This window comes from Falco peregrinus, chromosome 3 (genome assembly GCF_023634155.1).
Source record: "Falco peregrinus isolate bFalPer1 chromosome 3, bFalPer1.pri, whole genome shotgun sequence".
Classification (NCBI taxonomy): domain Eukaryota; kingdom Metazoa; phylum Chordata; class Aves; order Falconiformes; family Falconidae; genus Falco; species Falco peregrinus.
Window position 1 is genome coordinate 32,051,403 of NC_073723.1, and position 72,089 is coordinate 32,123,491.

The 72,089-nt window shown below is 42.9% G+C and overlaps 1 protein-coding gene across 2 annotated transcripts; it reads left to right on the top strand.

Moving 5' to 3' along the window:
• Positions 1-1,466: 1,466 nt before the first annotated feature.
• Positions 1,467-42,936, top strand: CDH17 (cadherin 17). Of its 2 annotated transcripts, XM_027777741.2 has the most exons (18): positions 1,467-1,594; positions 15,449-15,518; positions 18,279-18,377; positions 19,030-19,167; positions 21,294-21,432; positions 22,634-22,792; positions 23,445-23,644; positions 25,345-25,476; positions 26,352-26,502; positions 27,227-27,442; positions 28,725-28,801; positions 30,272-30,463; positions 31,679-31,923; positions 33,530-33,660; positions 34,831-35,067; positions 36,330-36,446; positions 36,551-36,667; positions 42,037-42,936. In XM_027777741.2, exons 2-18 carry the CDS (start codon positions 15,474-15,476, stop codon positions 42,144-42,146), a joined length of 2,505 nt encoding a protein of 834 aa, XP_027633542.2. In that variant the 5' UTR covers positions 1,467-1,594; positions 15,449-15,473; the 3' UTR covers positions 42,147-42,936. The 2 variants fall into 2 exon arrangements, with proteins under 2 accessions (XP_027633542.2, XP_005231113.2); XM_005231056.3 differs by lacking the exon at positions 1,467-1,594 and having other exon boundaries at positions 15,158-15,518.
• Positions 42,937-72,089: the final 29,153 nt, after the last annotated feature.

The window sequence follows — 72,089 nt, forward strand, 5'->3', positions numbered from 1 at the left end:
TTGACACTAAGCACAGACTTTTCTCTAAACTGCTCAGAGCTGGAGGCATGTTGGATGGAGAAAAATAAAATTTCTGTGCAAGTATAATTTTCCATTTAGGTTGTACAGGCAACCTCGTCCATAACTTCCACTTCAGATTACCAAAAGCCATTAAAAATGGCTACAATCCATGCAACAGCATGTAGTTCCACTAGCTGACTCACATTTGCTCTGAAAAAGTAATTTTATGCATAGAATTTGGTTGGAAAGAGGCCTCCCTCAGCTTATAGCAACCTCAGGGTTAAGGATGACATCTTCCTTTTATTCCTGATCCCTTCCTTGACCTCAGATCCCATTGTAGCCAGGCTACTTAACAAACACCTCTCTCGGTTTGCTCCCTGCATGCTGAGAGCAGTACTGCCTCCTTTTCTACCACAGGTGGTTGAGAGTTGCCATTTTGCATGCCTGTGCAGGACTCGGTGCTGCCTGCTGCCTTTAGGGAGGTAATTCCTCCTTGGGAAGCAGCAGGGACCTTCAGCCCTGCCAGCTCCCTTGCGCAGCACAGTTCATCTGCTCCCCAGGGGACAGAGGATGATAAGAAACATGGGCTCTTCCATGAGGAAGCTGAGGACTTATAGGCCTGCCAGCTGGGAAAAGTCCAGGAAAACCTTGCCCATGGTCCAGCCCCACATTTGAAGGCCACTACTTTAACAGTTCCTACCTGCAGTATTTTGTCAGCATGGTGATTGAGTGCTTTTATTTAAATAGAAGAGAGAAATGTCCAGAGTGCTTTAGAGCTACCAAAGGTTTTAAATACTTGGCTCTGGAAGGCAAGATTCACTACAAGTACCACAGGGCCTGTGCAGAACATCTGCATCCCTGGTGGGTGGCACCTGCTGTAAGGCTGCTAAAATATAAGCTGCCAGTGACAGTTCTGGTTTCCAGAGTAGTAACCTGGAGGGAAAAAATGCTCGTTCTTGGTCCTGCTGTGAGAGTCAGAAAATCTTGGTTATAACAGTCTAGGCTGATGGATGCTATATGGTAGAGGAAACCCTTCTGCAGAACTGCAGCCTCAGACACTGTGCAGGCTCTGTCACTGAGCATTTACTGCAGTAATTCTGGCTATCCTTGGCAAAGACTTTGCCAAAGTTTATTGCAGTACAAGTAAACCAGCAGACTCTTCCCTCTCTAATTAAAGAGTTTAGTTTGATGGCAGGCAAATCTAAGTAAGATATATAATTGAGATTTTGACCTTGAACCACAAGATTAAAGACTGCACCTGTCTTCAGAAACCGCATTATTTTCTGCACGCAATATGTATTTAAAGCAGTTACAGAATTATTAACCACATTTACAGAAATAGATGACCACAGTCAGGTGTTGACACGTATACTAAAGTCTATCATTAATAACAGTCTAGCTAAAGAAAATGAAACTTCTTTAAATCTCAATAAGAAAAAACTACAGTTTTTTTTCTAATATGACTCCCACACAGATCTGCAAGGACTTTAGCATAGCAGAAGCCTCCCTGCACAGCATCTCTGAAAATCCCCTGGAAGGCCACATACTGCTGCGTCCCTGCTCTGCCTGCTGAGGTCCTGCCACCCTGGGCTGCGTAAGTAGCACTGATGCTGCTCACTTCATTAAGCTTCTCTCTCCGCTGTGATCTTTGCTATTTTGCAGCAGGAATGTACATCAAAAGTTATGAGCAAAAAACCATGAAGCCAGAGGTGCTGCCTAGCTGCCTGGCTACCATCTAGCTGGTCTGACAACAGCACCTTGGCTCTAGTGGCTCAGCTGGAAGCTGACCCCCGCCAGCCCATGCCTGACCCAGTCCATATGCCCTCAGCAAACAGGGTGTATGCAAGTTGCAAGTAGTGACTACAGACTCCCTGTCAAAGTGGCAAGCAAGCAAGGACCTTGTGGGGCATACAAGAAGTACAAGTTTCTGCTTGAAAAGAAAAATGGAGTGAGCTAGTGACCTGTTGGCTTTGAGTTCTCCCAAGCCAATATAATTAAGGCCCTTGGTAACATTGCGTTTTCTTTCTGCCTTTTTTTTGCCTTCCTCTTGTAAGTCTTCCCTTTTAAAGTGCATGTAAACGGGAGTTGGATGTGGCTTGGAACCATAACACAGCCAGCCAGAAAGCTTCTTTTCTGCCTGTAAGGATAGCAGGGCAATGGCAGGAGTGAGACAAACTGTTATCTGAATCGGTAGCAACACACAGGGCCAGCATCCCACGTGGAAGTGGTGATACAGCAGCAGGCAATGAAGGACAGAGCAGGCTTGCTCCGTGCCAGCTGCCCGCTCAGCTCAGCTCTGCTGGGTCTTGGGGGCAACAGCCGTGCCTGTTTGTCACCACTATGGCTGGTCCCGCATGCTCTTCCCGAGGGCACACAGGATCATCACAGCTTTTGTCCTCAGAACTGAATTCTATTTCATGCATCTAGAAACCTTGCTCCTCCTCTTCAAAAGCTATACTCTTCCAACAAAAAGATAGTGCATGCTTCAGAGCACCAGCCAACAGAACTTGCCCAGCGATCGACTGAACTCTAGCTTTTTAACAATCAGTGGAAGCCACTGTAAAAGCAAGTCTTGGCTGCATTCATACTCTGCATCTTGTGTAGATCCTCACACAACGGTCACTGTTGTCTAAATACAGAAGCAAAAATCACCTACAGAAATCCCCAATGTAAAATATATTTCTGTGAGACCTCTGATAAAAGTATTTATTTTTTTTTAGATTGGGCAAATATTAGTAAGAGAAATTTAGAACATTACTACAGATACATGGAATTGTGCTAAAGATACAAAGTAAACTGTTTATATTAAGCATATAAGAGGTAAAGATGTAAAAAACCAAACAAACATGCATTTATATGTTATGTGACCCAAAGCTTCATAATTTATAATAGACAATAATGGCATGATATTTAAATGGAATTTATTTAACATTTATGTAACATTCTCTTTATGTTGTCCTTTGCAGCATTTCTGTTATGTCAAATACTTGTTATGAACAAACTGCTTTCCTTGCTGCAAGCAACTTAGCAAATATCTACATAAAAATATACACACATAACTTCTATAGTAGCTACATATTAGAAGCAAAGAAAAATAAACCTAAACCCATCAAAACTGACATTCTTTCTTAAAGTATAACAGAAAGTCTGCAAATAGGGCATATTTAAAACTGGATTCCACAAGCAGCCAAAAATAAAGAACAAGAACAAAATAAGGAAAATAAGTTTGCTTCTGTTTCGCTCACCACATTTAATTCAGTAAAAATTTGCAGTGACATGAAGTTACCAATTCTAAGAGTAATTAGCACTTTGTAGGAATTAACTGTAAAAATCCTGTTGTAGTCAAACTATATATGCACAAGTCCAGCTTTTATTTTTACCTGAAATGTTATGCCATTGTCAAAATGTGCTACTTTTCTCATGCCTACTTTTAAAAATAACCAGAATATCAAATACCATAATAGCTTGTGCTTCCTTCCTTCTTTTTGACTTAAGATGTTAATGGAAGCAAAAGGGGTCTTAATGGGGATTTATAAAATAACCTCACTTGCATTTTTGAAGTAAAGAAAATTCAAATGTTAGTAAAAAAAAGAATTGTAAAGTAAAACTATCATTTAAGAGAGAATTAAAAGAATTAAAACGCCTGACAAAGGTAATCTTACAGTTAGTCAATACTGTTGCAGTTTTTAGAAAGGATTCCTCCCTGGACACACCTCCTCACCAGTTTTTCTGTTTCTAAATAGGAGAAATAATTAAAAAAGTATTAGACACTTCTGCACGAATAATGCAGCACTGTAACCAAAAGATGCAAATAGATTAAGTAAGGCTAAGAGAAATTCAGTAAAAACCTATAAAAGGCAGAAATCTGAAGACTGAACTAAAAAATAAAATGTTTCCAAAGTAAATAGAAATGTAGCTAAATATGTTTTGGGTAACAAAGGACCAAAAAAATCCCCTCAAGTTTTATTAAAAAACCTCAACCAGCTACTACAGAGAGCAATACTCTGTCCTCATCCCACCTCTCCTCTCTGTTATCTTGTCACAGTAGGTTGCACAAACATCAAAGGCATTGGACATGTATTGCTCCTCTTTCTACATCAGCTGCTCATTGTGCTGTTTAACTTCCCAGAAAAGTCATTCATAAAAATTGACTGCCAGTGCTACTGTTTCACAAATGCAAGTCAAAGTCCTTGGACCAATAACAACCTCTTTATGCTTTAGGTTAGTTAAAAACAGGAGCTAAATATCTCTGTAGTTCCAAATAGCTTACTAATTCATTTGAAAAATACATGGGAAGTTCAGACAAAGTTATATTTTTATTTTCTGAGCACACTGTGTTGAAAAAGTCTTATTTTTGTTTGATAGCTTATCCAATTCTATGAACATGTGAGAAGTTCCTTTTTGTTCAAAAAAAGTCTAATCTTCATAACTATAAAGAAACATTATGAGTTACACAGCAGAAGGTGAATAAAAAGACATTAATTCCTGTGGTTGTCCCTATTAAGACCTTTTTAAGTCTATCATTGTATTTTTGGCCTGAATTATGTTTTTTGAATTCCTGGAATTGGCAGTAGCACTACATTTGTGGAGAGGAGATAATTTTTCTTACAGAGATCTTGCAAAATTGGATTAATCCAAGTCTGCAAAACACTTGGAGCTCCTACAATGCATTTTCTAAATGTAAATATATCATCAACCAGTAATTAATGTAATTTATTCAATATCCCATGAACTGTTGGGTCCACGCAGCACTTACAGAAGACCCATTAAGAAGTTTCGGGCAAACTGTTCTTCAGCAAGCTTGTTTTTGTTTTATAGATGTGCTACCGAAGCGTGGTGGTCTCCCTTTGGACTGGGAGGAGAACCTGCCCCGCAGCAGTGAGCTTGCTGGGCACTGGGCACTTGTTTGCTCTACCCTGCCCTGCTGCACCTGTGCTGGGGATATGGTCTGGGATTTACCTATGGCAAGCAAATGCACACCTGAAGCAGACTTGATGTGCTGCTCAGACCTGAGCCCAGCCGATCACAAGACCTTGCTGGAGTCTGGGGTAAAAGGAAACGGCTTTGCGCTTCATTTTCTTAGTGAAACCTTTAAGCTTGTGTTTGGGCTCCTCAGGAAGAAGTTTGCCTTCTGTTCCTGTTGTCTTTGACCATGAAATTAACTCCGGAGTGCGCAGCACTTAGCTTAAGCTTTGCTGGTCTTGGATGCCTGTGGTCTAGGATGGACACTGGTACCAGCAGCTCAGGCCAGCACCCCTGCATCCCTGCTCACGGGCGCTGCGATGTTAAAAGCACTGATTCATCCTCAGGCTGCACTGACCTGGAGATGTAAAAAGGCAGAGGTAGCTCTGAAGTAAATTTATCCTATTGACCGCCCTTTTAACTTGAAAGGTAATGAGATGAATACAAGTTTGAGACTTTCAGGTGAGAGATGATGGGGGGCATTAAGTCATGCAGTTTCCATTAACGCCACGGAAATGGAGGTGTACGTTCAGGGAGGCATTTCCATATAAGTCACAGATGAGGCAGGGAAAGAGCTAAAACGGTTGCACTGCAATCTTTGGAAGTACAGAAGTGAACATGAAGTACGTACACTGATAGCCCAATACCACAGCTATTTGGTCACAGAAACAGTCCCTTGAGGTCCTAGCTTGTGTATGGTGTGCCAATGAAAGCTGGTTGTCCACGGTTGGCAGGAGTCACGTGGTATTTCTGGCATTTTCTATTCTAAGCACAGGAATTAGTGCTTTAAATAATGCTCGTTGTAGGTGGCTGCAACACAAAATGTGCGGAGCCTTTTCTTGCAATCCATAGGCCTTATCTTCTAAAGGCTCATCCGTGTGACTAGGTCTTGATCACCAAAGTAGGTAATTGAAATAAATGATCTTATGATGTTTGGCTTGGCCTCTAATGCATGTAAAAATCCTTCCAATAAATAAAGGTCAGTCTCAGCACTGATTCAGGTTTATGATGTGAGCCATGGAATTTGACTCTGAAATGATATAGCCAGTTCCCTATAAGGTTAAAATCCACTTCTCTGGGAGTCCACACTGCTTCCAGTGAAAGGCATGGCTGTAACCAGACCTCATGGTCCTGCTGTGATGAGATGTAGTACAACTGATTTGTGACATTTTTTCCAGCAATAATTACATTTATGGCCATCTGGCAGTTCCTCTGTAAAGAATGCATGCTAGACACGAAATACCTTCATTGCTAGTCAAAGTTGATGCAAATATTCAGTTCCTTGCTATCTATTCCTACCCTTGTCAAAGGCTTTAAGGAAGCCAATTCAGTGTTGGAAATGCAGATATTATTTAGGGAAACATACTCGGGGAACTCAACTATCAGTAAGAATTCCTGATGAGCTGAAGTTTGCTGCTCTTCTTGCTGTTACAGTTGCTGGTACAAATATTTATGAGAGGCACTGTGCTCAAGGGAGCCACCTGGTATCTTATCAGACTGCAAAAGTTTCACCCTGTGATGTAAAGCAGTGTCAGTCTGAATATTGCCTACATGGGGAAGAGATGAGCTTAAACCAAGGGGAAAATGAGCTGGGATTGTTTGATCCCTGCTTAGGGAAGGAGTGTGATTTTTTTAAACCAATCTCAGCAGAACTAGCTGGTTATAAACCTGAAGCAGTTTTGTCTTCACTGGTCAAGCTCTCCGTTTCTTAGGTTTATATAAGCATGGCAGCAATAAATCCCACCATTTGGAGGACTCATCAAGCTTGAGATGAGGATGCTGGACTGATGCTCTCCTTCTGGTTTTACACAGCCAGGGCAAAGGGAGAGTCAGGAGAAACTCATTTTGTATTCAAAAATCAGAGGGTTGGAGGGAGCGAGATGAATGGCATCCATTTCCAGTCACTTGTCCTGGTTTTTAAAAGATGTTTTCATTCAAAGGCCAGTTTTCCTTTGTGTATAGTCCATTGAATTGTGGTTTGTCTTTACTTTGTAAGTCAGCCAACATACGTATTGCATATAAGTAAGTTTCACATATGTATGTACATGTACCATATGCATATTGCACCATAGGCATATTGCACATTGTAATAGTTTTTTAATAAAGTGGTTGAGAATCAGATATAAGAAAAAGCTTAAACACTGCTGGGATTTTTTCTCAAGCACTTGGAGTAAAATCCAACCCCACAGCTCTAAGACCTTATTCCTTACCCAGATAATAGAGACTGTGAAACACCTCAAGGGGGCAAACCCACAAGGCAAGGAGGTGAAGCTGTGCAGTGCTGGGGACCAGCAAAGTCTGAGGACAGGGCTGGATGTGAGTGCTGGCCCCGGCTCTCCGTCTTGGATGCCTGCAGGGAAGTGTTTGCCCCTACACCCAGGACCCAGAGCCCCAGACCCCCCCAGTGTCTGTGAGGAATGCCTGGCTGTGATTTCTGATGGGCAGAGGAAGGAAATGAAGAGCACCTGAGTCCTGCTTCAGTTAAAAGGAGTAATCTTGGCATCTGGGCTTTGCTTTCAGGCTTATTTCCGATTTTTATCCAGTGGCTGCTATACATAATGGCCCAGGCAGCAGAATCTGTGATCATGGTGATAAACAAAGCCCTAGAGACTAGTTTGTTTAGCCATGCCTATTTCAATGTTCTATAGGTGGGCATGTACGTCCAGATGATAGGTGCTCTAAGACCATCTGCTTCATGGGTCCTAAAGCCACCTGCATTTACATACCTGTGTAAATAAAAAATAGTGTCGGCCTGCCAGCTTGATAGTTGTTTCATGTCATAATACTTTCTAATCAGACTATAGCTCAGGAAAGATGGGTTTCTTATTTTGTTTTGGCACAGTGGTATGTATTTTGAGCTGTGAAAATTGTGGACATGTCTCTATATGTATTGAATAGTGAATGAAAGAGGTAAAAAAAAATGCTTCTTTTGCATTTATAAGGAAAAAATATGATTTTGAAATATGCAATTCGTAACTTCTAATGCATATGCCACCCTAAGACAGCATGAGAATTAGCTAGAGGACACCAGCATGCTGGAAGAAAGTGAATTTCCCCTTGCTTCAGTGCAGAGCTCAAGTTTTAATCTCCTTTGGAGGTCTTGCAATAAGTAGTGTAAACACGAGTAATCTCTAGAATATGCATTGTTTATTCCAGAAGAGCCATTTGGTTCCATTATGTCATTGCTTGCAAGAAGAAAAAGGGAAACTAAAATCTATCATCTTGACCTGGGCAAGTTTAATAGCCCAGTTTAACAGCATTAGCTCAGCACCTAACAGGGGCCAGGACCTGATGGCAGCAAGTGGGAGGACTTCTCAACAGGCCTCTTCTGTCAGCAATGAAGACGGCAAGCCAGTATGGTCTGTCTGCGTGTGGTGGGAGAGGTCAGACCTCTGCGCCTGGGGAGGCTGGACTGTGGCTGAGACACTACATGTACAGGGAAACTTCTGTGGGGATGGGGCTGACCAAAGCCTTCAAGGAGATCTTCTGGGGACAAAAGTGGGGATGTGCTGCTTCATCGGAGCCAGGCATGCTGCTGATTCAGCTTCCTCCTGCTTTGAGGGTGGCTGCACATACCTACAAATGAAACCAGCATGGGATATCTCTGCCCAAGTTGCTGGGAGATTTACTGAACCGCGAGGTAGCATCGGTGACAGTGCAAGCCAAGAAGGAGGTACCGTGTAGGTGAAAGGTGCTGGAGGAGGTGGCTAGGCTGAGATACAATGGTGGCTGGGAGAATTGCATCAATATAATGGACGTGGAGTCCTCCAAGGATAGCCAAACAAAGATGCTGGACACACAGAGCAGCGACAGCAGGGAAGGAGCATGCTCCTCAGGGGGGCTGAACTGGACTGTGAGCTTCCCTGAGGAAGGACAGAGCCCGTGCCTTCCAGCAGGTGGGCAAGTCACAGTGACAGGTCCAAGGAAGAAGGGAAGCAGAGAGTGAGTGTCTCTGCTTCTGAGACAGTGTGGGGGAACCTTTTCAGGTACCTCACCTGAGCTCCTGGTGGTCTGTTATCTGCTTCCCCAGACAGGATAACCAATCCAACTAAGGTTAGCAGGTCAAAACTGAAAATCAAGTTCTGGGAACAGGGATGATTCAGGTAAGATTCTCATCACCCAAGGCACAGGCGTACATGGGCCAGTCAGAAAGCTGTATCTCCTGGGTAGGAGAGCAGGGTTGCACAAGTGGTGTAGCTTCATTCATCCTGGCCACCTGGATACATCTGCTTACCCTTTTTTTCAGGGAATTTGCTGGACAGTCAGTGCCATGCTTTATTCCTATTCCTATCCCAACACACACCTATAAGGTGAACATAAGTTCACCCCTCTCCTTATGCCGTTTACCATGGTGCCTCTTGTTTTGGATGATTGCTTACAAAAATATGTTCATCTGATCTTCTTGGTCTGTGCATTTGTCCTCTCCCCAACACCACATCTTGCACTGTTGTATAAACAAATTATCTCAACATGAACAGGGATATAAACAGTAGAAAGGGCAAGGCTATCAAAATAGATTGAGGGATGTAAAAGAAAGGTCTGAAGAACATCTCAAATACAAGTAATATGGGGCCCTGTGACACATAATATGTTCTCAAGATTATAAGAACCTCAGAGATTTGGCTGAATAATTTCAGACTGGACTGTTTGTATGGGCGGGTAAAGTGCTTCAGAAAGAACCGACAGGAAAAAAAGTGAAATGTTGGTGGGGATGAATATATTTATTTTGAAGTGAAGAGTACAGCAGATCGGGGTGATGTAAGTGTCTGGTAATTGTACTATGATGAGAATCCACAGTCCTTGCAAAGGGAAAGAGGGAAAAGGGAAAAAATTACAATAGACTTGAAAAAAACCCAGATTTCTATAAAGTAAGATTATTGATAAGAAGAATTCATAGGAAACCAACCAAAGAAAAGCATTAGCAGGAATGACCAGGTCTCTGTATAAATGAAATGAACAGCATGATATGTCTCCATGCAGAAGTGGTATTGGGAAGGGTAGTAAGAATAAAGTACTTTGTTAAATCAGAGCTCTTCCGTGTTGTCAAATTCACAAGGAAGCACAAAGACAGTCATAAGTAAGTTACATCACTAAAGATGAGTGTATAGCATAGGCAAATACAGACAAAATCAGAATTATGGCAGTGCAACTACCAATGCAACGAAGATAACATGAAAATGCTTTATAAGTAAATGCATCGGCAAGAGTTCTATTGTTTGGGAGACAGTGTTTGTAGGAGCCTGTCCTCAGCAGCACTGGGGAGTCTCACCTGGGAGAATCTGTGGGCAGAGCTCATCAGCAAAGGTGGAGAGTGACTGAGCAGTATCTAGAGGGCAACAATGTGACTGAACAGATATCTGAAAGTGCCACAAGGATTACTTATGGAGACTAGGAGTGACCATTATTTGCATTTTTTACAACCAGGGAAGTTGCAGGTATACCTGATTCTGCCTCAGGAGAAGTAAAGAAAGGAGATGACCAGAAATCCGAGTTTCTTTTAAGCATTATTTTTCTATGCTTCTTCATCCACTGGTGCTAGCTCATTTTGGCATGTATTGATGATATTGTGAAATTATCACGCCCTAAGAGATCCATAAAAGACATATTTTCTAAACAAACAAAAAGGGAAAGAAGCTGAGGTCAGGCAGGTCCCATTAGTTTTGAAGGTGGAAGAGGTACATGGAGAGACATCAGGTGGATCGAAACAAGAAGTAAAAGTAAAAAGGCAAAGAGAAAAAATGAAAAAGGAGCGGGGGAGGAATGACAGAGCTGATAAATAGGAAAAGTGAAAAAGATGTGACTGATGATATGAGAAAAGTTGTTTCTGGAAAAACTGACTCCTTGACCAATGATTCACACAATAAACACCTGGACATTTGCCTTCTTTTCATCAGACTTACTCAGAAACAGCTGGCTCAAGGAACCAGCCTCACTGCTGAGTTTATTCTTGTGATTTTATCTATAGCACTGTGTTATGACTGCTGTAAAGCTTTAAGTGCTTCTGGACTTTGTAATGTATTTGACATGGGAGACTTTTTTTTCCCCCTGTGTGGTTACAACCTCTGTGGCTGGGAAATTATTTCAGCCAGAGAAAGAAAGATACTGGGGGCGAGCAGGCTCACCTTTTCCAGTGACTTTAAAAAAATATAGGTATTCAATCAAACATATTAGGTACCTTAAATTTATATTTCAAGTACCACACTGCACTTCCTAGTAATTGGAATTCCAAGCAGAGACACGAGCATTTGAAAGACAAACACCTGACTTATTTTTGTGGCTCTGACTTCTGACATCATTTCCTGAGTTATTCTGCACATGTTGTGTAAAGGAGGGCTAAAAAAGACATTAGGAATTCATTTTTGTGAACTTGTTTTTGCAGCATGAATTCTTGCTGTTTTGAAATTTATATTTCATGCTGAAAGTACGGCTCATCCATCTCCAACTAGTACACAGTTAATCTGCATATAAGTCACTTAAAGTCAACGTATTTCCAAGAAAGTTCTATCTCCATTATTATATTTACTTTGAAATCATTAAAAATGAGTTCTAAGGCATTAATGGAAATTGTTGGGTTTGTTTTGTGCTCTAAAGATAACTCAGTGCTAGCAGACAGCTTTGAGAAAGTCTGAATCATTCTGAGTGCATGAACAAATGGAGAACAGTTGTGTTTGAAAGCATGCTGAAAGCACAGTCTAGAGGGTTTTTCCTGCAAAAACAAACACTAATTTTGAGGGAAAAGTGTGATCTGAAGCACAAACAGAAAGCTTACCTTTCCCAGAATGGTGTGCCTTCCAGTTGTTATCGATTTCCAAATGCTGCTTTCTTTGGATGTATAATTCAGAAAATATTTAATGTGCTGCACAAATAATTTAACAATGTTCAAGAGCAACCTCACATACTGAGGAAATTGAAAGCAGGAGTTAGAACCTGGATGAAAAGTAACATTTCATGAGGGAATAAAATCAGACTTTTTAAAACTTCTGAAATAAGCTTGATATTAAAAAGTGAGTTAGCAGAAAGCATAAAATTTTAAGGATTATTATTTTTTTTAAAGTTCTGGGGGTTTGCAAATATGTTTTATTTATAATTTATTTTACCACAGTTCTTTACAGCCCCGTTGATTTCAGTTCCCCTTGCAACAGGTGCTATAATGCAGAGACCAGCAGGGACTGGTTCCCTGGAAGGGCTGAAAACTTAAACAGACGTGAAAGATGACACACGAGGGAAAGGAACGATTACATCCATTATGTGACGAGTATCTGGAAAAGGGCAAATAGAGTAAAATGCCCGAAGTTACTCAAAGTAAATTTGTTGCAGAGCTCAGACAGAATTTGAATCTTCTGAGTCGATGAATGACAAATTATTCTCATAACTAGGCTGAGTCCTCCCCATCTGCAGGTCTTCTGTGAAAACAAGCCACCTTTATGTCCAAGTTCTTGTCTTCCGAATGTGAGTTATCCCTGCAGCTAGGCAAGTAGCAAACGTGATCTCCACCTGAGGCCCATGCCTTCTCCTTTCCACCTCCTCTCCCAAAGGAACGATAACCTTCCCCCCATGGCTCCAACCCGTGCCCCGCATGTTCATTTCTCACAGCCCCACTGAAAAAAAATGAATTCAGAAATAAAATCCCAAGGGACATAAAAATATTGAAGGCTGTAAGTTATCTTGGAGCTACATTGCTTTCCTCACATGGCAGCCATTTCACACCACACCTAGTCATTAGGAATCAATAATTCTCCATGCTGTTAATGTTTGAGCTGGGCGAGTCTGAGGAACCATAAAACCGTGTGGAGAAGCACAGGCAGGCACCACCGATCTGTGCAAAGGTGATTCCCACAGATGAAGGAGAGAAGCATTTTTAGAGCAAAATAAGCTTTTCATGTTACAGGTAAGGGATGATCTAGCTGTTGTTTCACAGAAGGATTTTAAAAGCTGAAGCAAGGGTTTTGCTGAATGAAGGCTTTTCAGGCAGCATTAGGAACTCAGCTGTCCTTGTAAAATGTATGACTGCTGTGCTAAGGCTTAGTCTGGTTTGTATTTGATTTGGATCAATTTGCTCTGTTTTCTCTTTACTGGATTTGAACATCTGAAATCAATCATTTAAAGAAAATCAAAATATTTTTTTTTCACAGAACCAAATACTTGTGATTGTTACTGATCTTTAACCTCCAGGAATATTCTTTGTTCTCCAAACGTTTGTCATTGAAAGTTGCTTGGATAGTTATATGATGATTATCTTAGAGATTTCTGTTCAGGCGGGGAAACCATAAGGAATTATTAGGGATATAGCACTGAGATGAAGCTACGAAATGAAGGGGAAAATATGGCTCCAGTTCCCTGCCAGATCTCAGGCTGCTTTTAGTTAAGCTGATCCTATTCTAATCCTGAAACTGCCTATTATTGAAAACTTTTGTATGAATTTATATATACTGAAACTCTGTTCTGAGTGACAGAGGAGTGTGTATTTTGCGGCTTAGGTCCTTGGCAGTGTGATGCTTCATGAGACTTGCTAACAGCTTCCAGCCAAAAATGAATGTTCGAGGGCTGATCAAGCCACTCATCCTGGCCTCGCCACAGGCACCGCAGATGGCACGGCATTAGGGAGTGATGTTTATGTTCAAACAGAAGGGAACAGCAAAGACACTTATCATGCGAACCCATAACCTGTGGCATGGCTCTAGTTCTACTGCTGCATTTCATAGCTGGATCTGAACAGAGAAACCCGGCTGAGACACAGTGCAGTTGGGCAGCCACATGAAGGAGTGCATTTTCTGTCCCCTACACTAAGGCTGGATGTGTCCCTTCCTTAAACTTTCTCCTTGCCATAGTAAGTCTTGTTCCTTCTCTATTCCCTGAACATAGACTGTGGTAACCCCAGACGTCCCCATACCCTTTTTCCTCATCTCTTTCTGGCTTCCCCCAGGAATTTTAGCTCCCTGGTGTCTCTGCCTTTGGGGAGGGTGCGCCTTTGGGTCCTCTGTTCCACCTGGTGCCCCCCCCCCCCCCCCCAAATAAATAAGGAATTAGGTTTTTGAAGTTCCCACCCTGCTACAAAGTGCATCTGAAACTGACCAAGGTATTCAGAAGAGACCAGGGGGAGGGGAGCAGAGAGGCTGTTGGACAGATGGAGGAACTGAACAAGCTTCTGTTGACTAACTCAAATATCAGCAACAGTCTTGGTTCAAAGTGTCCTCCCAGGAGGTTCAAAGTGTCTTCTCTACGCCCCTGTCCCACCTGTGCCAGCCCAGCTCCTCCAGCTGCGGGCAGGGCAGGGAGGGACCCGCTCAGCAGGCATCACTGCCAGGCAGCTGCGGGGGCTTCACCTTCAGCCCTCGTTTCCTGACAAACCTAATGATTTTCCTGATCCCTCCTGGTTTCAAAGGAGTGTCATTTTATCCTCTTCCAGTACTCACACACCTAGCTTCAGCCCAAGGAAAGAGCCCAGTAATTTCCAAGGGTGTCACTGAAGACCCTGCTCAGAATGGGATTTGCAAGATAAAGTCCTGTGGCACATCCTAAAATGAGTGCTGGGGAGAACAGCAGGGTGGGCAGCCGTCTCTGTATTTACAGGTCCCCTTTTGGGTCAGCCATTGAGGAAGGAAAAGGATGTGGGGAAAAAAGAGTATGATGGGAAGCCCAAGCAGGAAGGCTTCTGAAGGGAGCTGTGCCTCCACATGGTCTTCTTCTCCATGGACCCTCCATGGGACAGAACTGGGGTAGCTGATGGATACCTGTAGGTGTGAGCCACTAAATGTGGAGCACCACTGAAGACAGTAACACTGTACACCAGCTTCACCTCTCTCCAGAACCAGCCTCATAATTTTTGTTAAAATCTAGAAGTAGTGAGAAAGCAGGATTATATTTTTGAGGAAACCATCTAGTTTCCAGGAGGATGTAACACAAGTCACGGCAGTGTGTGCTCAGCATTTCTTTGAAATTTGAGGCAGGCAGTGCTCCTTGGACTTGGAAATTTCATTTCCAGTAGCCATGTTGTTTTAAGGGGTGCAGACACCTCCAGCTTCCTCTGCCTCCACAAGCTGCACTGAACAGTTGTTTTTTGTAAGCAGAAGACAGAGTTCTCAGGATGGTCCCTGCAAGACCTTCATGTTCTTGTGGTTCTAGTGTTTCCTGTGAACGTGTTGTTGCCTTCAGTAAAGCAGAAATGAAAATTGGGCTTGGGTGACCTAATCATTGCAACGGTGAGGTTGCATGGCTTGAAGTTTTATGTCCAGTTTCAACCTCTGACAGCTGTTTGAGGCTCCTGCAGCATGTGGCACCTCCTGCACCACTGGAGACAGACCTTCCCAGAGAGCCCAGCAATGCCAGCGATCTCACCACCCATGGGCAGAGCTGTGCCTGGCCCTTCAGAGCTCACTCTCCCTACAGCTTTGGGAAAGATTAACTTCAGCCTCTATTCACAAAAAGATTGGGCCAACTCCATGGGGTTAAAGTGACTATTAAAGTGACTATTGTCTCTTCTTTGCAGGACCTGAAGCAAGGCGTATTCCAGTATGTTGAAGCTGTGTGGAGTTCAGTTTCTGCTTGTCATTCATTCGGTGAGTTACAGCTTTTCCTTTGTTTATCTGGGATCAAACAGCAAAGGTTGCGTGTGTGCCGCTGAGCTCTAACCCACAGGGCATCCCGGTGCGCGGGTCGGGCTGGCAGCACGGGCTGGCAGAGCAACTGTAGTGCTGGGTGCGGGAGTGCAGCCTCCAGCACCTGTGTGAATCCCATGGCCAAAAGTTAAGACATGTCACTCATTGGGCAAAAGACTTTAAAAAGGCCTAAAAGTCACCGATTTACCTATTTTGCCTTTTGTACTTCCTCCTTAGATACTACTTTTTCCAATAGGTGGATTTCCTGCTAGAAAAGTTTTAAAAATACTGCAACAATTCACCAAACAGTGAAGACATCTGTATCATGTGTTCTGTATTATAATCCATACATGTGATGACATATTAAATGTTTTTTAAGGCATATAATGGCACATAATTTAAACCATGCTTATTAATTACTTAACCTTATTATTCCGTCTATGTGAAACCCTTTTCAGAGGACTTTCTGGAACTGAAATGTATTAGTTATGCTATTTACATACCTCATCTATTAAATTCAATAGTTTTATGGATATTTGTAGAGGCTACAGTAGTGGCTTCTACTTTACAATTGAAATTAACAGAGGAGATAAGAACAATGAATCAAATTCAAGTCTGTTAAAAAATGCCTCAGAATGTGGAGACCCTGAGGGGTGGGACTGATGTGCAGCGGTGAACACCTCCTTTTTCCTTCCCATTTCAAAAGCTGCTGCCTGTGGCAATGCCAACCCCCAATGAAGCCACGCCACAGGCATTATAGACATCTTCTTAAGGGATGCCAACCAGATATGGGCCAAGGCGAAAAGCCTATTTCCCCTTCAGACCCCTGAGCAGTGGTTCATGCTGTAGACATATGTTTTATGGCCCACATAAAGTAATTTTAATTAGCAGGAAGAGATATATCTTACTTGCTTTGCAGCCTGCACTTTGAACCTGTTGCGTTTTATAACATCACCCTTTGTTCCTCCATGGTGAAGAACATGACCAAGCAAAACCCCTCCAAAAAATGGCCCTGGGAGAAACCACCAGGAGCCAGGTTGTGCCCACCAGTGCAACATGGGAACAGCTGTAGCACGTGAGATCCAGGGTCCTGCTATCTTGTCCCTGGCAGAGGCCAGCAGTCAGCATTTAGCAAAAATAGTAAAGGGTGGCCGTAAAGTATTCTTTCCTGTATGTGTACCTATTACATGGCTTTTTTTGATATTTTTCTACTGCCAGTAGTGTTCGCTAGCATCCCCCCCCCCCCCTCCTTCCTTCTCCTTTTCTCACAATATTCTAGTTTTCCTTTTTGTAAAAAGAGTCACAAAACCTTGCAGGCAAGGAGGGCAGCATCTCTGGCTATTATTAAGCAGATTCTGGTGTTATTCAAACACCACTTGTGACACACACAGAGAGCAGTGCTTTAGGGTAAATTGCACTGAACTTAGAAATGTTGTTGTCATAGGCAGAATTAAGTTTTCCCTTGGTAATATGTAGACTGTGTTTTCTATGAGAGGTCGAATAGCTGTCCCAGCAGCAATAGGACCAAATCCAGGGGAAAAGTCATGCAGCAGAGAACATGTGCCCCCAGAGCCCGAATCCACGGGGTGATGAATTGAGTGGCAATGGCACTCCAAATCTGTAAAGCAAAATGAAGTAATTTTTCCTCTGGAAAAAAGGGAGTTTCAATTGTGCAGCCAGATGATGGAATCCTAATTCTGGCAGGCAGCTCCTCAGCGCTGATAAGACCTTGGGGACAGGGAGAGTAAGCATTCAGGGGAGCTTGGTCTTGCCTTTGGAGAAACAGGTAGATTATCTGAACCGTAGGCTGAATTGTCTTATGTGCAAGAGCTGCTCTGGGAGGCTGATTTTTGCTTTGCTTTTTTTACCTGAAAGCAAGAACAGTACTGAAACATTAGGGCTAGAGTGTGTCCAGAGGTCTTTGGGCAGTAAGGAGGAGATGGTTATAAAACTCATAAAAATTTTGCCAGAAAAAACCCACATGTGAAGGCATTACCAGCCATTAGGAAGAAAACAGAGGCCAAGACAGTTTTGCATGGCATTTTTGCCATGAGGTAGAAGCCAAAGATCAGCAGGACATGTTTGCAGGTCTTGGTTTTGGTTTGTGCTCACATGCAACTGTTGTGAAGACACAGGGCTGGAGCAGCTTGCCCAGATGGCTGTGAAGCTGAGGGTGGTGGGATAGGGGACCTGGGGAGGTCCACCTTTTTCTGTACAAAAAAGGTTTGGATCTACTGAGCAAATTAAAAGGGGTGAAGCCCCAATTCCTCCCCATCTACAGATGTGGCACTGGGTCTCCCAACACACTTGGGGCCACAGGACTGTGCGGCTCCTGGATGGGATGTGGCTGGTTCTGCTGGGGACACAGAGGTGATCCAAAAATGCTTTTATAAATTTCCCCTTGTTCTCAGTCTACATTCAGCTCTTTGTTGCTTTTGTTTGCTATTGAAGGTAGATCAAATGTCATTTAATTATGTAGTGGTTAGAAAAGGTCAGAGCCCAAATATTTGTTTTCAAATTAATTAATAAATAACATTGCTTTTAGAAATGAATGTGCACTAAAGAATCCAGATATATTCAGTGCAAACCAGCAAGAGTGTCCTCCATTACACTACAGCAAAATAACTTGCAAGAGGCTCAGTGATGGAGAGCTGCTGTTCGTGTGTGGTGACAGCAGACGTTCCTCAGCTGCTTTCCTCCATCCCTTTCTCTCTCTCACAGGCTATGTGCCAGTACTTGGGGGACCTGCATGTAACTGGGCCTCTGAAGGACATGAATTTCTCTGTTCCAGAAGGAGGGGGAGTGCGCTTCATCTACCAGGTAATAAAGTGTCTCTTGGTCTCCACTCTGGACAAAACGCCCATAGCTTCACACACTGACCTCAACAGGCGGTGTTGTCATCGTTGCTGGTGGGAAGAACAGTCCCCTGAGAGGATCTGGAATTAACTTTGACTTCCTCTATCTGGGAATTCAAGAGTCGACATGCAAAAAGCAGGAGACAACCCCTTCTCTCGAACACATTTTAAGAGGATATCCTAAGACAGGGATTAATAAAACCAGCATTCCTAGAGAATGGGTTTCCATGTAACTTGTGTCATCATTTTCCTTCAGCTCTGAGGTTTTCTTCCCAAAGCTATAACCACAGAAGGACAGATCCAGCTCCCAGGCAAATGGAGGATGTGTGTCATTTTTTTCCACTCCCGTGCTCAAAGCCCTGTCCTAAGCAGACATTTGCTTTGGAAAGAAACCACAGCTGGGATTTCCTGAAGCATTCAGGAAATAATGTGAAAACTCCTCTGTTGAGGATCAGAAAAGAGCAGATTTGTTTGAGCAGACTCTTGGAATAGCATTCCCCTAGCCAACCACACTGTTGGCAACAGATATTAGAAGACACAAAAGCATGAAGTTATTTCGATTATGGTGAAAATGCTGAAAAAAAGTTGATTTTCCCTCTGATTTTTCCCCATTCTAGTTCACATCTGAGGTGCCTGCTGTGAGTTTCAGAGTGACTGGCGAAACAGATGGAATCATTGACATTGTGCCAAGGACAGGCATCCTGTATCTCAATGGGTCTCTGGACTGGGAGACCAGACCAGTGCACAGGCTGCAGGTAAAAACCCAGTGAAGAACAGCAAGTGAGGGTTAATCATGTTGACCCTTTTCTGTAAACTTGAGATTAATGGAAAACTGTTGAAATTTAAAATTATTTCTTTTGTCTATGTTTACAGACAGCTTTTTCTTTTTTAATATAGAGCTTTGTTGAAGGATGCATGATTTTACAGTTCTGAAAGACTTTGCATAGGAAAATGCTCCTTAGCATAGGCTGGTTATGTTGAGAAAACAAAAATGATGCTGATACCAGTCCTTTAATTCTCCTAATATGAGGAGCACACTTGACTGGAAGAGAAATCTGGCTCCAAGAATGAGATTCACTTGTCTCTGAAGACTGATAGGATGAATTCCATGGCTGGAATGGGAAAATAAACTGTTGTAATCTTTTTAGGAAGATTATAATCTATTTAGTGACAAATGGTGTGAGCAAATGACATTTAGACACAGAGGCATGGATCTAACCTCAGCAGAAAGCTGTTTGTCAGATGTCAGAGGCTATTAGAGGAAAGAGCATTGTGTGCTTGTCCTGCTGTTATGCTCTTTTCACAAGGATCTCATTGTAAACACTGTTGGGAGTGGGACAGTGTGTAGGCTATCTTTAGGTCTCAATATAGCCTTGTGCTTATATTCTGTGCGAAAAATAGTATCGTCTTTTTCTGAGGCACTAGCCACTGCAAAGGAGATGATTGTGAGAGGATCAATATCGGAACGGACAAAGTGCATGATGATGTTTCAGCTAACCTTAGCTATCTTTCTGAAGTTTAGCACCTCAGGTTTAATGGTTTCATGTCCTCAGCTCTAAAGCACCCTTGGAATGGAATTAGAGAGGATAATTTTCTAGCTTCAGAAGTTATTAACCCTAAACATAGGAATCCTTTACAGACAAGAAGAAGTGATGACAGAACTGAAAAATGATGCTTGGTTAGGCATAAATAATCATGATTTGATCTATTATGTGCAAAGAAAATAAAGTCTGACAGAAATGACATGGTTTAATCCCAGCCAGTAACTAAGTACGACACAGCCGCTCACTCACTCCCCTCTCACCCAGAGGGATGGGGAGAAGAATCAGAAAGGAATGTAAAAATCAAGGGTTGAGATAAGAACAATTTAATAATTGAAATGATATAAACCAACCAAACAAACAAAAATAACAGTTATAATGAAAAGGAGGGAGAAGGGGAGAGGAATGAAATCCAAAGGGAAGGGAGAAAAGAACACAAGTGATGCAAAATACAACTGCTGACCACCCGCTAACTGATGCCCAGCCAGTCCCTAGCAGTGACTGGCAGTCCCTGGCCAGCCTCCACCCCAGTTTATATACCGAGCATGATGCCCCATGGTATGGAATTCCTCTTTGGCTAGTTAAGGTCATCTGTTCTAGCTCTGTCTTCTCCCAATTTCTTGTGTCCCTCCAGCCTTCTCTCTGCTAAGGCCTGAGAAACTAAAAAGTTCTTGACTTGGTATAAACGTTACCCAGCAACAACTAAAACCATCGGCGTGTTAACAGCATGGCTCTCACAAAATGCAAACCACAGCACTGCACCAGCTACTAAGAAGAAAACTAACTCTATCCCAGTTGAAACCAAGACAAGATATAACATATACTTGGTGCTTCAAAATCAAAGAAGTCTGAGAAATAAGAAGTCAAATTGTTTGGAACAAAAATGTAATCAGAACTAAGAATTAAGTTTTCTTTACAGACACTTAGATCAGCCTATTTTTCTGCTTGATATTTACGATAGCACACTTGATTCTGCTATATCATGTTGCGTTTTCTCCTGGTTCTTTAGAAAGTATCTGTTTCTATTTAAAGAAAGCCGTGAAGTCTAAGCTGTGCAAAAATACAAGTAGTCTGCTACGACTGGAAGTAAGAAATTGCCCTCTGAAAAGTGTTATCAGAAGCAGGAGTAGGTTATTTTGTTTTGTTGGCATTATATACTGTGGTGAATTATTGTCAGTGAGCTACTGTGGTAAATCTGTACTTGTACATGGAGCCACCCAGTGATGGCTCTCACCAGATTTGCATTACAGTAAGAATTTTATATCCTGATGTTCATTTATGTCTTTTAATTTATCTACGTGAAAATATTTATTTGCTGTTCCTTCTTTTTCCAAATCAAGGTGGAAAGCCTGGATCAAAAGGGAAACATAGTGGAAGGTCCATACACTGTTACAATATATGTGGAGGATATCAATGACAACCCTCCACAATTTGACCAGATAAAGTACACTGGAGTAGTGAGGCAGAACTCTCGTCCAGGTAATCATCATCATAATTAAATATTATAGTTAATCGGAGTCTAAGTAGATAGTTAAACAAGAAGATGAAGTGGCTGCTCTACTTGGCAAGCTGAAACATGTATCAGTTTTCCTTCCCGCAGGATTGCACAAAATAAGGATGCAAGCATGTATAATATAATGAAAAGGCAAAGAGGTGACCACTATGTGGTGTGAAGGGATAAGTGTAATCAAAATTTTTCATAGTATGTGTTGCTTTGCAAGTATCACTTAACAGGCAAATACTGCTGCCCTCTCCGTTGCACTGAAAAAAAACCCTGAGCTAGAAGGAGTTTAAAGTTTAAAGGTTACTAAAAACTATATAGAAAGAGTAATCTAAGAATATGTAAGTCTTTGCACATCAGTGAAATAAAATGCCCAGGTAGATATGGGGTATGTGTTTACTCTGACTGATGCTTCTCAGAACGTGGGCTGAACCTTAGTGTTTAGGAGTCTCAGATTATGGATTGCCATGATCCAGTCCAGAAATCAGGAAAGTATCAAAGAGCAGTTCAAGACCCACATCTTGGAAATGAAAAAAAGGACTGAGCCAGCTGTTATCACTGTGACTATGGACTCAAGAAGAAACTTTTGCTAAAGAATATGCTTATAAAGCTCCATGGGGTCAGAAAACCATTCTGCAATATTTTACCGTATTCTTCAACTACATGCAAGTCAAAAAGATTTTGCACGTTGCATTGGTGATCAGAAGGCAAAAATTCACTTACGTCACCATGCATTTCCTTTATATTTTTTTTTCAGTGTATGATTGTCCTTTTACTTATAACTGTTACAGCTGTAGGGCATTTTTCTCAAGGTGCTTTGTGTTGAACTGATTTGTACAAGGACTGCAAAGTGGTCTTAAAGAGAGATACCAATGAGCTACATTCCAGGTGCAGGCACTCTTGAGTGGTATAGCCCTCTGATTTAGCTGTCACCTTCATCAACTGGTCTTCAGACCTGTTGTGATCCTACTAAGCAGAGCTGGTAGAGGAGGGACCTGTGGAATGGTACACAGACAATGTTACCTTCACACACAAGCATGGTTTAACCATAAGAGATGCATTATGAAACAACAGCAGCTCCCCATAAGCTGCCTTCCTGCCTTGAGAGCTCTGCTCGTATGGACTATATGTTGAGGTTTCAGTCTCCTCTTACTACTGTTTCTTCTCTAATCTGAACAGGCAAGCCCTTCATGTATGTCCACGCCACTGACCGAGATGATCCTACAACTCCCCATGCACAGCTGACATACAGCATTCTCCATCATTTTCCCAACCCTTATGCAGAAATGCTTTTCCAGATCAATAATGTAACTGGAGCAATCTCACCAAGTAAGATGGGTATGTAAAAAGATTGTTGTTTGTCAAAAAGCAACCGTGAGTCCCTGAGTGTACATAGGAACAAAACAATAACACAGCTCTAATGTTAAATTCTGAATAAACATGGTCTGTGGAACATATTCCACCGAGGTTTTGGGGAACTTTGTGTCCCACCAAATTCAAGGGAATTAGCAGAAACGGAGATTGGCATCTAAAAGTACATTGAGAACAGAGGTAGATCCTCTGGCCCTCAGGACTACGCTGGGCTGGGATCTTGGGATTAATTGTCTTCCTAGAAACCTAGAAATCCAAAAGCAGTAACATGAAAAGAAAACTCATCTGCCATGATGATCTCAACCTAACTGCAATGATTTAAAAAACCCATCTCTTCTGCTGGGCTGAACAAGTGCCTAACTGGAGTGAGGGCTGTTCAGTGATGCATCTGCACAACATGAGACCACAGCACAGAGGTCTCATATGATTACATCCATATGACGTTGTGCTGCACTGTTCAGAGAAGCCAAAGATTTGGCTTGCTGAGATTTGGCACAGAGGCCTTTTTACGGAGCGTTTGGAGCAGATGAAGCAGCATAGTGCATGTAGGAGGCAATGGGCAGATAACCATCTCCGTAGCCTCTGCGTCCTTTCACTTGGCTCTTTCCTTTGTCTGTAGGCTCTCATTACTTAGATCCTCAAAAGCAGGACACCTTCACGCTTGTCGTCACTGTGAAGGACATGGCAGGAATGACAATGAATGCTTTCACCAGCAGTGCTGATGTGATCATCACTGTGAAGGAGAGCCTGTGGAAAGCTCCCCCCATCATCCACATCCAAGAAAATTCAACCCAGGTCCACCCTGTCAATATCAGCCAGGTAGGGTCCTTGGTCACACTCCCTGCATCTCTTCTTGGTGCCACGGAGTCTTTTTCTCCCAGCTAACTCTGGTGTCCCCACTGTATTCAATGCCAGGCTCTTCAGAAGGACTTTGGCATCTCCTAGTTATTTTTTATATGGTATCCTTTGGAAATGATCTTTAGTGCAGGTCTCATTAACTTACTTTTAGTATGAAAGTTAATGGTCTGAAGGTGACTGAGACACAGTCAATACAAATGCTAGAGTGACTGGACTTTGGCTGTCAGTTTGGAGAGGCTGTTGGCACTGCCTGTGTGTGAGAATATCCCATAGACAGAGGAAACATTCAGGGAATCTTGTTACAGCATAATGACTGGAAGAAAAAGGTGCTTTAGAAGCCTGCTTGGCACAATATGGAAGATAAAGCCCCTGAGACACCCAAAGGGGCTCTGAGACAGACACATGGCAGTTGGGTGCGCTCTTCTCTCCCAATGGGTTTCTCTGAGCGCTCTTACCCTTGCTTTAACACCATGGGCCTTCCAGGCTTTGGAGGAACCAAGAGCTAACCTGTTGAAGGTTATTTTGAGGTTAGCTTCTTCCATCCGCAGAAGAGCCTGGCAGGGGACCAACTCCACTGCAACCCTGCTGTGAGCAGTCCCCTGCACTCAGGGACATCTGCTGTGACCAGTTTTGTGTGATGCAGCACACCTGCTATATCAGAAGTACATGGGAAGGAATGAAATGCCCTCCTTCAGCATTCTGCATTCCCACGATATTCCTTTTTCATAGTGCAAATGCAAAATATTTTGCTGATAACTGCAGACCCATAGCAAAGTATACATCTGTAGATATTAACTAAAAGGCCAGCAGCCTTTTAGAAATATTTGACTTTGAAAAATGCCTTGCCATTGACACTCCCAATGCCATCATCCTTTGGACATGTCAGGATTCCCTGGATCCTGTTTGCAAGAGTAACTGACTTGCTGCTATTCCTACTGGCCTCAGTGGCAGCAGGTGGAATAAAAAGTAATCTGCAGTGGTGTCCCCATTCTGGGCTCACTTGTATATAAATTTCATGTGGCAGCCAATGACATGTCGAGTCTGCCTAGGAGAAAATGAAATGCAGTTGCTGCTATATAGTATAAAACATAAACAGTAATACTGACTCCTTCATTAATTTGGCAGCCTGTTCACTGCATTTTATTTTAAATCTGAAGCACCCCACTAAAGATCCTTCATCACAGACTTTGATGTATGTAAAGAGCATGCACACACATATGTGCATAGGTACTGGGTATTTGTTTTGTTGTTCCACATCCCCGAATTAGATAAACCAAAACAACAGGCAGGAATAGACAGTCTAAGGAGATGGAATAAACTCATGCTAAGACATTCAAATACATATTGTTATCACCTAATAGATATATGTATCACCATTTAGCTCCACATCTCAAAACCCTTCCATAAAAAGGTAAGTGTTGCAGCCCACCTGGACAGCTGGAGAAACTGAGGTGAAGTGGTTTCATCACAATTCGGAGAGCAGAGGTGGATATCAGTCTTTTTTTCTGCAACTCATCCCAAGAGCCTGACAGATTGTTAATTTTCTGGTTTATGAAGCTAACAGGAATGTAACCTTTTCTGTTTGTGGTCCCAAAATGATCCCTGTTAAACCTCAGTCTACACTTCTGACTTCCTATCCTGACTTATTTTTATGGTTTTAGGTGCAGTCAAATGAGCCAGATGTAATTTATGACCTTTTTGAAAGAGAAAAGCTGCGCAGGCTCCCATTTTCAGTCGATCAGAATGGTGTTATTTATGTGACCAAACCATTGGACAGGGAAGAAAAGGATACTGTAAGTAAACACATAAAACCTGACCGATGGGAGAGACCATAGCAGGAAGCTGATTATTGGTGAGAAAGTAAATACAAGAAAGCTCACTAGAAAGGACAGAGGGGGGAAAAAAAAAAGAAAAAAGAAATAAAAGCTTTGTTCCTTGTCATTTTTGTTTGGGAATGACTTGATAGATATGAAAGCCCATTCATCTACTACATTGTAAACAGCTTTCAGCTTGGTACCCTACATTTCTCCAGGGGTCTGGCAGTAGCAATCACTGCCCACAGTGTATGTATAGTGTACAACATGGACCAGCCATGGCAGGACTGTAGGTGCATGAGAAAGAGGTAGGCAGTGGCTTCTGTGGAGGTCAGCAGATTTGGATGTTTCAGATCTGCTCCAGATCCCAGGGGCCTCAGGGATCTCTCCACAGCAGAAGCAGAGTTTAACTTACAGTTGCAACTATAGTTACCCTGAAGTTCCCCATCTGGGGGTCTTTTAGACAGAAAACCCTCTGTCCCCTTCCACTCTTGGAGGAAATTTGTGCACGGAATAGGCCAGAGATCAGATATGCTGGAGGAATCCTATCTCTGTATGTGACAGATGAATTTGCAAGGTGACAAAAATGACATATTCCTACTTTTCTTGAATTTTTGTGAGAGCAAGTTCACAGTGCAAGTGAAGTATTCAGGACTTCTAAATTCTTTTGAGAACTCAGACCTCAGGCACTAAGGGGTGATGGAAGAGTTCTGAATTAAACAGAGTGAAAATACTGAAGAAACATATGAGAGGATATTTCATTTGCATGGAATGCTCCCATAGTTGCACATATAAATGCAAAACATGGTCACAGTGGACATTCAAAACACCTAATCTCAATATTCTTATTGCAGTATGATTTCTTTGTGGTCACAAAAGATAAGCAGGGAGAGCTGGTGGACAAGCCTCTGCATGTTTCTGTTATTGTGGAAGACATTAATGACAATCCCCCTGTGTGCCAGCAGCCCCTCACTGTAATTGAAGTTCAAGAAAATGAAGGTGGAGGTAAGAAAACAGCTTCTACTCATTCATACACATCATTCTAATCCAGTTATTGTTTCAAGCTGAGTGCAAATAAAGCTAGAAATTCTGATCCAAAGAGTAAAATGTGGCTCTGCTGGAGAAATGTTTTCCTGTGCAAACAGGCCTGTTGTTTTCACTTCAGTAATTCATGTGGAAAGGATTTCAATAACCTGAGAAGGACAGACTCAAGACCCCAACTTACAAAATGCCGTTCCATTTAAAACATAAAATTGCATTTTCCCACAACCACAGTTCTGGACAAATGCTTAAAACATAAAAACACCCTTTTTATTACTAATACAAGAAATACTGCTCTAAAAGTGGCATGAGCCCATTTTCCGTGTTCCAGATGCTCCACCAGCATCATGCCTTTGACTTCAATGGACCATTACTGAAACCGGTTCCTAAATCTTCACATCAGTTATAAAGCTCCAAGGCTGAAGTGTCTGTTGTTAGTCATTTCTTCTGATCAAAACAAGTAGCCCAGTCCTTATGGACTTCCCCAAGCCCAAAGCAGCTGTTTGGGATGCTAGAGGAAGAACTCCCAGAAGTCAAATGATTGTGCCCATTGCAGTGTTTTCCACACAGCTGTATTTTTGTTGCCCCTCTACCCTTTGCAATGTTATCACTGCTGTCAGTGTGTATCTCTGTGGAGAAACAGGACCACTGCATGATCTTACTGACTCTGGTCTGTCCTCTGCTACAGGGAGTAATATTGGCACTCTGCTGGCAACGGACATGGATGAGGAGAACACTCTTAACTCTCGTCTGCAGTTCAAAATTGCAAGTCAGGTTCCTGATGCTCCTGCAAGTAATCTGTTCTTTATTCAGCAAGACACTGGGGTTTTGCACTTAACTAGCCGTTCATTAAACAAGCGCATTGCATCCAACTATTCTTTGAAGGTGCTGGTGACAGATGCTGGTATGTAACGACTGCTGTTACACATTGGAATAACTTTGCTCACACTGACATCCCCTGTGCTCAGTGTCCAAGGGGTGAGGGGAGACCTGGAGGATTCACTGGATGGGCAGCAGCACTGAGAGCTGGCTCGCTCTGATGTGGTACTGCCTTGTTCTCGAGATGCAGGGAGGTTAATCGTGATTCATAATGCAAGTATGGAAGGAAACCAGCTCTAGGGCAGAGCATAGCTAAATTGGGAAGCTTGTTAACAAGTACTCCAGTAAAAGATTTCCTTCCACAGGGGAAAAAAAAGAAAAGAAAAAAAAAAAAAAAGAGAAGATATGATTGTGGTTTTTCCCCAAAATCTTTCAAAGGGACTTACTGAAAAAAATCAAGAAATTAAACACAGCTGCTCAGAGTCCAGATAACTTATTTTAAAGGATTAAGAGCTGAAATTAATCTTCAAAAAGAATCTTGTCCGTTATGTAAATTCCCAGGAGTCCTTTGTGGTTAACTGAATGGAAAGGAAATCAAACTCCATGCTAAAGCTTAAAGCTTTATGCTGGAGACCTTATAGTCAGGCAAAACTTGTGGGTGGAGGAACTGGCATGTGAAGAAAGCAATGTGGCATTTCTGTAAATGAAATAGCATCGCTTAGGCAGATGATACAAAAACCAAATCCAATTCATTTTGGATACTTATTTGAATTCCATCCAAACAGTTTTGTTTGGAATATTCCTTAACTTTCAGCTCATGAAGCACATCTGTAAACCACTAAAACTCAGCTACGTACAAATAGCACATGACCAGACAGAGTATGCTTCTAAAATCACAAACCCCCATGGCTATGGGTGTCCCTGACCAGCTAGCACTGAGATCTGAAGTTCAAGTCTGTCTGTAACTGTAATAATGAGAGTGCTGCCTAACAGCCCACCAAGAGGACACGGTAACATAACAACCTGGAGCTTACTTTTTGACATGCAAAAGTGATATTAAGAAGGCAAGTAGAAGCAATTCATAGCTATCATCATCCTGGTAAAGGAATATGGTTTAAAAAAAATTAGGGAAATTAGATGAAACAGGATGAGACAATGCTGAAGGAATTGGGAAGGTGAATAGCAAGATAGAGAATGAGGTTGTCACTGACTAGAAATATTGGAAATTAAGTACGTCTTACAACAGCAGGACTTTGCTTGGATTGGGCAATTTGGCAGCTCACTTTTGCTCAGAGTGAACCCTTTTGAAGGAAAGTTATTTTTGGCAGAAGGGTTGCCTTGACGTTGTTTGTTCCCTTTCCATGCAGTATTCCAAACGATCTGTGATGTGCAAATACACGTCATCGACATCAATGATCAGATTCCCATCTTTGAAATATCAGATGTGAGTACTTTTAACTTCATTTTTGATGTCTCAATAACATTTGAGAAATGTCTGAACGTATGTCTATAGAATGTCAATGGGAAACCAACAATTTACAGCACAAGTAACAGAGCAATCCACTAGAGAAAATAAAGGCAATATATTGTTTCAAAGCCTGCATATAAACTCTATCTAGACAGTGAAGGGTGAACAGTGAGACTGACATAGTTAATTCTGAAATAGAAGGTAATTTGCTCAGTGGGAAACTATGTGTACAGAAGGGAATGATTCTATTAAAGCAGTTTATTCAGAAATGTAAGTTCTGGAGGGAAAGGAGTAAGAAAAGGCTTTAAAATTAATTAAAATAGCTAAATGGAAAAAAGCTAACATCTCCCAAGTTCCCTTCCCAACACAATATTCATGTATCCGGGAAAGCCAGAAGGTGAATGGAGATCAAAGGCCCTATTTGCTTTAACCAAAAACAGTGGTTCAGTGATCCATGCCCAAACGCATACCTGCTGGCCCTTGGTTCTAAAACGGGTGTCAGGCTCTTGCATTTTCCTCTGGTGGTGGTGCTGGCATCTATCAGAGAGATCTGCAGACCTTCTGTGACTCCTGCCTGCTGGCCCAAGCCTCCCTGCAGACACTGCAGTGGCTGGAATGTCTGCCTTTAGGTGTCTAAGTTCCCACCATACTTGTAGGCAATGTAGGCGGTGGGCTTGGGAGACCTGTCTGATCCAGCAGGTGGAGGTGTCCTCTTGAGGAAGCTGTCTCTTGAGGAAAGTCTTGGGCTTTGCTGACTGCATGGCCCAGCTCTCTGTTGATGGTGGCGAGAGCTTAGGCACATGCAGACTAGGTGCATACATAGCAGGCTGTTGACTTTCTCACCTCAAGGTCTCAGTCCAGGACCTGGTCTCAAGATGAGACTGCTGAATCGGGGAACATATCAGGCAGAGTAAATGGAGCTGGGCTGCTAATGTGGCAAAGGCCTGTGCTGCATGGAACAATTAAATATTTAACGGTAGTGGTTAGGGTGCTCACTGGATGCAGAGGAGCTGTACTGTACCTACTGCTGTATTGCATGAATGCGGAGAGTGGTTTCAGCAGAGGAGGTAATGGTTTGGGACTGTTGGTATAGTAGTAGCTTGCCCACTGACAGAGATGCCATCACCTTTGATAAATGTATGGCTAAAAAGGGGGATATACGAGCTTCGCAGAGGCTCTAGTGCCCATCTTGCAGCTTTAGGTTCCCCTGGGCAGTGAGGTAGCTCACAAGTATTGCTGCAAGGCACTTCGCTAATGTTTTTGTACATCTCTTTTAACCTGGTTACGTCTCTGCTGTGAAGCACACGCACTACTTCCCTCCCCTACAACACTGCTGTGGGTTAAAATACATCTGTGCCTGTGGGTCACAAGCTTGTTGTAGTGCTCAAGTTTTTAACTGCAGATGGTGCTTGGTGTGTCGTGTTTCAACCATCTCTCTCTCCTCAGTATCACCACGTGAATGTTGCAGAAAATATCCCAGTAGGAACAGTGATATTGGAAATCCAAGCTACTGATAGAGACGAGCCTGCCACAGGGAGCTCCTACATCATTTACCAAATGAAGGAAGGAGATCCAAACAACACGTTCATCATAGAGACAGATCCTGAAACAAACCGAGGCTTCGTCAAGATTAATAAGGTGAATAGATGGGTTTATTCTTCTCCTTTATAACTGTATCTATGTATATGTATATATTTGTCATAAACAGTAACTGCCCTAGTGATGACTTGGGGGCTGGGGGGTGGGGGTTGGCTGGTGGCAGGGATGAGGACACCCTAAGCATGCTGCTTACTGCAGGAGGCCCCACTCTTGGGCTCAAGCACCGTGCCTGTGCAGGGCTCAGGCACACCTAGCCTCCTGCCCTTGCTGTCCCCTACTCACCCTCCACCACCAGCAGCTGGCTCTGCTGCTGGCCCCTTCTCCAGAAGGGCAGGCTCTGGTTGGTGAAACAGGTCTTTTTGCACCATAAAGAAAAAGAAGTGGCTTTGAGTGATTTTGCAGCAGCATTTCTGGAAAACAGAAAGACAGCTAAATGCTTCCATGGGCTGTGGTCATGGTGGTGGGCTGTAACGGGGCAGATCCTTTTCCTGCTGGTGCTCTGGAGTGTTGGTGCCTCTTGCAATGGGAGGTAGAAGTGAGACCAGCATGTCTCAGTGTCAGGATGGAGAGGCAGTTTGTTCCTGCTGAGGCAAACGTTAACTATGTCAAAACCAAGGTCAGCATGGGCTGTGATGGGTGATACATCCCGTATGTTGAATGCTGGAGGCAGGAATATAAGGAAAACTTCTGCACCCATGAATTTCAATGGCAAAAGTGCTCTCCCTTTGAAATCAGCCTTGTTGAAGGCACTTGAATTACAGATCCAGGACATTTTCCAAGGGATGATGTTGTTTGCCTCCAGTTCACCTGCCACCAGCCAGGCCAAAAGGCATTTGGTGGACCATCTTCAGGCTCAGCCTTGGCTTTTTTTTTTCCCAAGGAGGCAACTGTAAGAAACTCTGTGGTGTAACAACCCTTGCATGACTTTTGTCACCTGGAGGTTACCCTAGGCCTTCTCGTTCAGAGCTACAAATACTGTTGCTATAAACATGGTATAGTTATTGAACTTACGTCAGGCAGGTGGCAATATTATTAGGAAATGCAGTTGCTGAGGAGGCCTCAGAACGGGCATGAGGTTTCATTTAAATTGACTGTTCCTACTGTCATTTTGCTTCTGACAGCTCTCCCTTATTTCATCTGTATCTGGGATGCAATTTCCTCCTTAAGAAGAAGGGGACTTCGTAGTTTCCCATGGGAGCTCCCTGTGGCAGTGGGGCCATTGCTTAAAGCACCTCTTCTTTCTAATTTATCCAGGCTCTTGATTTTGAAGCAGCTCCAGTATACAACCTGGTGATCAATGCCACAAACCCTGAACCGCTGGTGCCAGGCGTGCAGTACAACTCGAGCTCCCTTGCCATTTTTAAAGTTTTCGTATCAAACGTGGATGAACCGCCTGTTTTCCACAAGACAGTTTACAATAAAGAAGTGTCTGAAGATGTTCCTGTCAATACTCTGATCATAACGGTGGAGGCCTATGATCCTGAGGGGGATACTGTACGGTAAAAGAGAGTGACCATGATTTATTTATTGAATTTAGGATTTAGAAAATTGTTCTAAAAGAGGTACAAGGAAAACACACCCAATATTTGGCATGCAGGAAGTATTTTTATACAAAAGTCTTATATCCTGGTAGAAGGTAGAGGTGCGGTGGGATGGTGGCCAGTGACCCACCTGCAGCAGACTGCTGGGCAGTGCCTTTCTAGCCAGCTTTCTCTCTGTGCTGTGACAAGCATACACCAGCAGGGCCCTTGAACCAGGAAACTAAAAGGGAGGAAGGACAATATATGTCTCCAGGAAAAAGGCAGAGCCAGTCTGAGAATACCAGGGCTTCCATTACCTTTAATAAATGAATGAAGCATATACTACCAACACCATGTTGTATGATCAGGTCACCTTGAGTCTCTGCCAGCTCACGGTTCTCTGCACAGTGCTGTGCTGCATGGTATAGATGTACCTTACACAGTAGAGTTGGATAGAATTATTTGTGGCTCCTGCTGCATGATTCCCAGCTGGGATGCTGAACAGATCAACCCAAAACAAACAATCCTTGAAATTTAACTAAAATCCAGCAAAACACCAAGTAGTTAATGGAGTTGCAGAATATGACTGTTGGGCCTCCTGTGGATTTTTATTCCCAGAGGTTTCTCATCTGGCTTTCTACTTTCCCCTAACTTTTGGGAACTTAGAATGTTTGGCCTTCTGTCAAACTGGTTTGAACGTGAGCCACATAGTCCAGAACCTCTGGGGGATGATGATAGAGACAGATGACAGGAATTCATATATACATGAACCACATTTCTGCTAGAAAATAGGTTAAAGGGCATAAAATAAAAAGTATAAAAAGTAAAAGATGTACAAGCATGTCAGCATGCTCTTTTTAATGCAAGGGGTACTGAAAGAACAAAAACGTTGAATGAGGAGGTCAGGTCACATCTACCCAAGCAAATGCTTGTGCTTTACTGGGTCATATGTTCATAGTTAAATTTGTGTAAGTAAATATCCAAAGACCTTGGTTGTTTTTTTAAACAATAATATAAAAGCAATTATGGGGGGATGTTTAAAGCACTTTCTGTTCCAAGGCTGCCCCAATGGTAATTACAAACTGCTCCAGACTGGCAGCCGATAGCCACTGTTGTCCATCTCTGGGCCCTGGCCCCTTGCTGATCCAAAAAGGGATGCCTGGCTGCATGCTCCCTCTGCCCCCCAGCCTTTGGATTGTGCCTTCATCAAAACCAAGGCACGGGAGATGCGAAGAGGAGAGAGGGACATGGGGTTGGGACAGAATGCCCTTTTGGACCAAGAGCTCAGGAAAGCCTCAGGTTTCCCAGTCAGGAGGAAGGTGGAGTTGCAGTACATAGGCTAGAGGAATGGTGGTGTTCCCATGGTTCTGCTCACAATCATCCTCAATGATTTTGGCCTCCCTTCCTCTGTCTCTCTCTCCTGGTTGGCTGTAGTACTGGGACTTTTCCAAGAACTCTCTCTTTGAGTACAATTGTAATCAAGCCGCTTGCCTAAAATAAAAAAACAGAAGTATTTGCTTTGTCAGCAGTTTTTCCTGATTTGGAATAGTATATGTGATTTTTTCCCCCCTCTTTCTTTCCAAAGATACTCCTTAGAAGGTGACGTGAGGAAATGGCTGAGGATTGATTCAGCCACCGGGCAGGTATACACTGCTTCCACTTTGGATCGAGAACAACAAGAAATGTACACAGTTGAGGTTGTTGCGTCAGAGCTAAGTAAGTGATGAAACGGCTCCATACACACACAGAGGGATCCCTTGCCCTTACTGCGTTGTGAGGAATTATCATACTTCCTACGACTAAACCCATGAAAAGTACAGGAACATGTGATGTATCCTTAGAAGTAAAATTTTCTTAAGAATTTAACTTTCTTAAAAGAAATCTTGCTGTTGCAATGAGGATTAAAAAAGCATACATTAAGTTAGCTATCATACACCGTTATATTTGCTTGAGCCACATGGCATGCAGCGACAGAATTTCTTCAGCGTTTTCAGCATCAACATTTTCTGCCACCTTTTTCCTCTATAGCTGTAAAGCTTTTAGTCTTTGTCGTAGGTACATTTAGGCTTCCTGAAAACAGCTGGAGAGTAACTTGCAACCTTGTACAGAGTTTCATTTTGTTATGAATAAAAGTAATACACTGGTTGGTCTGAAATATATTAGGGGTCTTAGTTCCAGCCATTAGAATCTTTCAAAAGTCCATCTGAGGAGATTTCATATGTGATTTACATTTCATAGGGGTTAAAAACTCTGGACTATATCTGATATAAATCTAGATTTCCCTTCTTAAACACAGATAAACAATAATTCTGGCAACTGTTGGGGGGGATATGGGTTAAGATGCAGTTCTTGTATGTCAGGAAAAAAAGAGTGCTTCCTCGAGCACCAAGATGGAGTGGGGCTGTTCCTGCAGGAACAGGCTGGAGAGATGACAGGGCTCTGAAAGCTCTCCTCGGGCCCCTTGTCTTGGCCCCAAGGCAGAATATTGACTTCATTTCTTATATATAGAAGAGAGATGGGAAACCCATGGAGTTTCATGCTTAAAAGAGTTCTCCAAAGACCACCAGTCATCTTGGATATGACAGCTTACCAGATATGATGGATGTGACCGCTTATGAGAGATGATGGTCTATCTGCCTCCTTTCGCTTGCTAGTGTTCTGTAGTTAGCAAGAATTGGGGATAAATAAACCATACTTTTTAAAAAGTGGTGGCAACAACCACGAGTCCCTCAGGACCTCCTGAGACCTCGCCTCTGCAACCTGCAGACAGAGTACCACCTCACACTCTCTGCCTGATGGCGTACCCATACAATAGCTGCAAACACAATGAGCCAGTGTGTAAGTCCAAGATGTGCATGTAACTTTGCATTCTGCTAAACTCTGCAGGTAATGCAGCTCAAAAATCCAAAACAACCTTGATACTACACTTAAGTGATGTGAATGACAACCCTCCACACTTAGCTATGGATTATCCACCTTTCTTCTGCCACCCACTCAGTGGAGGAGAGAGAGCTTTCATTCAAGCTGCTGATGCTGATGAACAGTGGTATTATCCAAAATTTACTTTTTCTCTTGCGGATGATATGAATACAAGAAATAATTGGGAAATCTCAAAAGTCAATGGTAAGTTAAAGCTATTTTTATAATGATTTGGGACTCTAAGTACTCAGGGAAATATAAAAAAAAATGGAATTCCTTTTCATTCCTACTGTTGCATATTCAGTATTCCATGAAGAAAAAAAGTAGGCTGTTGAGAAATTGCATGCTTTTTGGCATTTATTTTTTTGTACATCTAAGTCATTATTTTTTTCAAGAGATAACATCTAGTATGTTGCAAGCTAAAATTTCACTAGTAATTATGAGAGAAGAAACATGTAAGAATAAAATGTACTGTGTGTTTAATGAATACAAATGACTTTGGCTAAATCAATAAGGCAGTTTGCAAACTGTCTATTTCTGACGTTTCATGTGCAAAGGGAAGTCAGGCCTCACAAACCAACTGGAGTTCTTTGAAGGTGGTCAGTAAGCACATGGATAAGCGCTTGACCCACAGAGCCTGTCTGCATTCCTGAAAGATGTTTGATGAAATGTCCCACTAGAGAAAGTTGGGTTACCATGATGTGAAAGGGACAAGTTTTGAAAGGATAAATAATAATTTAAAATTCAGGAGATGGATTCAATGGTCAGCTCTTGCAGTGAAGGGAGTTCATATCTGGTTTTCCAAAGTGTTTTTTTTTTTTCTAGGATCTGTGCAGTTCAATAAATATGGATTTGCAATGAGGAGGCAAAGTTCACTTACTATACAAAGTTATTTGGGTAGGAATGAAGTGTGAAGAACTGCAGAACATAGCCTCAAAACTGAGTTGGTAGAAAAATAAAATGGCAGATTCACATGAACGCTGGACTTATTCTAGAGACAAGATACTGACGCTGATAGACCTTTGGTCTGGTCCCAACAGCTCTTACAGTCTTACTTTTCCAAGTTGTAAAGAGTCTTAGATGTGTCAGTGTACGTGCGCTAGGATGGTCTGTCCTACTAAATTATCTTGGGAACAATTTAAGTTGGTTATGGCTTCTGTGAGTACGGGGGTTATTCTTGAACTGGATGTGATGCTATCAGTGTAGCACTACCCAAGATCAGATCTGGTCAGCTGTAGAAATTAGGAAGGAAATGCTATGACCATATTATGCTGAAGGCCAGACTCGACTTTTAGACCATCCTTTTTGACTTAATGTCTGCAAACCAATGAGATATGGGAAGACACAGGAAAACAGGAACTACCATCATGTGCAAAGCAGCCTTAAAGGATCATTTGCAGCTGGTATGAATGTTGAGCTATTTTTTTTTCTTGTGCTGACATGAATGTCCCATTTCCTACTTACAGGTACTCATGCTTACCTCTCCCCAAAACATGTTGACTTTGAAGAGAAGGTCTATAATGTTCCAGTAATAATTAATGACAATGGACAGCCACCTTTGGAAATGAAAGTGAATCTTGAAGGTATGCTATGCGCAGAGCTATTCATTTCAAGACAAGTTACATTTATGAATAACCAAACCGGACTACTAAACTTCTCCTTAACCTCATGGCATTTCTTTTTGCAGTAAACATCTGCAAGTGTTCAAGTGAAAAGTCATGTTTTATCGAAGTACAGCGTGAACACTTCTGGCCAAGTCCCGGCCAGGCAATTGGGATTCTGATTGGGGTCCTGCTTGTCATTGGTAGGTCACTGTTTCTTGATTTATATGAAGCCAAGTCTCTGAGAGATGAAGGTGCTGCTGCATTTCTGATGCTAATGCACTTGGGTGAAAAGATGTCATGAATGTTGCAGAATGAGCAAAAGGGGGAAGATCTCATGATTGTGTATAATGTTTGCTGCAAACTTGTAAGTTTTTAGTCATAGGAATAGCTTTCTTTGGCTGTGCTTCTGCATCAAAGTGCAGCAAGCAGCTGCGACAGAAGAAACCGCTGCGCTTGTCACATATTGTCATTTCATTGCTACCTACTGCCTTTTCCCTGTCAAGGAAGGGATTGGAGCCTTGTCTTGGGCTTCTAGATTATAGGAAAATAGTGAAGCATCCAAGGATGTCATGCTTAGAATGCCTATACCCATAGCTTACAATTATGGTTTTATTTACCTATTTCATCTTTGTAGGTTTCCATTTTTCATATGGAGGATTGCTTTGAGCCGTGGGAATCTGGCATTTACATGAACAAACTACAGTCTAATTGTTAAACAGTAGTGAACAGTATTATGTCCTTCTTATAGGCATAAGCTGATGCAACTTCAACAAGTAATTTAAAACTTTTTCCAAAACAAGACAAAATATTTTTTAGTATTAGAATAGGATAGGGTAGGATAGGATAGGGTAGGATAGGATAGGATAGGATAGGATAGGATAGGATAGGGTAGGATAGGATAGGATAGGGTAGGATAGGATAGGATAGGGTAGGATAGGATAGCATAGGATAGGATAGGATAGGATAGGATAGGATAGGATAGGGTAGGATAGGATAGGATAGGATAGGATAGGATAGGGTAGGATAGGGTAGGATAGGATAGGATAGGGTAGGATAGGATAGGGTAGGATAGGATAGGATAGGGTAGGATAGGATAGGATAGGGTAGGATAGGATAGGATAGGGTAGGATAGGGTAGGATAGGATAGGATAGGATAGGGTAGGATAGGATAGGATAGGATAGGGTAGGGTAGGATAGGATAGGATAGGATAGAACAGGATAGGATAGGATAGAACAGGATAGGATAGGATAGAACAGGATAGGATAGGATACAATACAATACAACACGTCATTTGGAAGTGGCCTACAATGATCACAGTCCAACTGCCTGACCACTCCAGGGCCAACTAAAAGTTAAAGCATATTATTAACAGCATTGTCCAAATGCCTCAAACACTGACAGGCTTGAGGCATCAACCACCTCTCTAGGAATCCTGTTCCAGTGTTTGACCACCCCAGTAAACAAATGCTTCCTCATGTCCAGTCTAAACCTCCCCTGGAGCAGTTTTAAACCATTCCCACATGTGCTGTCACTGGATCCAGGGAGAAGAGCTCAGCACCTCCCTCTCCACCTCCCCTCCTCAGGAAGCCATAGAGAGCGGTGAGGTCACCCCTCAGCCTCCTTTTCTCCAACCTGGACAAGCCCAAAGCCCTTACCCGCTCCTCATCGGACATGCCTTCCAGCCCTCTCACCAGCTGCGTTACCCTCCTCTGAAGGCGTTCAGGGACCTTCACATCCTTCTGAAATTGTGGGCCCCAGAACCGCACACAGTGCGCAAGGTGAGGCCGCAGCGACACTGAACGCAGGGACAGGCGCCGCTGGGGCCGCTGGTTGTGCTGTGTCCGATCACCCCAGGGTGACACAGCACCCGTGGCTGCCAGGGCACGCTGCTGACTCACGCTGAGCCTGCTGTCACCAGCACCCCCAGGTCCCTTTCTGCAGCGCTGCTCCCCAGCCACTCCTCTCCCAATCTTTACTTGTGCCTGGCGTTACTCCATCCCCAGGTGCAGAATCTGGCATCTGGATTTGTTAAATTTCATCCCATTAATCATTGCCTGATGCTGCAGCCTACATAGATCCTTCTGTAAGGCCTCTTGTCCCTCAAGTGAGTCACAGCACTGCCCAGTTTGGTATCATCAGGGAACCTGCTAACGGTGCGTACAGCTCCTGCATCCAGATCAGTGATACCTGTGTTGAACAGAACTGGCCCTAGAGCTGAACCCTCAGGAACGCCGCTGCTGACAGGTCACCAGCCAGGTGTAGCCCCGTTCACATCAACCCTTTGAGCCCTGCCCTGTAGCCAGCTCTTTGCCCAGTGCGCCAGGAATCCACTCACACCACAGCTGGACAACTGGTCCTGAAGGATGCTGTGAGGGACAATGTCAAAAGCCTTACTAAAATCCAGAAAAACTGTATCTTCCATCTTTCCCTTCATCCACTAGGTGGGTGACCTTATCATAGAGGACATCAAATTAGTTAAACAAGACTTTTCCTTTGTGAACCCTTGTTGACTGTGCCTGATGATTACATTATTCTTTAAATTCCTTTCAGTGGTACCCAGTATGATCTTCTCCAGAATTTTTCTAGGAATTGAGGTTAGATTAACAGGTCTGTAGTTCCCTGGGTCTTCCCTCATGTCCTTTTTGTAGATTGGAATAACATTGGCTAGCTTCCAGTCAGCAGGGACCTCCCCAGACTCCCAAGACTTTTTGTCCTTTTGTAGATGATCGAGAAGGGTCCTGCCATAACATCCTCTAGCTCCTTCAGTATTCTCTTTATCTATGTAAGTACAAAAGTAGTGAGGATGACTGTTGATGGGATTCAGTCCCCTAGGAAGTGAAGAGCAAGAAGAAGTCAGCGCTCAGTCCTGTGTGATTTTTGAATGTGATGGTCACAAGAGCCAGACTGGAAAACTGTGACTCAGCTGTAGCAAGGGAAGTGTGAAAGACCCATGGAGAAAATCAAAGAAAAGGAATTATATATGTTACAGACCTCATATCCAAAAGAGTTGGATTAAATTAGAGAATAAAAGGGAAAAAAACCCCAAGAATTTACATAAACTATCATTACTTCAATTCTAAAGGAAGACAGAACAAGCCCCCAAGAGCAAGTTCAGTATCTAAAAAGAGAAAACCAAAGCTGTGTTGATTTCCTTTTGTAATACACAAACCCCTCAAGCAAGAGAAAGTGCCAATGCATATGTGATGCATATGTGTTTGTCTTTTGAAGGTAAAAATAATTCATAGCCATACTCAGCCATACTCAGACCATGTGATTGACAGAGAAACCCCTCAATCCGCATCATCATCTCTGTTCAAGCTTCTCACATCACTTATTTCTGCACAATGCCTTAGTCAGATCCTTCACTTAGTATAGTGTCACATTTAAGTGAAAATTATGTTGGATAAATGACTAAAGGTGTTTTCATTCCAAGAGAGCTGATCAGCTTCAGAGAGCATAGTAAAAGTTGTTACTTCTTTATGACTCTTAAAAAACACAGTATACGTAGCTCATAAAGGATTTTTAAAAGAATTCCTGAAATGGGTATGCATGTTTTTTCAGTAGCAAGTTTCTCTCACTGCAAAGGTAAAATCAGGTGGAAGCCTCTCAGATGAACTTAACAGGGATCAGAGATGGGCAAGGAAAAACAACGAGAGGTATCTATAAAGATTTTATGAAACCTAGGGAGATTACAAATGTTGAGTTTGGCCTTGAAGCTCAGAAGATATGACCATAAAAACAGCTGTCTCTTGGGGGCCTGTCTGACACCAGAATGTATTCTGGCTCAGACCTCAACACCTTTTGTCCCAAAAGCAAGGATCCTCTATGGCCTTACTTTCTTTAAAAGAAACACAGAGCATAGACACTAGAAACCAAAATACAACAAAACAGATAATATACCCCAAACCTTCAGCCAGTCTATTCTGATGGGAGAAACTCTTTCATTAAGGCAAACTGTCTCTCTCCTGGAAGGTATTTCTCCCACTTGAGAAGAGCGTGGGGGAATAAATATCCTATGGCAGATACTAGTCATGTTTCTTGATTGACTACTCAAATACTGCAAATATGAATGTAAAATAAGAACAACTACAGAAAAGATATTCAGAGCAATAAATGGGGCAAGGGTAGTAGCTGAGCACTCCTATATACTTTACTAAAGGAACAAAGAGGTATGGAAAGTGATAATCTAACAGTGCTAAAGAGGAAATAGTTTTAAATATAGTGTAACAAGCTCATTAGGATTTTAAAAGATCAAATACATGTGTCTATACATATGTATATAAGATGTGTATATATACATATGAATATATGCATATGAAGACATCTAGACACCTTAGATCAGGGGCCCTCAAACTTTTTAACCAGGGGGCCGGCGCGCGGATGCAGTGGCAGGCAGTCATCTGCGGCTGCTTGGTTTCCCCCCCCAAGCCCTGGCTGGGGGGGGCAGGGGTGTCTGTAAATACTGGGGGCCGGATTGAGGACCCTGGGGGGCCGTATCCAGCCCGTGGGCCGTAGTTTGAGATCCCCTGCCTTAGACTGAGTACGACAAGTGATGATAAAGGGTATAAACTCTTCTAATCCAGGCCAGAAGAAAATCTTAGCTATTCTAAGCCGTAGGTGCATAAATCTCTGGGGTCCATCAGCTATTCCTAACAGATACCAAGGATGTTCCCAAAGAACAATTTTGCTGTTATTAATCTCCATTTAATCTATGAAATTCTATAAAAAATTCTAAATCTATAAAAATCTATAAAAAGCTATAAAAGCTATTCATTTGCTGTGACAGAATTGTCATTCCATTGGGAAAAAAACACCCAAGGACTACATTTCAAGGCAAATATGACAAACCTAGAGAACAAGTCTTACAAGGAGTGGCTGAGGGAACTGAGGTTGTCTAGTCTGGAGAAAAGAAGACTCAGGGGGGACTTTATCTCTCTCTACAGCTACCTGAGAGGAGGCTGTAGGCAGCTGGGGGTGAGTCTCTTCTCCCAGATAACAAGTGACAGGATAAGAGGAAACGTTCTCAAGTTACACCAGAGGTTGTTTAGATTGGATATTAGGAAAAATTTCTCCACCAAAAGGGTGGTCAAGCATTGGAACAGGCTGCCCAGGGAGATGGTGGAATCACCATCCCTGGGGATGTTTAAAAAATGTGTAGATGTGGTGCTTAGGGACATAGTTTAGTGGTGGACTTGGCAGTGCTGGGTTAATGGTTGGACTTGATGATCTTAAAGGTCTTTTCCAACCAAAATGATTCTATGATTCTATGATCACTGCTCAGAGGGAAGGGGGGCTAAAAAAGACACTTTGCCATCTGGTCAGATCCTAGAGGAGATGTTCTCCTTTGGGGGAAGTCTTTTGAGACGTGAGGCATCTGATCCTGCTCACCAATGCCTGGGGTCCATGAACATGTTGTCAGTCCAATGTTGTAATTCCACAAAACCATTTCCTTCTGTTCAAGGGGTAAAGCAGTATGGATATTACAGTGTGGGTGTCACATCCTTTGCTGAAATACCTTTTCAGAAAGTTTTCTCTTCCCTTTACTGATGACTGCTCTCTGTTTTCCAGGTTTAATTTTAGGGACTGTGTTTTTTCGGATGAAACACAAACAGAAAAATGAAAAGAAGAGACATAAGAAAGATGTAAGGGATAAGTCTGAACTCAACAGACTGGCTTAATGACTGTTTCATCAAGAGACAAAAATGCCCTTTGGGTCTGAGCTTTGTAGCTCACAAAGCCCAGAAGTGTACTATCACAAACTGAGGATACAAACATGCAAAAGCAGGCTCCCAGGGTTTTGTCTTCACTTTTGTGAACTAAAATAGCATGTTTCACTAATACTATTCAGTCATGAAGCAGAAAACATACGTACGCTTCAGCAGCAGCCATTAATAAGAATATCAGCTTTGGCCAAAGTGTTAACTCACGACAACACCAAATGCTGAGCTCCTGCAAGGATGAATACATGGGACGTTTTTGTGTTGGACCTTCTTTGTGTGGACCTTCTTTGTTTGGCAGCTGAAGTAAATATGGACTTCTCAGAGGACTACATTTTGTCTAACTGCACATCTTCGGATCTTTCCATCTCACTAAGTTACCGAATAGCAGAATGGCAAATAAAGTCCTGTGCTACATTTGAAGATGTCCCATGAAATTGGAGGAATCTCTGACTCTCAACAAAGGAGCTTCCAAATTTACTGTAATCTGTAATCTGCCCTGGGTCATGCCTGCTTACATTATGCTAGTGAATTTGTGCTAACTAGCAATGTGACATTTCAGTTTTTCATTTTTGATATCCACAGAATATAACCAGTTTGTGAAGCACCGTGGCCTTTCATTATCGTTTCCGAGTTAAAAAAGACATTCTGAGTCATGTGGAATTGGGTAATGTTCTGTTTATCATACTGCTGCAAATATTGTTCTTGCCCCCTACACATTAGATAAGAATAAAAAAGTTCTTTAAAGGTTTTAGTGCCTGCTTTTTTTTTATTTTTTTAAAGAGAGAGAGAGAGTGCATGAGAACAAACCATTGTTACTTGGTTATCTGTTGTATTTAACCCTCACTTTGGCATAATACAGATTAAAAATGGCTCTCAAGCCAGAGTGACACATATCCAGCTGATTCAAGATGCAATGATTGCTGGAGGCACTTGTATCTTGGTTTCAGTAAAATGTATTTAAGCCCAGGGTGACAGTCAGAGAAGGAAAGCCTTTCTCCTGACAGCATGGCTATAGAAGGGCATTTTTGGTGACAATTTGAGGGAGGCTTCTCTTTTAAGCTATAAATAAAAGCTGACAAATATTGTGTTACACTGAAAAGACAATATACTTTTGAAAACACTGAAGAAAAGGTCATATGGAAAAGAGTATGTTTGTTTACGCAGGATTTTTTTAATAGCTTTTACATGCAGCACAGAACTAGAAAGAAAAGAGCACTTTTTTAGTAGCATTGCATTATAATAGGTTTTCCTAGAATGCTGCCAGAAAAAACTTTGCTTTTGGGCTTCAGCAATGCAACCCAATTGTTGTACCTCTTACCCCAGCTTCCCCAGCTGTTAGAGCTCTGTTATTTGCTGTGGGGCTCACTGCTGGAATGTATTTATTTTATGATGGGAATGCAATCCATTATATTTGGAAAGAATGACATTCAGTTACGTCAGTGTGTCCAGGGATCAGGATTAGTATATTGTTTTATAAATAAAGGAGCCAAAGTTCAGGAGTCGTTGTACTTGTGTGTACCAATACAGCTTTATCTGAAGATGGGGAAAATGTGCAGAAGTTCCACTTTGCTCTATCTCCCTGACTTGCCTTTCTGTTTGCCAGTTTTACCCAACTCATTTCCTATTTTTAACAATATATTTTCTGGAGAAGAGTCAAACAATGTCTTGTCTTATTTACCTACATCCATGGCTGGTTTGGTAGCAGGACCTTATCTCTTTCTTCAGCCTGCAGAGGCATTGCTGCAATTTCTTGTGGCTCGTGGGGTAACTCACTGTGCCCTCTGCCCAGCTGCCCTTAGCCTGGTGGGCAGCAGAGCTTCTAGGACAAACAAAAAGGTCCCCACTCCTTGGGTGTTGACCATATATTTAGTCATAAAGACTTTCAGTCTCAGTGTATGGGGGGGTCAGCACTCCTGCAGGTATTACTCTACCAAATGTGGTTCACGTGTGGTAGGAGACATCTGAATGAAACCACCCTGTGGTGCTCCCTCTCTGGTAGCTGCCCTGGGCAAGCATCTCTAGGGGCTAAGCATGTTTCCCCTTGCTGCTGCAATGAGCCCTTGGCAGCCCATGTTCTTGCCTGCTGCAGAGCACAGCCACGGCCCACAGCACCCTGACTGCCTTACCCTACTTGCCCAAAGTCCCCTGCACTCAAGGGACATGTCATGTCCATGCTTGCATGGGCACTACCTAAGCAATGCAGCTGCTAGCTAACCTCCAGCTGGGGCCCCACATACTTCTTAGTGCTTCTTGTACTGCATTTTATTCCTACCCTTAACCCCCCCCCCAAAAAAAAACCCACTCAAAAAAACCCCAACAAAACAAACCCTTTCCAACCCTGCCACAAATAATCTCATTTTTTTCACCCTCCCGCTGCCTGCCTGCCTGCCAAGACTTCACCCCCAGCCCTCCAGGGGTTTATTTAACCCAGTCCTGCTCTGGCTTCTCCATCAGTTCAGTCTCTTTTGGGAGCCAGACAAAAACTCTCACCCAGCCTTAACCCTCCCCCCACAGCAGACTGCTGCCCCCGGCCTCCTTTCCAGAGGACAAATTCAGTTTTCTTTGGGTCTCTAGAGAGGGAAAGAAGCAATACTTATTATTGTTCCTTCCCACCATGCTTTCCACCAGACCCAGCTGGTTCCCAGGTCCCTGCAGGAGCAGCAGATACTAGGGCGGTTTGCCCTTGTACATTACATTTCGCTCTGAATTCAAGTTTTAAAGGACGAGTACTTCTTTTTGAGCTCCTCAGATTCCTGCCAAGGTCTCTTGGTCTCTGTATCCCCCAAAGTAGTTTTGCTGACACTTTTTGGTAATAACTAATAACACATAATCTGCACGTTACATGTAAAAGTGTAAAGATATAGACAGCACTGAAAACAAAATTTAGTACAAACTTCCAAAAATTAATTATTTGAAGTTGGCCACATATATTTTTTTTAACAATGTTGAAATATTGGCTTATATTTGTTTTTTACGCTTGATTAATGGGTATGGCATACTGACATGATTTGCACACATACACTATTCACTATGAAGAAACTAGTGAGGTTTGCAAGCATTAAAACTGAATTAGTGCTTTAAATGCATGATACTTAAAAGAAAATGGTGGAGAAGCTAAAGCTCTACTACTTTATATCCACAAATTGTTAGAACAACTTTATACATTGATATGAGAAAGACAAATTTTGAAAACAGTGTTGATGGCTTTGGACTCCAGTTACAACCTTTCTGCCAAGAATAATATCACACAAGAAGTCCAGTGGTGAAATCTGCTGAGAATATGTCCTCTGGTGGTGCTCCTTCCCATGGCTCCTCCTCCAAGCATGCAACATCTCATTACAAGGTTTACAGATAGCAGAAGATGTTTCAGTGCTTTTTAATTCTTTTTTACAGGATTAGAGACTTATCAGAGTTTTTATTATCTCCAGGATTAATGGCATGCATTAATTAAACTGTCATTATGCCTGTTTTTCAACCCTTTTGTAAACATAAACTTGAAAAGTACGAACAAGATTTTTATCTGGGTTTATAGAACAAGCGCCACAGAACAGCAGCTCTTGGGAAAAGTGTCCTTAATCCACGTTTTGAAGTATAGTTCATCAGCTCTGCTCACATGATCAAACACACAAGGCTGTATCCACCGTGCATAGCTACTGCCGTGCCTGTTAATAGCGATGAAGATAAGGCAGCCCTCAGTGGCATGGCGATGGGTGGGGAGGGCTGTGGGCCAGCAGTGCGGCTGGGCCTGCGGTGCCACTCAGCTGGCTGGAGCCATAGGTGCTCGTGGAGGGACAGACTCCCCCTCCAGACCTGGGGAATGCAGGGGGAAATGTGACTTCACCCATAAAACAGCTCTGCAGTGATCTGTGCCCTTGGGGTAGGCAAGCACCACGTGGAGGAGCGCAGAGGGCACTCAGGCAGGATTAGGAAGCTGACCAGTAAGGGGCAACAGGTCTTGGCTGAAAGAGGATGGATCTCCCAATCCCCCTGTGTAGCAGGTAACCATAGATGCACCTCACCAGGAGTCTGAGAAGACTTTTCTTTAAAAAAAAAACCCACACATTTATTCCTAGTGTTATTTTTTGCAGATCTGCCAGAACTGAGAGCTTTCATTAGCTAATCGCTTGTACAAACTAGAGGGAGGAACCACTTAATGCATAGAATTATCACTCCTTCTAGACACCAGAGATCTTGTGCCCAGTCTCTAAATGTCATTCCAATGGCATTCAGCCCCTCAGAGAAGTTCTCCTTCCCTGCTGACTACTTTGGGCCTTGCACAAAGGACTCAGAAATTTGCAGCTTAAATTACGAGATAAAGTCTTCTCTGCCATGGCAGGGGAAGATCCTCTGGGGACAGAGCTCAGAAAAGGAAGGCATCAGATTCTGCGACCAGCAGGTTACATGAACATGCATGAGCATCCACTAGTGCAGTAAAGTACAGTGGAAACACTCAGAAAGATGGACAACATCATCAAGTCAAGGATCCGAAGCCAGGAAAAACACTTCCAGTTTTATAATTGTGGATTCCAAAAGCAAAACAGAAGATTAAGGCAAACCGACAGCAGATCTTTGAACTCATTGCTGAACAGCATGTTCCTCTACTGACAGTGAAAGACTGCACAGCTCAGGGAGAAGAACTACTCCAGCCTGTTCTGTTTACAGCTTGGGGGCCAGAGACAGGCCACAAGTACAGTTGCAAAAGGGTATTATGCCACGGATAAGCTCAAGGGGAAGAAGTGTCATGCATTTGCAGCTGAGAAGATGACAACTATTATTGCCATGAGCTGCATGCATACGTACATCCCATTCATCTGGTTATGATATCAATATCGTAAGTGGACTCATCTCACCATTCCTGAACCATTCCGTAAGACATGTTAATGCTGAATATGGTCAAGAAATGTGTTTCCACAAACTCCTCTTCCAGTGCACAGCTCCTCAGGACTAACACTTTACTTGCAAATCCTCTGGGGAAGTGTAGGTCTAGCATAGCATTCCTGGTTCTGAGAACTGAGCAGGAATAATAGCAGCTGGCAGCTAGAAATCAGGGCTGCTCTCTGGTGCAATAATCCCATCACCGGGTGAAGAGCTAGGGTTGGCATCCACTTGCTAACAGCATAGGGACAGCTTCTGCCATTTCACCATGTCTAGAAACAGCCTCTTTGAATATTTCATACCCTGAGGTCTTTATGGCAGAACTACATTCCTACATTTGAATTATTCCTTTTGCTTGGCAAAGCCGAAGTCACCCAACAGCTGAGCCCCCAAGACATTTCCTCAGGTGAGACTCGCGGAGGGTTTATTGCATCCCTCTGTGCAGTGCAGCAAGCTCACCCTTGCCAGCAAAGTGACTTGTCTGTCCTCACTCAGCACTGAAAGACCACTGCGGGAAGGCAGTGGAGGACTCACAGTACTCGAGTGGAGAGAGCAAAGATTTACTGACTTATCTGAGTTACAACTCAAGAAAACTTTCAAAACCAACTTTTCCCAGCCGGCTGAGCAGACTAACATTGGCATAGCTGGTGCTGTGTTGCTTTCACACATTTAATCTTGACAGTGAAGGGTTACTGGAAAAAACGGTGGTGTGAGAGCATCAAAGGGCAGAAGGAACAAGAAGGCAGCACCAAACAAGACATGACAAAAAACGAGAGCAGAAGTCTACTCCAAGCCTCAGCTGAAGACCCGCATGAGTGGCCATGCCTGAAGGCTTTGCAGCTCCTCTGAGCCACCTCTGTCTTTCCTGCCTGGAAGGAGGTCAGTGAACTTCAGGATGCATATACATCCTTCCAGGTCCGGTGGCTGCAGAAGAGTTAGAGGCAGCAAGTGCCAGTGGCTTCAGAAGCCAGGGGATTTCCAGCTGCCAACCCTCTTGAACTTCTTTTGCTGTTGCCTGCTGCTGCCAGGCCTGACTGAGAAGGGGCCTGGTTTTCTTTCATTTTTGGCCAACATCTGAAAGGCTAAAGATTTTTTCTGTTGCTCTTTGGATAACTCTGTTGATGTTAAAGTCTACTCTTGTGAAACTTTTTCCATTTCCCCAGGAAATATTTTGTGCTAATATATTCTTATCCTTTCCTTATTGATTTTATCTGCAATGCCTTTTGCCAAGTCTAATTTTTAGAGCCTTACGTTTATTGTCTTAGGTTGCAGTTGTTAAGTGTTTTGCTGGGCTTCTTGTTTTTTCCATGATGCACAGTGCACTTCTTTCAAACAAGGCACAGCTAAGAGGGGTCTGTTATTTCTGTCTAAGTCAGGCTGTCGGTATGGGCTAGCAGAAAAAGTGAACGAATATGAGACAGGGCACCTTCCTACATGCTTACATCAGGGGAGCTGAGGCCTAAAGAAAGCTGAATGGTGCCTAATTAGTTAAGATAAGAAGGAAATGAGAAGGGGACACATGGGAAGCCCTAAGCGGTGACTGTTCGCTCATGCTTCTGACTATGTGGGTTCAAGCATTAGTAAACCATTTTGTACTAACAAGTCATTTAGTTACAAATATCTTTTATTTTAGGAGCATCCTGGATGTTGGACTTGCAGGTTTGTCACCTGTTAATGTCTCTGAACTTTCCAGAGCTCTGTGATGGCGCAGGATAGGGTCACCCTGGGGACAGTGGGTCTCTGAATGCCCCCAAGTGTCAGGGCATGTTGCAGTGTCTCCTCCCTGCATCTCTTCTGCATTGGTCACTTGTTTGCTTTGCAGACATCAGCCCACGTGCTTGTCCCATTTTTTTAAGGCCTAACTCCTGAAAGCTGTAAGCTCTTGTTGCAAAAGCAGATGTCTTCTCTGCCAGGCGCATGCCTCATCTGCAAGTTAGACCTGCTGAGAAATGCCTTTTAAGTCAACTTGTGGAATATTATCACCTGCGCAGAGCTGTGGGCATCCACTGGAGAGCCCTTGCTGGGCTGCTGGCTTGCTCCCACCAGCAATGCTGGCTCGGCAGACCCTGCCTCCTATTCACTCGCAGGGATGAAACCACCAGCTGCCTCCTTTCATGCTGTTCGTGTGGATAATAACCCAGCTCTGACAACAAGAACAACTCTGTGTGGGCTAAGTGAATGCCTGACATGAGCAGCAATGAGCAAAATTGGTGGTGGGGTGGCTGCCCCAGCAAAGCACCAGGAGCAATGAGGAGCCCTGTCCAGGAAAACATGGATGCTGGGGAGGGAGGGAGCTTGGCCAGAGACACTGAGACACTGAGTGACTCAGTGTGTGCCATGTAAAGGATGTTCAGTTTGTAGGGATATGGAAAGACTTGTTTTCCCAAGGACTCAGGGAGGTGTTATCACAGCAGAGCTGTGATGATAGCCACTTTCCCAGAATATTTGGAGCGAAAGATAGCCTGAATATTTAAATATTATTGATATTAGCAATCTCCAGAGCCTGTTTGATTTGCAAGGGCCTATCACCCAGCCCCAGTCTGCCTTTGATGTGCATTCCTGCATATGCACGAACCACATTCATTTCCTTTTGCAGTGTTTTCATTTGCTGCTAGCAAGTCTCGGCCCCTCAGACAGGCCTGTGGCTATTCAAACTGTGTCAGTAGTTTTCATATCACTGCAAGTCTTAAACAAACTCTGCATACCACCATTTAACCATGGTCCAGAGAGTTTTAAATTCCCACATGAAGGCTTATGGCTTCTCTTCATAAACTACCCACCATCATCACTGCAACTGCCCAGAATATTTGCCTGAAAATTGAGTCCTTGCCAGCACCCACTGTGGAGTCCCACTTTCTAACTCTGTGTATAAAACAGGGCTTCCCTGTCTGAAAGAGGTATCGAAGGGTGCCACCAGAGCACATGACAGGAGGAATAAAATGGGGTACAACTCAAATATATTCTGAAGATGCTCTTAAGCTGTACAGATTTGCATGTGGCAAAGTTAGCTGGAGGCAGTCTTAACAAAGAAGTATGTCCATGGAACACTTCCACAAGAAACATCCCTGTAAAAACTAACATGTATGGGAAACAAAGCAGTTCTCTGTCATCCTGCTGTCCCCTATGCTGCTTCTACTTGTGCCATTTTTGTGTTGTTATATGATGCTCATAGCAGAATGACAATAATCAACCCACCAGGGCATTACTGTTTCTCAGGGTGCACCACTATGCCTTCAGAAGGTGGTGACATGAAAAGACAGGCAAACATATTGCAGCCATTGTCTGTTACCAAGGATGTAGAGCGGATCAGCTGAAACTGGAGAAAAGCAGAACTAACAGAAGTAGACAGTAGGGTATGCAACAAAACAGGCTGGGACCAAAGCCAGGGTGGAAGTGTGGACAAGACAGGCCCATGGTTGAAGGCCAGGTCATGATTCAAAACATAAAACCATGAGCCTTGATCATGGTGCATCCAGCTGGAACACAGTGGTGCAGTCTGGAGTCACAAAAATGTCGGGAAACTTAAAAAGCAAGGAGGGTAGGGAAGAGACTGAGTGACTGGAGCAGGGTAAACAGGTGGATTGGGAGTGGTCACCAATGCTTCTGAGGAGCCCTTGGGTATCCCGCCTGTCCCACAAGTGCTGGGCCAGGAGGGTGCAGGTTTCCCACAGAACCTGGGTCATATCTGCAAGGCCCAGGCAGATGGCAATGACATAGCCCTTCCTAGTTTGTCAGTGTGGGATCTTGTGACATTATCCTCTGGCGTTCAAGATGTGTTTAACTATAAAGCCATCATGACCATGGATAATAACTAATGGGGGAGGAAAATGAAGAGGATGTGAGCAAACAGAAAAGGATTAAGCAGTGAAGCACTACAGTTTTTCTTGGACTCTTGCAGTGCTGGGCAAAAATGCATCAGTGCATTAACCGAAAACAGGTTCAGATAACAGTGGCAAGCATGTCTGTGGTTTGAGGACTTCCAACACTTAGCTGTCAGCTGAAAAATGAAGGGCCTTCAGGGAGAAGCAATGCAGGTGTTCTTGCCAGAGTTTCTTGGCATAGTGGTTGATCACCTTTGCTTCACCAGAGATTCAAGTGGAGCCAGTAAGTGCAGAGTGGAAGTAGGGAAGAAACTCTTGGCTGACAAAGAAGCACCCTGGAAAGTGAAGGCACGGAGGGCATTGTCCTGAGCAAGCATGGCCAGGATTACCACAACACTTTGGTGAGGTTTGAGAAGGCAGTGGTGTTACCTGACACTGATTTCCATTGCAGGGGACTAAATGACAGGGTGATGTAGAGGGATTTGAAAATGATGTTTAGAAGTCTAAGGATTTACCACTAGGTATAAGAAATGAGTGTGGACCTCAGCTTGAAATTACCCTGAATGACACTGGAACCAGATGCTCTAAATGGCAGCGAGCAGTGGGGGACCCCTGCATGGAGCCATCTGTCTCTGGGGGGTCCTGGTCACCAGGTGCAGTCTTGTGAGCAAGGCAGCTCAGAGACGATTTCTGAAGGCAGGATCAGTGATGTCTGGAAGGAACTAACTGCTGTGGACTTCTGTGGATTGGTGTGACCTTAGGTACTACATGAGTTGATAGATACTCGCACCTCGGGTTCATACATCTGGCCACCAGAAATTGCCCATGTTCCAGTATTTCCAACACAGTTTGTACCTCCAGGATGAAATATCACTGTTTTGGGACAGAGCAGCCTTCAAGCCTTAATTTAAATCCAAGGTAGCCGATGTGTCTGTCAAGGCAGGGCAGACCTGTACTAGGATTTTTACTGGAACTATCTTGCTAGCATAATTCCAGCAGAACAACCTCTATAAATTACACATTTTTTCACTGTTGTAACTGGGAGGTCTCAGAACAGTATAAGCTGCATTTGCCCTTTACTGAGCATCTGCCTTGCTGTTTTGATTTCTTGGCTGATAAGGAAGTTACACAAATCTAAACACTGAGGAGAAGAAGGACCATGCCGCCTGTTGCTTTGACAGCACAGCCTTAACTGCAGAGTTAGAGGCATCTGAGCCCACAAAGAGGAGCTCTGCTGGGTTTCAGTGTGTATGTGTAGGGATGAGGTGATCATCTACTTCAGCTGCTCCAAAGCAAACTGCAATTCCCTGGAACATTTATTCTCCATTTTAGAGAGTACAGGTAGAGGGGTCACTCACTTGAAAAGCTTTTGATGAACCTGTAACATACATCAAAAAGGAAGCACGCATTTTTTAATTAGCTGGAGCAGCAGCCAAGCTCCCAGTATCACAGATCCAGGAAAGGGATCTCTATGATCTCTTGGAAGATGTTATGCAGAAATACCATGACTGTCACTTTGTTTGGAAAACAAAGAAAGATTACTTTGACAAAGAAGTCCCAGGGCAAAGGAAATGGAGGATCACTCTAGTTTTCCAAGAAAAGAGGTGATTATTGTGTCTGGTTACTATATATCAATCTAATGATAAAACATTATGGATAAAATTCTGGAACATCACTGGAGCATTTAAAGACATTTGGGTATTTCAAGATACTAAAACATCCATTGTTGATATAGAATATGGTCTTCCATTCACCGCCCTGATGGATGTAGATGTGTTCCCTGAAAGCCAACTTAAATTTAAGATCAGTGCTTCCTGCTACCTTTGAAATACTTCATTTCTGAGGAGTGGGGGATATAAACCTCCAGATTTGACTTGATTCAGAATCCTGTTGCCTACAGAAATGGCAAAAGTCTGGACTTGCCCTTTGTGAAGTATGAACTTCACCTTTCACTAGCACAATCCAGAGTATCCCTGGATACACCAGCAAAGAGCATTATGGGCTTGTTCATAGAGAGAGGGCAAAAAATATGCCTTTAGTGTTGTTAAGTCAGTAGAACCACATGATGCTATATGGTAGCATTAGTCCAAGATTTGGCAGAATACCTGCAATGCTCCCCTACCTTGCTAAATAACGTTTTGGTTTGTGTCCTAACTCAGGTACTTTATCAGGTGTTTGACTGTGATGATGGTATGTCAGTTAGTAAAGAATAACAGCAGCTGTATCAGGAGAAGTTGAAAGGATGAAACTCCTCACGTTTCAGGATCTGTCACTACTTGTAGGACACGTGAGGACACTGAGGGCAGCTTTACAATCATGCCACTTAACAGCAGTACACAGGGAGTGGAAAGGATTCTTCTTGGCTAACCAGACCAGGCATAGCAGAGACAAGAGGAAACTGATTAATAAAAAGGATATAAAAAGGGAGCTTAGAATTCCCTGCAACAACAGTGAAAAAAAACCGTCAAGGATGAGGAAGTTCAATGATAGAAAATTAAATTCATTCTTTAGGCAGGAGTGGAGGTATCTCCAAGAATGGATGTAATGACAAAGATGACAACATTTGCAAGAGGGGTTACCTGACAGCAGGTATTTATGTATAAGGCCCCATCTGATGTGACTGATGGAACAGAGCACCTGTGGGCAAGAGTTAATACTGAAGGTGGACAAGACGTGCAAAAAGGCAGATGCTGGCATGGGAAGGGGAACAGAAACATGTTATCGAGAGAAGAAAACAAACCGTGAGGAAGAAAAAATAAAAGAAAAAAGTTTATCCAAGAGTACAAAGAGCAAATAAAACAGGAGGGAGGCTGTAGTTGACTGAAGAATAGAAGAGCAACCATCTCCACCAAAAAAAAAAAAAAGAGTAGGATAAAAAAGATACAATCTGAAGAAATTGAGCTGAGAACTGGTGGCAGACCATCAGTGTATGTCTTAGCCGTCAAAATGAAGCAGCAGAACTTACATGTTTAGGATGTAGCGAGTCAAATGGGTGCAAGAATGTAAACATACTCTAAATGTCCATGTTCAGTTTGAAGAAAAAAACTCTACTGGAGCTTAGATGTTCCTAGATGTTCTAGCCAGAATACACTTTCAAAAAGTTACTGAACAAACAAAAGCAATACAGTTTTAGACTTGACTTCAGTAAGTGGAAGGAAACTACAGAATGCCTGTATTAAATATAAAATAAAGTTATTTATATAACTTTAGCAAAAATATTAAAAGTTTATATTTTCTGGAGAGGCTACCAAAGATAAACAAAAAATACAAGTACTAAAACATGAGCTTTGGTAATATAACAAAAAATGGTGAAGTTGCCTGAACTGAAAAGCTCAGAGAACTGAATGAGGAGTAATTTTGGTACTTCTTTAAGTCAAAGATGCAAAACCTACTTGTAGGGAGAGACAAACTTACAGAGAAGCACTCCAGATTTAATTGGCTCAGTATCCTCTCAAAGAAGACATTAGGAATAGTCCTTAAAATACAAACAAGTTCTTATGATCAAATAAAGCTGTGGTCCTTAAAGAATACAAACAATTTTTTCTGAGCAAATAAAACTATGTTTTGTGCATCATGATGTGCAAAGATAAAGCAAGAATAACCCAAAAATCAGAATTTAGATGCAGCAATGGAAATTTAATAAAAAAAAAATAAAATCAATGTTATAATAAAGAAAAAAAAACAACAGGGAAAGAAGAAGTGGAGCCACAACAGAGCAAAGACTGATTAGCTGAAAGGTTCAATTAATACTTTGTCTTAGTTTACAATAAGAAGAATAAAAAAAAGCATGGAAACAAACAAGGCAACTATAGGAAATTATTGCATTTGAGTCATAAACAGATCTTCAAGTACTCAATAATAGGCTTTCATCTCCTAAATTCTAGTGGAATTAGTTACATGCAACCACAGTTTTGGTAGCAAGATAAAAATGGTGTGATTGTGAGTAGAGAACAGCAAAATACGATGCCTCTGTTTCAGAAAGGAAAAGATAGTGTTCTGGTCCAGGACCAGTACTCTGACTTCAGGAGTAGGCATGGCTTTAAAGAACAAGCAGAACTGAAATGAAAGAATAATTAAAGACATGAAAATAATTGCTGAATGGGATAAAAGACACATGGGTTTACAAAGTTTAATTATCCCAGACTGACAGAAAAATTAATTTCCCCTGAAAAAGAAATACAACAGATTTAATCCCACTGAGTGTCAGCTGATATTTTGATACATTGTCAAATGGGAAATGGTTAATATAACTGAGGAACACAGAGGATAGAAGGGGGATTAAAAATGATACTAGGGTTTCACAAAGAGAAGGTAAAACCAGACGACATTGAAAAGGAAATAATGGCTAAAGAGCATTGTTAGAGTTTGTCAAAGATCAGTCTTGGTTTCATCTAATTAAATATTTTCCTTTGGGACTTCAGCAAGGAATGTAATTTTTCCAATGACATTTGCTAGGGACACAAGTAGTCTGTAATGGTCAACACAATGCAGCACCAGAGTATCACAAAGGAGTAAGAGGTGACCTTGAGAAATAAGTAAATAAGAAATAAGAAATAGAAATGGGTTGAAAGTTAGTAAGGGCACCATCACTTGGGGATCAAAAATAATTTCTGCTGTATCTGAAACAACAGATGGGAACAGCTTGGCAGGGAGAAGCCAACTATACTAGTGTGGTGTTGGATGAGCGTGAACCACTGCTGCAACACAGCCATGAGAAAAACAAATATGTGCCTAGCGTGCATCAGAGGAAATAACAGAAAACTATGAATATTGGCCTCCAAGACACTGCAAGGTCTTATCTGAAATGCTGCCGACATTCCTGGTCATCCCCTGTGAGGAAGGATTACTTGAAACAAGAGTAGATGCAGACAGTGTCCAGACTGATGGACACTATCTTACAGGAGGGACTGGAGCCTGCTTAGCAGGGAAAAGGAATACAAAGGGTTTCTAGAAATACATCAGCAAAAAGTAAACACCAGGGCAAGAAAAATAGTTATATAAGGGGAAGTGGCATAAGATGGAAATCTAAACTAGTTACAAACAACGTTAGCATAGATGATAGAATTTGGTTTTTAGGATTCAGGAGAGCAAAACTGTGGCGCATCCTCCCAGCAGGAGCAGTGGAACAAGAAATTTGCCTGATATCAACATGCAGCAGGTTCGCTGCATAGGAGATGCACCCAGTGGGGCTGCCTGAGAAGCAGCAGACTGCGCTTGGGGGTCCCTTGTGCCCCTGGAGGAGGTGAAGGCAGGCCCCTGTTTCTTGTGGCCTGACCAACCATGGTTCCTGCATCTGAGCTATCAGCCTGATTTAACTAGAGCTCTGCGGGTCTCCCTATCCTTGAATTAAATGTTGCATGTGTGGAAATCTGAAAGTGCTCATCTTCTGCATCTTTCAGTGCCTCTCACTCTGCTTCTGCTTTAGCAGCACAATTCATTCCTCCCATTTGGACAAGAAGCTCTCTACATCAATCTGGCTGTTAAGCTTTATATGTTATTATATTATTATAATATAATATATATATGATAATGAAAATAATTATAATATATCTGTGATATTATAATATCACTGCTGGACATGCATCATTGACACTATTCCACAGTGGAGGAACACATAATGTGCTCCCTTTTTGGGACTGCCTGTTCTCTTAACTCCCAGGAACATGTGTTCCCCTTATAGACTATACAGTACCAACTTCTTGCGGTGGAAGGTTATCTCTAAATTACAGAAAAATCATATTTTCACAGGTCATGCATTATATAGTAAAGCTATAAGGTGTACATAGGTTTACAATGTATTTTCCTGATAACAATAAATGTCTACAGTAGTACAGTGAGTGAAGTATAACAAAAACAGCCTGCAGTTTGTGTCTAAATGAAACAAAGCATAAAGCAGATAAAGTGCTACCATCATGTTGTCATAGACATGTGATTAGGAGAACTACTTAGTTTGAAAGTTACAAAATCCTTTTGAAGTCTAAGCTTGGATGAAGCTAATCTGCACAGGAAGCAATCATTTTTCTTTGTATACCACTGTTGTTCTTCCATTTCAGCTCCCTTAGAGTTTGTGCCTTTTTAAGCAAATAGGCTGCTGGGCTGTGGGAAACTGGGCACCTATATATTCGTCATCTTTCACAGTGATGGATGAAATCCAGAAGCCTTGGGTTTGCTTTAGTGCCCAGTACAGAGCACTGGACCTCAAGAGTCAGATGTTCATGTTTTATGTTCACTGCAAATGTATGAATAACTTGGGATTTACTGAGCCCAGGATTTAGGAAAAAAAGAAAAAAAGAAGAGAAAATCAGTGCTTATGGTGGAGAATATAGGGCATGAGAGGAAGCAGGTGAATTGCAGCTAGCAGGGAAAACTTGGATAGCAACTAAAGGAAAAGTAGCTGAAGAAGTGTAGAGGAATGAAGCTGGGTTAATTAACATTGATAACATACAGCTGTGGGCTGGCTTCAGGGGCGGTGGGTTGGCAGATGTGGATAAGGTGCAGCTGTGGCTGGTTCTGTTAAGGGACTGGGCAGCCAGTGAAGAGGGAGCAGCCAAGGAAGAGAGAGGAGGAAGAAGCAGAGAGAAGAGAGAGAATGCCTGCCCTGGGTGAGGAGGGACAAGGAGAAGGCAGCAGAGGGACTGGCATGAAGAGTATGTTGGAATGAGATGGTAAAAGACTTTGTTGCAGCCGGCTAGTTTGGAGAGTGCTGTGACAAAGAAGCAGAGAAGGGAAAAGAAATGGAGGAAGCAGAGCAAGAAAGGCATATGAAAACAGGAGAGGTGGTGTAGTTGTGCAAGGAGAAAAGAGCTCACCTGCTGGAGCTGGATGGGAAGGGAAACAAGGCACAAAATTACAGAAATTTTCAGAAGTGGTTTGCTGACTGTGCAAAGCAAGTGCTAAACTTAAAGCACATTCAGGTGCATTCAGGATCATAGAATCTACAATCATTAAGGTTGGAAAAAACAATTAAGATCATTGAGTCCAGCTGTAAGCCCGACACTGCCAAGTCCACCATTAATCACGTTCCTAAGTGCCACATCTACATGTCACTTTGAGAGATGGTGACTTAAGGATTTCCCTGGACAGCCTGTTCCGATGATTGACAACCCTTTCAGTGAATAAATTTTTCCTAATATCCAATCTAAGCTGTTTCCTCTTGTCCTGTCACTTGGTATCTGGGAGAAGAGACCGATTCCCCCCCTGCCTACAGCCTCCTCTCAGGCAGCTGCAGAGAGCAACAAGGTCCCTCCTGAGCCTCCTCCTCTCCAGGCTAAATAACCCCATTTCTTTCAGCCGCTCCTACAAGACCTGTGCTCCAGACCCTTCACCAGCTCCTTTGCCCTTCTCTGGACACGCTCCAGCACCTCAATGTCCCTCTTGCAGCGAGGGGCCCAAACCTGAACCCAGAATTCGAGGTGTGACCTCACCAGTGCTGAGTACAGGGGGATGATCACCGCCCTGGTCCTGCTGGCCACACTGCTTCTAATACAAGTCACAATGCTGTTGGACTTCTTGGCCACCTGGGCACACTGCTGGATAATAGGTTAAAATTAAGCATAAATGTAATTTCTGTTATGATTCCCATCTTGGAACAGAAGACAGATTAAGAACAGGGAAAGGGTGCTACACCTTGAACACCCAGGTGACCACCTGATTTGCAATGGACTTTGTAATAGCAAACACCTTCAGAGCAGGAGCTCATTTACTCACCCCTCCACCTTTTCCCTTTCCATGAACTCAGAAAGAAAAGAAAGTGTCAGGAGAAGGTATCCAGAGCTGCCTGGTGTCCAGGGGCTAAGCAGGCACTTCAGACGTGCTGAGGATGTGATTCATGCTGATGCCTTCACTGCATTTTGTGATTTCCTCCTTTCTTCCAGTCTCTGTTTTGGTACAGTCCCTAGAGCAGTGTGGGAACCAGAACATATGTTTTGGGGAATTTCTTTCTCTAATTGGAACAGAGCACAAAACGAAATTTTCACAAAGCAAATGACACTGGTGAAAACTCACCAGTTCAAATGAATATTTTACATTGACTTTTGCATTTCCAATAAGAAAAAAAACCCTATATTTTGAAAAAGATTATCCTGAAGTAGAAGAAAAACACTGCATTTTTAAAACTGACAGTTGAAATTTTAAAATAATAACAATAATAATAATAAAACCCTAGACTGAAATATTCCATCCTCCTTAAAGACTTCTGGAGGTTTTCCTTTTCCAAAATAAAATGCTCTTGACATACCCATGTTTCCACGGAAAGTTTCAGTTCTGACATGAATGGCATTGTTTGACTGAAAAAAACAGTCTTCCACTGGAAAAAATCTGACTAGTTCTTGTGTGGCCATCCACACCCCTTTCTTTCTCCTCAATATCTTTTTCCAGTCTTGATCAGTTAGTCCTCTGGCAAAAAAGCTCTGCCTGCTGGAAAAAGGAGCAGAGAGAACGTTTGCTGCTGTTCTACTCATTGCTGTGAATACCCTCTGCTTTTTCACATCAACCCTTTCCCCACCAAGACCTTGCAGAATGTAGGTTTTCAGGGCAGCCACCGCTTCCCTCTCTGCAGGACCAGTATAACGGGGCAGGGTCAAACCACAAACCCCATCGTAACACCCCACCAGAGGAGACACCTTGCTGTGGGCAATGGTAGTACCCCAGCTGGGGCAAGCAGGCTCTTAATAAACACAGGTCCTTAATAAACACGGTTACATTTTGTAGCGCTGCATGTTTGCTTTTCTGTTCTCTCAGCTGCCTTGGACCTGAGTAATATTGAGTAAGTGCTGATTACTGACAATTAAAGGAGTTCTGTGTGCAAATAGCACTGATAACACAGGCTTTAGGCAGGTGCTGGCATTTTTTTTAACTGCTCCTGCACCACGTGAGGAGGATTTCTAGGAACAGCCAAGGTGGTTGAGTGTAAGCTCTGCACACAGCTATGTCAAGGAAAAGAGTTATTGCACATAGCAGGTCTTGGTTTCCAGTGCTCTAAGTGCACCATTAGTTCCACATCATCCCCAGACAGGTGAGTTCATGGCTCCAGCAGCGCTGGTGCAGGGCCTGAGAAAGATTTGTTGCTGTTACTTGAGTTTGTTAACAGAGCACTTGGGCAGCACTGGAGGACAGGGCTATTCCAGTAAACACAATGGAAAAATTGTCTGTGGCACAGAGCTGCATCCCAAGGAGCCGAGGGAGGGAGGGGAGAGCGTGCCAGCCGAGTGCCCCTGTGTGACTCTTAGACCATCTTCAACTGTGCATTAAAGCACAAGCTTGTTTTAAAACATCTATTACAGAAAAGTTAAACACAGCTAAACATCACTCAAAGCCCAGCTACCATTTGGCTTTGGGTAATGCTGACATTAAGAGGAGGGTCTGGATTGGGGTGGGATATCTTGCCACGGTACCCAGCCCAGCCCAGCAAGCCATCCTACAAACTGCTCCAGCTGCAGCATGGGATGGACGGTGGGCAACTGCCCCGACAAGAGGGCTGCTCTGCAGTGGCAGGAGGGAGCAGCAAGCTGTAAATCTCCCTGAGTGGAAAGAGCAAACACCATGACGTAGGCTGGAGCTTGGCTGGAAGCTGTAAACGCTGCCTTCGTAAACCCTTGTGGAACTACTGCTGGCATGGCTGAACTGTGGCTGTGAACTGCTGTAGAGATGACAAGCCCCGACAGAAATATTTATGTGCCTGTAGCTGCTTAAAATCAAAAAAGCTGTTCAGCAATTGACTTGTGGGTCTATCCAAAAATATGAGCAGAAGGGTCTCTTATTCCTCAAATATTTCAAAATTAGCAGGTTCTATCTTTGCCAAAATAAATCTTTAAAGCTTTATAATACTTATTCTCATAATTTGAGTCTTTGATGTGACATCTGTCCTTGAGTCCATGTTTAGAAAGGAAGGCTAAGAAACACATCTGAATAAAGCAAAGCTTCAGAAAGCACCATGTCATGCCAAGCAGTGTCACCACTCAAGGACCAGTGTCACACCACAGGCATCCCTTTGAGGCAGCACTCTCTCTCCTCCAGGCACCAGAGGTACCATTCCCACCAGAGCTTTTGATTTCTGCAGAGCTCCCAGGGCCACATGCCCTGAAAGTGTCCCTGATTTGAACCTCAGGGATGCTACAACCCAACCGGAGTGAGCAGGATCTTTCTTTGTCACCGATGGTCTCCTCCAAGAAGTTCTGGGCACCTGCACTGTGGAACGGGGATCAGTATTTTTCCTTAACCATCTTCAACGAGGGGAAGGAGAAGAAGTTGTTGTTAGGACTTAAACGTGGCTACTTCAGAGGTGATATTTCTCTAGCTCCTGATAGGCAATAAACGTTACCTATAAAAGAGACAACATTGACACCAAGGAGGCAGAGCCTGAGGTGTTACAGACTGATCAGTAGCCCTCAGCAGCCAATACTGGGCTTTGGTGTTTGAACCCAATTTCAAGTCTGAACCACGTGTGTCTGTCCCCATCACTTGCAATGACACAGCAGCAGCACAGCACGGAGGTAAAGCCCATGGGGCTTCTCTGCACACATGGCTGCTGGCAGGAACATTCACCAGAGGAGAGGCAAGAAGCGTGCTCTGCAAATCCTTCTCTTTACACAAGTGTTTCTTTCCTTGTGTCAATGGAAATGTTATCACCACCAGCAACAGCAGCAGAGCCAGAGGTCTCTTTTGTTTGTAATCTCTGCTGAGCAGATGAATCATTGCTGCACACCATCAGATCATTTCTGTTTTCTAACACTCTGCTCATTTCATTACAAAAATCCAGCCTTGAGTGGAGTAAATTAATTTGTCTTTTTCTTGTCCTCACATTCTTTTGATATTTGGAATGTGATTTCCATGTAAAAACAGAAATCTGTGCCTGGGGCCAGTTAGCATCAGGCCGTAGGCTGTGTCCAGCACCACTTTCTGGGCACCAGCCACTATTCCGTAGATGGGCTCCTTTGGAACAGACCTCTTAGTTATCCAGTTCACATCCTGTCATCACTGGCTTGCTGTTTCATCCTGCTGCAAAACAAGGTAGTTCTGGAAAGTTTAAGCCCAGTCCTGTCTGTCTAATGTCAAGTTTAAAGCTCCCCTGGCCTTTTTTGTGAGTTCACCTGGGTACACCCTGCCCGAAGGCTGCAATGTGCATCAGCTCAGGCAGCTCAGCAACTGCCTTCAGATCAGGAGATGACTCTGTCTCAGTGGTGCTGTGCTCTGTCACCATACAAAAATCTCCAGAGGATGCACTAAAATGAAAAGCATGTGTAATTATCCATTGTATTGTCTAACCATACCAATCTGAAAAAGAGCAAAGAACCTCAGGCCGACCAAGAGCAACAGGGTTCCTCCCCAGACTTCACAATGAGGCTGAAATTGTACCCATCCACCATGTGTGCAGAGGAAAGTATTCTCTGTAGGAGCTCCAAACAAAGAGAAACTGTTGCTGGGATAAACCCAATGAACATAAAGTAGCTCATCCTCTGGTGTGAGTCTTCTAAGATATCACGCTGAAATTTCTGCTGTCTTTCTAGTTTGCTTTTCAGTCTTTGGAACTTCTATCAGCTGTGAATTTCTTTAGTTCAGTGTAGTAGAAAGGAGTAATCTGCAACATGTAGCTGGTGGAAAAATAGCAGCAGTAATGATGGCTTGGCCAGAACTGTTAATATTGTAAAGTTAAATAGAAAATGGGCAGTGGGATAGAATACTACACCGATCCCTAAATATACATACTGATATTGGGACTAAGACCACATTTTGTGCCCCTGCTCTGAGCTCCCAGGGGCTAACACGGACGGTTGCACGTGCTCCTGCGATACTGGTGCATGCAGGTTATTGCAGTACATCTCACTCCCATCCATGCCTCCCTCTGACCCATGCCCTGGGCTCTCATAACAGCATTAAGGGGCAGCAAGGACCATGGTGAGCAGTGCTGTACCATCAACCCTAAGTTTTAGGGAGAACTCTTAACTGTCGGGGTGGCATTGAAGGTGTACACTTTGAGTGCTGATTTCTGTGAGTGTGATACACACATAAAAAGAAGTATCTCCTATCTGCTTCCCCGTTAACTGCAATGTCCTGTGTCATCTACCAGGTCTGGACTTTTGGACTGATGCAGAAACTTCTCTGCTAGCACAAACCTCTGCAAAGCACTTCAGCTCACTGGCCAGCACCATGGCCTTTATTCACAGGGCATGGCAGCTTAGAGAGGTTTACTTGCTGATCTTCAGCCAGGGTTGGGACTCCACAATTTCCCATTAAAAAGAAAAAAATATTTTGAGTGTGACTGATTTATAACAGAGAAAACAAAACCCCAAGAAAATGTTGTATGTAAAGGCTTTTGTAAACAAAATGTTTCAGAGTTTAACTGAGGCTTTGCATGCACATACTAATGTCAAGCTTAATTTATTGTGCTTTGTTGCTTAAAAAATCATGGGAGAACCATCTTCCCGCACGTTAGTTATTATTTAAGAAAGGAAATTCTGTTAGTACGGCATTGAACCTTAGGTCACTGCAGGCCAGGGGAAGATAAATTTCTTTACCTATGTGTCTCTATTTTTCTTCTGTCTCTGCAGGTCTACTTAAAGCAGGAGCTCCTGGGTCAGGCAATGGCTAACTGCGTGTTTGTGCAGCGCCTGGTGCAACACTGCCCCAGCTGTGCCTGGGGATGCTGCTGTATGTAAGTGTTTTATAATAACATGACTGATTGGTAATTCTGTACATTTCAGGAGTAATCAAGTTTGTTGAGATCATCTTTATGATTCAGCCACTGCTTTATCATTATTAGCCAAAGTCATGCCTATCCCTGCACCAGACTGTGCTGGAATAGGAACAAGGGAGTTTTCTTCCCTGGCTCTCCAGGACCATGGTGGGGCCATAGGAAGCAGAGAGCTCCTCTTTGCCTGTGTCTCAGCCAACAGCTTGGGAAGCGATGTATCCTTCTGGATCCCATAACCAGGGGCCAGACCTTTCATGCTGTTTGAGGGGAAGTCTTGACTGCATGTTACAAGAAATCACAAAGCAGGCTAGAAACATGACAGCACCAGTCACCTTTGCTGCTCTCCAGAACTGCACACCACAGTGTGCCTCCACAGAAAGACCTAAAGGGCAGTCAGGCTAGTGAAGGACTTTATCTTCCATCTCAGAGGCAGACACCCAAGTCTCTGAAATACAAACTGGTTTATGCAGTCTTGCAAAGCCCAAAACTGTACAAAAGAAATCTCTAAATTCATTGAGCCCTGAGCCCAGCTTGCTGCTCTGGCCTGGGCTTGCTCCATTCCCGTGTGTCACCAGGCCCTCTTGGCCAAGGTTCTGCTTTGTCCCACAGCAAATCATACAGAGGTCCCCTTGTGCCCTGTGTCTGGGGCATGTCCCACCACTTCCCTGCACCCTGCCCAGCACCGGTCGTGCTGGGCTCTGCACCCCAGAGATGAGCTGGCAGAAGGGGCTGTGATAATGAAGCTTCTGTGTGTGGCCAAAACAGCCTTAGCCCTTGCAGTGACTCTGCTTGCTTCTCCCCATCTCAGCCTCTTTTCATTTATCGACTTCTTTCTTGGAATGCTGTTAGGGAAGTTCAGGCCAGCACCCTTCTCTAGGCAGCTGCCTTCCCTGTTGCCTGCAGTTCTCGGTGCCTCCCCAGCCCCTCTGGCACACCACCACGCTCCCTTCCCTTTCTTCTTGGGGACATGCTGGGGCTGAGGTGAAAAGTGCAAGTGAAGTCTCTGTTAATATTTTGGGAGTACATTACTGTATGTGTTTGTACATAAACTCTTGGAGGTTCATCAAGTTAACTCTGTGTCCTGATGAATATAACCACTTCTGGCACTATCTCTTCATTTCGCAGATAAGATTGTTATCTGCTAGTGAGTCTTTTGGTTTGTGTTTTGTTGCATGTACTTATTCTAGATCAGTTTGTAATGTTGCTTTATTTTTCCTTCTTAAGAGGTAAACACAGCTGCAGACTTCAGTTCTGTGTTTCCTCACCTACAGCTCAGGGACACTGTCGTAAATGATACCCCATAGCTGAGGTGGGTCAGAATCCACAGCTCTGGATTTTGAGGTTGCTCAACCATGCGGATTTGGCAATGTGTTTTGCGAAGTGACCCCTCAAATATGTGTTGAGCTGTGGCGTTGAAAAAAATACAAAGACATGTGCCTGTGACTTCCATGAACAGCAGCAAAACAGATCACTCTCCCATGGAAAGAAGAACGTCACAGGAACAGCAGCCATCTCCATCACCACCTGAACATGTGGAAAGCAGAATGGCAAGAAGTTTATTGAAAAAGCAGGCATTGGTTAAGTACATTCTGCATGATTTTGTGCTATTACCAATTAAAATATTGAGTTCTTCAGTCATTTCTCATCTCTTCACATAGGACAATAAGGAAAAAATGGCTTCTCAGTCTAATTACAAAATTTCAGCTAATAAAACATATAGCATGCTCTGTCTTCACAGGAGAGGTTTTCTGTCATTCAGGTCTCCTTGGCCATATAAAGGGAATATTTGCCAGTGTATACTATAATACTGGTTGAATGTTATCGGCTAGCTATTGTGGTGTCTAACATAAATCTATAGTGCTCCCCATTATCAATTAACCAATCCCATTTAAAATGTTTGGCCACACTAGGGAGAACTGAAAGCCAGCAGGAGATATATCACCTTAAACATCATACTTTCAGGCTGTAATAGCTAAGGAGTCTGAAGAGCTTTAGGAAGGGGGCAGGAGCATCCATGAAATGCTGAGCTCTCCCTACTATATTAGGTAACATGGAAGTGGAGAAAGCTGTGCAGGATTACGAGTAGGATGAAGAACGGTATGTTTCTCTCTCGCCCTCTTCGCTATTTTTCTCTGTTGTACTTATCCCAAGCAATTTATGTCTAAGTTTTAAATTCTGTTTAGAAAGTGATAGTTAGGTCAAGGCTGGTGACAAGATATAACACATCTGACCTCCACATCATTGCTTCTCTTAATGCTCAGGAAGGTGTTGAACAGAAGGTGTTGACCTCTGGTCACTGTGCAGAAGAACTCATGAACTGAGATGTCTCACCCTGAATCTACTTTTTTTGCAATAGAGATGTCTACAGCTCAAAATCACTGCCCCCATTGAAGCCAGCATATCTGTAGGAAGAGAAGCCAAAGAATAAACGAAGGTGGGAAATTAATTATGCCCTAACCCTTAGAAACTAGTCTTGCTTCAAATAATTTACAGTACAGGCAAGGTCAGAGGTACCACAGCATCCACATGTGCCAGAAAAGAATGATGACTGGATCTTGTTGCTGTGAACCTCATCCTTATCTTGTAATCGTCCTGAAATCAGCATCTCATCAGCACCACACAAACTATGAGAAGCAGCTTGTTATTATTTTACTGATCATCATTTTCAATGGTGATTTAACAGCTGGTGTGGAGAGGAGCATGGCATGTGAAGGCACACTGCCTGCTCCCTGTTAACATCAGACAAATGAGCACTGTTTTCCTACATGTCTAAATGAAAGGAGGTTCTTTCTCAGTGGTCTCTGACATGTCATATGTCTCCTTGCTCTCTGCAAATCCAGTGCACATCTTTCCAGCGTCTCCCGCTGGGCCAGAAAAAAATGGACAATAAAGTGCTGCCACAAATTAATCAAGGTAGCAACAAGCAGCCCCTATCACAACTGTTGCCAACTGATGACTTTTTAAAGACTGGCAATCCAGTGTAGTACCTTCAGTGTGCATTAGTCACTTGGCACGGTGGAAGTCTTTCATGGACACTCTCCTTTTCTGAATGGTGCAAAAAAGATGGAGTTCCCCAGTTTAAGATTTTCAGCTTGCTAGCATTGGGAAATGTCTCATTGTGCCCGTGATGGTGTCTGAGGAAATAGCTGTTAGTGCATGTCAGTGCCAGGATGAAGTTCGGTGAGTTGAGGAAAGGGACTGTACGGTATGGTTGCTTGAAGTACAAGGAAGCTGGGTTAGGTGACCTCAGGCAGACAAGCCCAATCTTTCTGACAAAGCAGATCATGCAGTCTACTACAAATCTATTAGAGGGCTCCAGCCCATCACAGTTTGAGATTTGCTTCCTTTGCCTGACTGGCTGAATATGAATTTTTGTAAGATGACCCAAAGGACATGTGTGCACTTCTACGGACGAAGAGTCCATTTGGACCACTGTCTCATCCTCCATCACATATGTAGTCATTCATGTGTGATGGATGACATCCCCAAAGTGCTCAAGAATGACCGAGGCAGGGAATGTTCAGAGGTATTGCTCTACCAAGCATAGGTCAGCTTCATTCCCTAAATCCAAGCTTGATTGAGGTGTGTTCATTTTTTCCTCCCAGATGAGTTATATACACACAGCTACTCAGATACCATGTTCTTCTCACCATGGACTCACAAACTGACTTGAAAAGTCTCCTCTTTATCAGTCCCTCCTTCCTTCTGATGTTACCAAAACAGAGAGTACACTACCCGTGTCTCTAGACGATGTCAGTGTTGCAATGGAAAAACACTGGGAGGAAACATAGATCATCTTCTCATAAAGTGTATAACTTTTCAAGTGACTTATATTTCCCTGAGATCTCTATGTTTGGAGCAATAATTATTTTTGCCTACACACAACATTAGAATGAGTGGTAATATTTTCAAGTCATCAGCTGCATGAAAGCTTGCAAGTTGTAATTTTGGAATTACCATTCATCTTACTTGTCCCATTAATCTCATTGCGTGGATCTCTCTAGCAAGACATTTAACTTCTAAACTTGTTCGTACATAAGATATTATAATAAATCAACTTAATTAACATGTATCAAGCTGTGACACAGTTATTCCAATAACATAATTTGTTTAATGATATAATTTGTTGGTTTGATAGCAAATTAATAGCAAAACTACTAAAAGTATACACAGAATCCTCATTACAAAATATCAGAACTAACTGTATCTAGGCAGTTGGATGAAGAAAATACTGTGAAAGAGCAGGCTAATCTAAAATAGCTTTTTCCTAAATAAAAAGTGTTGTGTCAAATTTGAGGACATCATTATGTCTAGTTTTATTCAGTGCTTTCCTGTATTAATGGACTTTTTCCAATGTGCTACACAAATTGTCAAGTCTTTGAGGATATTAAATTCTAATTGCCATGGGCTGTTGTGCACTGCAGTTTCAGAGCTGGACTCAAAAGCATCTGGTTACAGTGGCAACTTTTGTAAATATCTTTTAGATCAATAACATTAACTTTCCAAAATACATAATGCGAACAAAACAGGCAAGTGCTACAGATGTGGCTTGGCTTTTACAGAGTCCTAATAGGCAGAATTCCTTGCTATTCCATGAAATTTCCACTGCAGAACTGAAGACAGCAAAAACTTCGAGTGAAATGAGACTATGGGATGCGGACCATGGTAATTAGAGGAATACCTCTTGGTCTTTTGATCTTTTATCTATCTGTGTTTTCCTAAAATGATTAAAAACACCGAGCAACATGCAACATTTCATAGGCAGGATGTCTGAAATGTAAATATCTTTTCCTAGCAATCAGGATTACTTTTAAATTCTGTCTTCTTAGTTGTAGCTTGATCTGCAAAGTGCAACTAAATAGTCACAGATTACAGATGTAACATTGAATTCCGTCAATATATTTCAACAATATGTTCAACAGCTTTAAAATTTTTTCCTATATTCATGAGTGACATTTTGTTAGGTAAAATTATGTATTCAAGGAAAACATTGTGAATACTCAGCATATACCCAGCTGTGTATGTGTACTTGGGCATATTGTCACCAGAATTATGCAGGTAGATGTCTTTGACATCCTCTCCAGTTTTGATGCCATCGAGTTTACAGCATCAGACACTGCATTAGCAATCTTTCCTGGATGTGCCTGAAGTGGTGTTCGAGACTTACAGGTTCCACAATGTAATGATAAGGGAGCCTACATTACCTCACAAAAATATTAAGTGGTCTGAAAACCAGCAATACTTGCAAAATACAGAATTCTGTGAAAGAAAGAGCATGCATGGATATAGCATAGCCCTTTTATAAGTTATTTTTAGCACTGGCATTTCTAACTGCTAGGCTTTAAAGGAAATTTCTGTTAAGAAAAAAAGACATTTCCAAGGAGCAGACATTTGACCCATCCTTGTGTTTGTAAATACAGAGATTACCATAAAATGTTCTTGTTTATCAAACAATCACGTCTTCTTGAGAGCTGTTTGACTTTTAATTCTGACATGGCTCAGCGTTCACTAGCTGGGAAGAGTTTACTCCCATCTCTTCTGTTTTACAGAACCCAGGGAGCCAAGCCATGCCAGGTGGTGACAGAAACCTTCTCCAGACTGCTTCCTGCAAATGACATCACCTCCCTCACTTCTGCCTCTTGATTTTCCATGCTGCATAGACCTGTAACAGGGAGTATGAAAATGAGAAACAATGCCAAATCCCCAACTCCAGCCTCACTGGCTGAGGAGGAATTTTTCCGAACCACCTGTCACACCTAGTGCAGATCTGCCTGGTCCTGGTGGACCTGCATCCCTGTACCATCCACAGGGACAGTTAGTCAATTTTACTAGTGAAATCCTCAGGTGGGTAAAGTGTCCCTGACCTGTGCTCCTCTGAGGTGCACACCATGGCTGTGATCCACATGGGGTGCTCCCCTGTGCCTTTGGAAAAGCCACCTTCACCCTCCTTCCATCACACCATGCTCAAGTGAGTCCAACTGTATAAAGCCTCTCTTCTTTTTGCCTGTTTCTAGTCACCTGGAGGCCAGAATGTGCTGCCTATATTTAGTGAAAAAATAAAACTGTCCTCATCGTGTTCTGTTTTAAGTCCACGGAGAGCTTTGCTGCTGGTTTTAACATGGAAAGGACAGTGCCACGTCTTTCTCTCTGTGCTGGAGCTGCCACTGCTGCACTGCTGCCCTTGAAGCCCAGCACTAAGTCAAAGCCTTTAAATCAGAGGGCTCTGTGCACTAGCAAACAAATGCCACCGGGCACTAAAAGAAACACTTCTGAGAAATCACAAGACCAAGGAAAATAAAGATAATATTGCAAAGGAAAGGAAGGGCATTGTTATGCTGCTGGGGTGTTTTTCGGTGATGATTTATATTTAACCTACCTAAATAAACTGCAATGACTGTTCCGTGAGTGCAAAAATGGATTGAAAGTTTCCATTTGATTAAATAAGGAGAAGAAATTACCCTGTGGCTAGTCTGTACATTCGCTGATCAACAGTAAAATCTCAATGGAAACTAGTGACCTGCCACTGTCAACACACAACCAATTTGAACTGAGCTTGAAGGGGGCAGTCATGCAAGCACCACTTTGGCATTTATTTAACACCACTTTAAAGCCCAGTTTTCTGCCCAGGTCACACTATTTTCCATGCATTGTTGGGTGAGGCATGTCGGCTCTGGCTTTACACAAGGATTGAACAGGATCAGGTTATGCCGAGCTGTTGTACAGCCGAGTGGATGCCCTGCACTCTGAGACTTGGAGGAATAATCCCCCCAGGGGACTTGAGACAAGCTGGGAGATGGCACAGTTAGGGACGGCTCCCAGAGTCAGACAACCCAGATTCTGGAGGGAAAAGGGGTTGGTAGTGCAGATGACAACCACTCTGTGCCAGCAGGCACCGGCACAGGAAAGCAGTCTGAGGAACATGTCCTCTGGGTGCAAATATCTGCAACCACCCAGCAAGGCAGAGACCAGCTCCCCAGTGCTCTTCAGCCCCAACTCAGTGCCAACCGTGCCAGATCAAGGTTGTCCCCTTCCACAGCCACCCCTAGGTCTGCCTACTAATCTCCCTCTTTTTACCCTGCTCAGGCATCCTGGGAAATGTGAAGTTGACTGCACTTCACCTACCTTGGGAAGACCCAGGGAACTTCCATGTTTACTAGTGGAATTCTTGAGCGGCATAAAAAGATAAGCTTCAGCCTAAGCCCTTCCAAGCTAGAAGAATTCCTGATGGGTTGTGTTGCATATTGGGTTAAAAGGAGAGTTGAAAAAAATTAAGTTACTGCAGATTTAACATCTTGCTAAATTTTGCCACCCTTTTGCAACTTCTTTCCCTAAACAGAGCATTGACGATGCTGAAAATACAAGTCCCAAAAGAATTTGCAGTAGGATATTCTGCTCTCAGCTTCTCTCCAGGGAGAAACTGGACTGAGGGAGATGTATCTAACCCATACAAAGAATTTTAACATAAACAACATAAACAGTCAACCATCCTCCCACTGGTTGCTCAGAGACCTAGTCAGGGAATTCTCCTTTATTTCAAGATTCATTATCTAACATGAAAAATGTTCAACACTGCTCGCTTAGTTTAGGAAAAAGTTGCTGTGGAGTTCTTGTTCTGCATTTTCTGGAAATGTACGTGTACTTTGCTTTCTCCTCCCGATATTTATTGACTCTTTGAATTCCACCACTAAATTAAAAGGAAGATATAAAAGCAGGGCTGTTCCAAGGTAACTTTTTATGCCTTTTTGCAGGACCTGCATATTTTCCATGCTCTTAAATCTCTGCATTTGCCTGGTAGAAACACAGAATCTTTCTCGTTTGAGGGTGTTTAGCTGAAGAAGTCTCTGAGATCTCTCAGACAGTGTCCAGCCTGATTAGGAATTGTGATTTTTTTAAAAAAAAACGAACAACCCCTTTGATTTCAGATTTCCCCACAGATCCTACTTTTAAGTTTCATTATTTTGGTCACCTTTTTTCGGCATCGCTTTTATCAGCTTTGTAAACTGTCTGGACCATTTGATTGTCCTGACTTATAAAATCATTTCCATCTCAGCTCAGTCTCTGCATTTTTCCCTGCATTTCTTCTGCATTTAGCATTTGCAGGTATTCTTACTTCTGACTACTTTCTGCCATCAGCTGCTGGTGGCAATGCCAGCACAGCTCCCTCTGCTTTGGTATCTTCCAAAATAAAGCCCAGTGCAGGAAAAAAGCTGGATGCCATAAAATGAGAAGTAACAGCTGTTGTGTGCAACCAACACCCAAAGACCAAGGCAAAGAAAAAAATCATCTTTTTAATTCCTTCATAATGTTGTGCGACAGTGTGACAGTAAGAGTTTATTTGCAAAGTTTTTGGTTGCTGTGCCTCTGCCTTTCGCTAGCTGGAGAAGGAATGAGCGGTAGCCAGTCAGGGAGGTTTCTCTTGTCTCCTTCACTACAAAGTCTGAATATTTCAGTTCACAAACATAATTTTAGGGAAAAGTATGTTGCACGTTGGAGACCCTCAAATGTGTCTTGCTTTGT

Coding starts and splice junctions, on each gene's coding strand:
- CDH17 (XM_027777741.2), top strand. CDS start 15,474: ATGTTGAAGCTGTGTGGAGTTCAGTTTCTGCTTGTCATTCATTCG. Junction 15,519..18,278: donor TTCTGCTTGTCATTCATTCG/GTGAGTTACAGC, acceptor TCTCTCTCACAG/GCTATGTGCCAGTACTTGGG. Junction 18,378..19,029: donor GAGTGCGCTTCATCTACCAG/GTAATAAAGTGT, acceptor TCCCCATTCTAG/TTCACATCTGAGGTGCCTGC.